Source organism: Bufo gargarizans, chromosome 3 (assembly GCF_014858855.1).
Source record: "Bufo gargarizans isolate SCDJY-AF-19 chromosome 3, ASM1485885v1, whole genome shotgun sequence".
NCBI lineage: Eukaryota > Metazoa > Chordata > Amphibia > Anura > Bufonidae > Bufo > Bufo gargarizans.
Window position 1 is genome coordinate 470,586,407 of NC_058082.1, and position 72,089 is coordinate 470,658,495.

Genomic DNA, 72,089 nt, shown 5'->3' on the forward strand with positions numbered 1-72,089 from the left:
CGAATATTCGAATGAATATTCGTGTTATATTCGTTGAAATCGAATATTCGTAATTATTCAAATTATCGCGAATAATATACGATTTTTTTTTTTTCGCGTATTGCGATTATTTATCTTGATAGTATAAGGCAACGTTCCTATGCTAATTGACTATGGCTAGGCTAATATGTGTATTTTACGAAATTTCGTGATTTGCTCTAACTTCGTCTCTTAGAATATTACGAATATTCTAAAAGACGAAGTTAGAGCAATATTACGAAATTTCGTAAAATACACATATAGATTGTAATTTAGCTAATATACTGCTATAATCCCTTTTTTGCCTCTAATTTTTTTTTTGCCTCTTCTGAACTTAAGTTTTGTAAAATATGTACACTATTAAAAAATATTACTATAGCAGTATATTAGCTTAAATACAATCTATGTGTATTTTACGAAATTTCGTAATATTGCTCTAACTTCGTCTTTTAGAATATTCGTAATATTCTAAAAGACGAAGTTAGAGCAATATTAAGAACATTTGCAAAAGCCGAAATTGCGATGCGAGTAATATAATACGAAATAATCGCATGAAGATTTCAACTTAGCACTGCTATATTCCATATTCTAGCCTAATATGGAATATAGCTGTGCTAAGGGAACAGCCTGTGGGAAAGATAAATCTGGGATCCAGATTTAGAGCAGCGTACAAAACGGATCCTGCTGAATCCACCAGCTGGGAAGTCCCAGCAAGAGTAGACCCGGCGGTTACCCGTTTAGCTAAGAAATCTCTGTTTCCTAGTGACGACTCCTCCTTGCTCAAAGAGCCTATGGAGAAGAAAGCAGATGGGCTCCTAAAGAGACTGCACACCTACCTGGCCTCCCTAAGCAAGGCTGCTATGGCGACTGTCCCTGTAGCTCGGGCTCTCAGGGTGTGGCTAAGCCAACTTGGCAGGGATATAGAGGATGGAGTGGCAAGAGAGGAGTTGCTGCAACAACTTCCATCGTTGAAAATGGCGGCGGAGTTCCTTTGTGACTTCCCTCTTGATACATTAAGGTTGACGGCAAAGAATATGGCCCTATCAAACTCAGTTAGAAGAGCCTTCTGGTTGAAGCTATGGTCCGGGGATCCTTCGTCTAAGAGTAATCTCTGCTCCTTGCCGTTTGAGCCTGGAAGACTTTTTGGCTCCCACCTGGATAAGCTTCTGGAAGCTAATATGGAGGAGAAGACATTGAATTTCCCTCAAACCAGACGTGGAGACAAACGGAAGTTTTTTCGTCCCTATAGAGGACAGGATTATAGGAAGCCAAGTTTTAGAGGGCGCTCAACCAGAGGAAGATCTGACCGCAGATTCAGACCAGCTCCGGAAAAGCCAGGAAAAAAGCCTGACGAATCCAAACAACCAAACATGCAGTTCTGACGCCACAGGTCAGAAAGTGGGAGGCCGTCTGTCAAGCTACTATCCAGAGTGGCTGCGGATCACCTCAGACAGTTGGGGTCTCCAGATCATCAGAGAAGGGTACGAACTGGAGTTCGACCACTTCCCAAGAGACAGATTTTTGACAAACAGAGGAGGAGATCCTCTACTAGGTTGTTTACTAGAAGAATTTCTAGGAAAAGGCGCACTGGAACCCGTTCCTTACCACCAGAGGGGAGAGGGGGTATACTCCAGAGTATTCCACGTACCCAAAGCAGACGGAAGAAGCCGTCTCATCATAGATCTGCATTACTTAAATCAGTACCTGAAGAAAGTTCATTTCAAAATGGAGACTATAAGGTCAATAACAGCAGTACTCACAAAAGATCTGTACATGGTATCCTTAGACTTAAAGGACGCGTATCTACACATCCCCATAAGAGGGTCATCCAGAAGATTTCTAAGACTGGCTATTCAGAGGAAGGAAGGCATTTCTCACTTCCAGTTCAAGGCTCTTCCTTTTGGCCTCTCCTCGTCGCCAAGAATCTTTACCAAGATTGCGATCATAGTGACGGTGGCTCTTCGTCTCCAGAATATACAAGTCTTCCCCTACTTGGACGACTGGCTTCTGGCAGCCCAATCCAAACACCTTCTGCAGATCCATCTCCAGCAAGCGGTGAGGCTGCTTCAATCCCTGGGGTTTCTAGTAAATTGGAAGAAGTCAGAAATCATCCCTACTACCTCCAAGTCCTTCCTAGGGTTCACGATAGACACGCGCAGCATGACACTTTTCCTGCCAAATGTAAAGATTGGGACTTTAAAGAAGGAGATACGAACCCTGTTATCCTTACATCGTCCTTCGGTTCGCAGAGTCATGAAGACACTGGGACATATGACAGCGACGGCCGATGCCGTCCCTTGGGCCATGATTCATACCAGGGACTTACAGCAGGATATGCTACAAACGTGGCATCACAGCCACCACAGTCTGAAAGCAAGAGTGAGGCTGAAGCCTTCAACAATTCAGAGCCTAAACTGGTGGCTTCAGACCAAGAATCTTTCCTCTGGGAAGAGTTTCGAGTTCATGTCTCCGGTCATAATCACTACAGACGCATCCGGCCAAGGCTGGGGAGCACACCTCCAAGACAAATGGGTTCAAGGCCTCTGGTCCCCGCAAATGAAGAAACAATCTTCAAATTTCAAGGAGCTGAAGGCGGTCCACTTGGCTCTTCACCAGTTTGCAGCAGAGATAATAGGGAAGCCTGTGCTTGTGCGTTCAGACAATCTCCCGGCGGTTTTTTACCTAAACAAGTAAGGAGGAACGAGGAATGCAGTTCTCCTGAGCTTGTGCAAACAGATCTTCACCTGGGCAGAATCCCACCTTTTAGAATTAAGAGCCATGCATATCAAAGGTTGCTGCAATACTCAAGCGGATCGGCTGAGTCGGAGGATGATCAGACCAGCAGAATGGGAGCTGAATCAAGATGTGTTCCAGCAGACAGTGGCCAAATGGGGTCTGCCAGCATGGGACTTGATGGCGTCCAGAAGGAACAGGAAGCTGCCAAGGTTTTGCTCTCTGAACAAGTGGGAAGACCCAACTCGGGTGGATGCCTTTTCCTTCAGCTGGAAACACCTATTCGTGTACATCTTTCCTCCGGTCCCCCTCATTGTGAGAGTTCTTCGGAAGATCCTGGCAGAGAGGCCTCAGGCGATACTAATCACACCGTTCTGGCCGAGAAGGTCGTGGTTTCCCCTTCTTCTCCAGCTTTCCAAGGGGGAATTCTGGAAGCTCCCTCTGGTTCCGGATCTTTTAATTCAAGAGGGTCTGTATCATCAGCATCTGGACAGACTACACCTCACAGCCTGGAGGCTGAAAGATCTGCGCTAGAAGAAAGAGGACTCTCAGATTCAGTAATTAATACGCTTCTTTGTTCTCGTAAACAATCGACAAATATGAAGTATGCCAAGATCTGGAATAAGTTCTCAGAGTGGCTCTGTGAGTCGGGTGGTTCAGTCATTAACATCTCTTCTGTACTGCAGTTCCTTCAAGACGGTTTTCAGATGGGTCTTAAACCCAATACACTAAGGGCACATATGACGGCGATAAATGCCATGACCGAGAATAGATTCATTCATCACCCCCTCATCGTCAGGTTCTTTAAGGCAGTAAAAAAGCTAAGGCCTATTTTTCGAGAACCCTTACCGGTCTGGGACCTGTCTTTGGTACTTAGAAGATTAACGACTTCTCCATTCGAACCTCTTCAGCAAGCGGATTTCAGATGGCTTACCTACAAGGTGTCCTTTCTAATTGCAATTACGTCAGCAAAACGGTTGGGAAAGCTACGAGCCCTTTCCTCTAAACATCCGTACCTGAGGATTCTTCAAGACGGAGTACTGCTTCGTACCATGCCATTCTTCCAACCAAAAGTCTCATCTTCTTCTAACATTAACAGAGAGTCCTTCCTTCCAGCGTTCTTTCCTGATCCTTCCGATGAACAACAGAGTGCATTACATACACTAGATGTTAAGAGGGCAATTGAAATTTACCTTCTCAGAACCAAGGAGTTCAGAAAGGCAGAGAACCTCCTCCTGTTATATGCCGGTTCAAGAAGAGGGCAGTGTCCATCCAAGGATACCATTGCAAGATGGATTAAGTCTACAATTATGGAAACATACGCTCTTGAGGGAATTTCTCCTCCGTTCCCAGTCAAGGCACACTCTACAAGATCCACTGCAGTATCCTGGGCAGAAAAGGCGCAAGTTTCCCTAGAAGACATCTGCAGCGCAGCATCCTGGTCTTCAACACTGACCTTCGCGAACCACTACCGCCTGGACATCTATACCAAGAGCTCGGCCTTCGGCACTGGGGTATTGAGTGCAGTACTAGATGCGGAAGCCCCCCCTTTGGGATCTATGCAAATCCCGTGATGTGCTGCCGGAGTACGAAAAGGGAAAGGAGAAATACGTACCTGGTATTTTACTTTCCTTGAGTACGGAGGCAGCACATCGATACCCTCCCTAATAAATTTTTTCTCTTTGGAATTGTTTTGTGTCTGGATCTATTTTTTCAACACAAGGATGTATTCTGGTTGCCGCCCTATATTAGGGAGCTAATTAATTGATTAATTATTCTGATTTATCTAGGTGGGCGGTCCTACAACCTGAAGGGAATGGGATTAACCCGTGATGTGCTGCCTCCGTACTCAAGGAAAGTAAAATACCAGGTACGTATTTCTCCTAAGAACATTTGCAAAAGCCGAAATTGCGATGCGAGTAATATAATACGAAATAATCGCATGAAGATTTCAACTTAGCACTGCTATATTCCATATTCTAGCCTAATATGGAATATAGCTGTGCTAAGTTAGCACTGCTATATTCCATACTAGGCTAGAATATGGAATATAGCAGTGCTAAGTTGAAATCTTCATGCGATTATTTCGTATTATATTACTCGCATCGCAATTTCGGCTTTTGCAAATGTTCTTAATATTGCTCTAACTTCGTCTTTTAGAATATTACGAATATTCTAAAAGACGAAGTTAGAGCAATATTACGAAATTTCTAAAAGACGAAGTTAGAGCAATATTACGAAATTTCGTAAAATACACATAGATTGTATTTAAGCTAATATACTGCTATAGTAATATTTTTTAACAGTGTACATATTTTACAAAACTTAAGTTCAGAAGAGGCAAAAAAAATTAGAGGAAAAAAAAGGGATTATAGCACTATATAAGCTAAATTACAATCTATATGTGTATTTTACGAAATTTCGTAATATTGCTCTAACTTCGTCTTTTAGAATATTCGTAATATTCTAAAAGACGAAGTTAGAGCAATATTAAGAACATTTGCAAATTTCGCAAGTTGCGATGCGAGTAATATAACACGAAATAATCGCATGAAGATTTCAACTTAGCACTGCTATATTCCATATTCTAGCCTAGTATGGAATACAGCAGTGCTAACTTAGCACAGCTATATTCCATATTAGGCTAGAATATGGAATATAGCAGTGCTAAATTGAAATCTTCATGCGATTATTTCGTGTTATATTACTCGCATCGCAACTTGCGAAATTTCGTAAAATACACATATAGATTAGATTGTAATTTAGCTAATATGGAATATAGCAGTAAGTTGAAAACACCACTGACTGGAGCAGCCAGGAAGCCAGGAATCCAAAGGACAGGTAAGAACAACTTTAGAGAAGTGGGAAAGAAAAAAAATATTATAATAAAAAAAAAAATACGAATATTCGAATTCGCGAATATATAGAACGATATTCTAAATATTCGCGAAATCTCGAAATTGCGATATTCGAGAAAAAAATTCGTAATTCGAATATTCGCGCTCAACACTAGTGCCCACAAGGTGGAACTCCACCTTGCACATGCTGGCCAGATTGTGAAAGCAGCAGGCGATAGTGGAGTTTCAGCTGCAGCACGCACGCACGGGTGAGTCGCTCGGCGGAACAGCACCACTTCACCACCAATAACTGGGCCTCCATGCGAGACATGTGTTCTTTGTTGCGCTGTTTCGAGTACTCCACCAACATGGCCAGTGCCGATAACGCACATAGTTCTCAGCGTAACTATCCCACTTCTATTACATGCCGCAGTGTCTCCGCAACGACCGCCGAGTTGCCCACATTCTAACTTGTGCTGATTACTGGGTGGCCACGCTGCTGGATCCCCGTTACAAGGACAACGTACCGTCCTTAATTCCGTCGCTGAAGCGTGATCGTAGGATGCGCGAGTACCAGCACACGCTGGTAGATGCACTGCTGGTGGCATTCCCATCTGATAGCGGGGGCACAGTGGAAGCACAAGGTGAAGGCAGAGGATGAGGAAGAGGTCGCCAACGCAGCTGGGGCACCGCCAGCACCTCAGAAGGCAGGGTTAGCATGGCTGACATGTGGAAAAGCTTTGTCAGCACACCACAACAACCAGCCCCACCAGCTGATATGGAACTTCTTAGCAGGAGGCAGGATTTCACCAACATGGTGGAGCAGTATGAGTGCACACGCCTACACGTACTGAATGACGGGTTTGCCCCCTTCAACTTCTGGGTCTCCAAATTGGGCACATGGCCTGACCTTGCCCTTTACGCCTTGGAGGTGCTGGCCTGCCCTGCGGCCAGTGTATTATCTGAACGTGTGTTTAGCACGGAAGGGGGCGTCATCACAGACAAGCGCAGCCGTCTGTCCACAGCCAATGTGGACAAGCTCACGTTAATTAAAATGAACCAGGCATAGATCCCACAGGACTTGTCCGTACCTTGTGCAGAATAGACATGTATACCGGCACTAACCAGCCATTGTTATACTGCAGCGCAATTGCTCATTCTTGTATTTCACACTCTGTTGGAGTATACCCTAATTTTAAAAAATAAAATTAAAACCAAAAACATGTGTTGGCTACCTCGTCCTCCTTCACAGCCGCTTCCACCTACACTGCTATGTCCACCACCTCCTCAAACTCCTACTCCATATGCAACTCCACCTCATAAATCAATTTTTATTTTTTATTTGTATGTATTTTATTTTATGTCATTTCACTACTTTGTCAGTTACATTTTCTGGTGAAATTCACAAATTTTTGGGAGTGATGTACCACTGCTATACCTAGTAGACCGAAAAAAATAAAAAATAAATTGTCAGTTACATTTTCAGTTGAAATTCAACAATTTTTGGGTGTGAAGTACCACTGCTATACCTAGTAGACCGGTAAGAAGAAATAAAAAAAATTGTCAGTTACATTTTCTGGTGAAATTCACCAATTTTTGGGTGTGATGTACCACTGATATACCTAGTAGACAGGTTAAAAAAATAAATAAATTGTAAGTTACATTTTCAGTTGAAATTCAACAATTTTTGGGTGTCATGTACCACTGCTATACCTAGTAGACAGGTTTAAATAAAAAAAAATTGTCAGTTACATTTTCTGGTGAAATTCACCAATTTTTGGCTGTCATGTACCACTGATATACCTAGTAGACGGGTAAAAAAATAAAATAAAATTTGTCTGTTTCATTTTCGGGTGAAATTCACCAATTATTGGGTGTGATGTACCACTGCTATACCTAGTAGACAGGTTTAAATAAAAAAAAATTGTCAGTTACATTTTCTGGTGAAATTCACCAATTTTTGGCTGTCATGTACCACTGATATACCTAGTAGACGGGTAAAAAAATAAAATAAAATTTGTCTGTTTCATTTTCGGGTGAAATTCACCAATTATTGGGTGTGATGTACCACTGCTATACCTAGTAGAGCGGTAAAAAAAAATATAAAAAATTTTCAGTTACATTTTCTGGTGAAATTGACCAATTTTTGGGTGTGATGTACCACTGCTATACCTAGTAAACCGGTAAAAAAATTAAATAATTGTCAGTTACATTTTCAGTTGAAATTCAAAAATTTTTGGGTGTGATGTACCACTGCTATACCGAGTAGACAGGTAAAAAAAAATAATAATTGTCTGTTACATTTTTGGGTGAAATTCACAAATTTTTGGGTGTAATATACCCCTCCTCTACCTAGTTGACAGCTTTAATATATTTCAATAATTTTTCTTTAACATTTTCGGGTGACAATAAACAATTTTTTTCTGTCATAGACAGATTTTTCTGTTACATTCTTGGGTTGACATTATACAATTTTAGACCTGAATAAACCCCAGCTCTGCATAGGTGACAGGGAATAACATTTCAGAAATTCTTCTTTAATTGATGCGCACCACCTCCTTTGATTCAATGCTTAAACTTTAACAAGTTGTACCACATTTGCGCTTCAATAATTTTTCCCACATTTCCGCTTAACTCTTTTGGCCAACATTTGCGCTTCAATACTTTGTCCCACATTTCCACTTTACTCTTTTGTCCCACATTTGGGCTTCTGTAATTTGTACCACATTTGCGCTTTAACAGCTTTTCCCACATTTCCTCTTTACTCTTTTGGCCCACATTTGGGCTTCTGTAATTTGCCCCACATTTGCGCCTCAATAACTTTTCCCATAATTCCGTTTTACTCTTTTGTCCCACATTTGGGCTTCTGTAATTTGTCCCAAATTTTCGCCTCAATAACTTTTCCCATAATTCCGCTTTACTCTTCTGGCCCACATTTGGGCTTCTGTAATTTGTCCCCCATTTGCGCTTTAACAGCTTTTCCCACATTTCCACTCGATCCCAATTTTTTAAAATAAATTTATCTCCCTTAAATTTGGTCTCTTTTTCTCACGCTCCCTCTCCAGCGTGGAACCCTGATTCGCCGATAACCGTGATCAACATGGTAGGCTCAGAAGAGAACATCGAAAGTTGATAGAGAAGATATCGAAATGGATGGTGGATGTCACTGGGGCACCTCTACATAGGTGACAGGAACATAAATAAATAAAAATCGTCAATTACATTGTCAGGTGACATTTTTCAAATTTTGACAGATAGAAACCCCTGCTCTGCATAGTTAACATGGAATAAAATTTAATAAATTCTTCAATAATTAATGCGCGGCACATCCTTTCATTCAATGCTTAAACTTTAAAAAGTTGTCCCACTTTTACGCTTTAATAGTTTGTGCCATAATTCCACTCTATAATTTAAAATTTGAAAAAATTAATGCTCCCTTGGATGTGGTCTCTCTTTCTCACGCTCCCTCTCCGGCATGGAACCCTGATTCCCCGCCACCCGTGATCACCATGGTAGGCGCAGAAAATAACATCGGAAGTTGATAGAGCAGATATTAAATTGGATCGTGAACATCACAGGGACGTGCGACATGGTGGGACAGTATGTGTGCACACGCCTACACGAACTGACTGACAGGGGTCAGCCCCTGCAACTTCTGGGTCTCCAAATTGGGCACATGGCCTGAGCTTGCCCTTTACACCTTGGAGGTGCTGGACTGCCCTGCAGCCAGTGTATTGTCTGAACGTGTGATAAGCACGACTGCAGGGGGTTATCACAGGTTATATTTCCCAATGTTTTGGGGTGTACCCTAATAAAAAAAATATATATATATTTAAACCAAAAAGCAGTGTAGGCTACCTCCTTCTCCTCCACTGCAGCTTTCACCTACACCGCCACATCCACCGCCTACTCTATATGGACCTTGTCCTTCTAGATCAAGATTATTTTTTTTATTTTTACGTATTTTATGTTATTTAAAGTTATTTCCCTATCCACATTTGTTTGCAGAGCGATTGCCATGCTCTTAACCACATTTTGATGACATTTGCAGCCCTCTAGCCCTTTCCATGACATTTTTACAGCCATTTTAGTGCTCCAAAGTTTGCGTCCCCATTGACAATGGGGTTCGGGTCAAGTTCGGGTCCCGAAGTTCGGGCGAACCCGTCGAACCCGAACATCCAGGTGTCCGCTTAGCTCTACTCATGAGCAAATTAAAGTGATTGTCCTATGAAAAATATTCATGTGGACTCACATGCTCAGTTTCATCCTTCAACTGCCACCAGCTGCAGCACAAAGGACACTCCCTCTTGAAAAAGGACACTCCCACTGAGCTGCCAGCTTGAAATAAATCTAGAAGATCAAATTGGAGAAATAAATGGGAAGATCTCTAGATTCATGGGGGGTGTACAGGGCTGGTTCTAGCTTTGTTAGAGAGATTGTCATGTGCTATATAATCTCTGATTTTAATTTTTTACATCGGTCATGAGATAACTGCTTTAACCCCTTAGTGACCAGCCTGTTTTGGGCCTTACTGACCAAGCGTTTTTCTTACTTTTTTCATCGTCGCATTCCAAGAGCTATAACTTTTTATTTTTCCGTCTATATAGATTTAGGAGGGCTTGTTTTTTGTGGGACAAGTTGTAGTTTTTAATGGTGCCATTTTGGGGTACACATAACTTTCTGATTAACTTTTATTAACTCTTTCTGGGAGGGAGTAAAACAGCAATACTGGCAGTATTGCTGTTTTGCTCCCTCCCAGAAAGAGTAAATAAAAGTTAATCAGAAAGTTATGTGTACCCTAAAATTTTGTTGCAATTTTTTAATGGGATTTTTTTTTATTGAATAATAACAGACAGATTTCTGATTGCTTTTAAAATGCAATGCACTAACCCTATAGTGCATTGCATTTTAATGGCAATGCTATTCTGACATTGACCAGCAGGCTGTGCCAGAGAGACGCAGCCTGCTGGAAATTAATTAAGACTGGTCTGAGGCCTAATCAGATCCTAGGCAGCCTTCACACACATCGGCACCCCGCGATCGCATTTGCAGGGTGCCCATGGGAGACAGAAGGAGTCCACTCCTTCTGTCAGCACCGTACATGTGGCGGGCGCCATTGCCTGCGGCATGTAAAGTGTTAAACAGCCTGGTTTGGCACTCCTGCTGGTCCGGACTGTTAGAGCTGGGCCATGGCTCTCATGTGATAGCCGGGTCCCCGCTCCCCTCTGCATGGGGGACCTGTGCAGTGCTTAGACTGGGCCGCCATAAAAAAGCATCCGCTGGGCCTAAGGCCCCTCAGTGACTGCTGTGAAAACACATATGGGTGGTCACTAAGGGGTTAAATTTTGGGATACCGTACATATTGGGGGTCATTTGCTGAGCTGAAATACGCCTAAATTAGTCGTATTTCAGGTGCAGAAGGTGGCACAATGGTTAGTTGCGCCGCTATCTGCGACTTCACGGCAGTTCTAAAATTGTGGGGGTGGCATGGGCATGCCTGGATATGCCTTTCTCAGCCAATCTCATTCATCATTTTCTAGGCCTGTTTTGGGCATAGAAAATGGTCTTAATGTAAGACAGTGTCACGGATGGTGTTGCAGAAAACTAGAAGACAACAAATGAAGATACGACTGACTTGATCCCAAACTAAGGAACATAAGGGTGAGCCCTGTAAAAGCCCTAGCGCTCTCCCTGACTTCTCAGCCCATGCAAAGATCTCTATGATAGATAATTGCATGCACTCGTGCCTCGACTGTATGACACCTGAACACCCTATAATAGTGAGGGGACACGACCACCGGCTCCCTACACTTAATACGGAGGGAGTCAGGGTCACCTAGGATCAAGCCAACAGGAAAACACAAATAAAGGAAAAGACTTATCTGTAGAAGCATCAGTTGCAGCAACCAGCATGAGCACACTCCAGGAAGTTGTATAAACCGCAAAGTGATGCAGTATGGGAGGGGATTAAAAGGGATGCAATCTGTGCAACTAGATGACAGCTGAGAGAGGGAAACGACATGACAAAACAAAAGCAAAACAAAAGAACCTCAAGCAGGAGGTTCTGAAGAACGTCTGTCAGAGCTTCTCAGATATCTGGCGGTGACAGACAGCTTGGAAATTGTCTTACATTTAGAACTGGCGCTGAATGCGCAGAAGTTATGGAGAGGTTTGCGCCAGCTAAGGGCCTTTATTAAGACTGGCGTCTAAAATTCCGGTCTATTTAAATGTGCCCATTGTTTCTATATAAAGATGACAGTTTGGGCTATAAAATGTCTACCTCATTTTGATCAAAAGCTATTACAATTAAATGGTTGCACAGTTAAAGGGGCAGACCCCAGCACTTAGTCAAAGAGGGATTGTCGTCCCCTTGTGTGCCATAATCTAGGGCTAATTATGTAAGTAGATAGGGACAGTGGTTGAGGAAGCTCAGCATCTCACTGGTCCCCACCCAGACTGATCTCTGTTGGATCCCATTTTAGTCAATGGTAATCTGGTGGTGTCCAGCGGTGTCTGGCTGTGCGGGATACTGTAACTTCAGTAGTTTGTTTCTCTGCTGGAACAGACAGCCAGAATTACCTGCTGGAGATGTGAACATATCCTAACTTCCTGTTCTGCTCTGCAGTTTGCAAGTAGCCAGCATGTTATCTTATAAATGTACGTCTAAGGTAATTTGGATCTCTTTATCAGAAACAAAGGGAGTTCTGGCCAATGTAATGTTATGCTGAGAAATTAAAAAGTACATAATATCAGTCTATTTAGGTTACGAAAACAAACAAAACTTGCAGAGAAAAGGTGAAGAATATTTAAATTTACCTTTCACCTTGATCTTTGGTACTGACCTATTTTAAAGGTAGGCTGCGTTTTTAGAAGCCAGTGTTCTACATCTGTCATCAGATGAATCTTGCTAATGGTTATAAAAGATGATTTAAGCAACAAAAGTGGCAAATATTTTCAAATAGAAAAGATCTAATATGCTACATCAACAAAAAATGGGGAAACTTTAGTAAGTGATTTTAAATATTTATGTGATGCATGATAGCATTGAAATATCTTGTTTGATTTCTGGCTTCAAATAAGGGAAGTGATAACTAAAGCATTTTAAATTAGAGAGGAGCAAAGTTTTTAAAAACTCGATTCGGTCGCTTTACCGAATTTCTCCAAGAAATCTACTTCATTATGAACTAGTTAGTCATGAAATGTGTTAAACCAGCTCTATTCCAGCCAGCAGTTAAACTTTTGGGAGAATGTATCTCTGTGTACATCAGTGTGCATTGCAGCAACATGCATAGCTTTTCTTTTCTGGTAGGGAAACAGTTACTGTGCATCAGAATGACAGGCAGGTCACAAAAATGCAGGCCACCAACAGTCCTAGCTAACCGCTAGCTAAACCAAAACAAAAGCATGGCAGAAAACAGAGGAAAGGAGCTTAGAGTACCAAACTGATGGCTAGAAAAATACACATTTTTATTGAATTCATAATAAGAAACACACATATAATAGATGCCAAAGACAGGGTGAGGGAACAGGGAAGAGAGAACGAGCGCCACCCTGGACGAACACACTGATCACAAAATGTAAATGAAGTAATCTATCAATGATATTACTGTAGACATGGGAAAACAAAGTTGTATGTGGTACAATGACCAACCCATGAATACAGTATATAGTAAATTGATTTGTGTAGAGGGTGAGTAAAGATCAATAGAAAGAACCCACTATGGCTGTAGTGCATAAAATTCAGTACAAGAAACATTGGCCGTACAGAGATACGCAGACAGTATACCAATGAGTAGGCGGTTGTAAGCCAAGTGAGAAGTCTCAGCATTGGCAGCACATAGCCATGACTGGGAAACTATGATCTGAAACTCACCAGAAGAGGACCAGGTGTGAACGGAAAACCAGGATGGCGCTACCCCAACGCGCGTTTCGGCGTGCCTTCGTCAGGGGGTAGCGCCATCACTGTGGACCAGGTATTTAAAGTCTCCTTCGACCAATAGATGTAGCACTTACTCATCCCCTGGTGTGTTGGTGGATTGGCGCGCGCGATCCGCACACTGGCACTTCCGGCAATCCCACGGCCGGCGTCCCGTCGACACGCCCACATCACAGGACAAAGTCACCTGATCGGGCGGCGTGACGTCTGGACGCTCGGGCGTGAGATGCCGTAGGCAGTGACCAAAGACGCGCGCACGAAACACAGAAAGGGGAGGAGGACCGGGACGTCAGTGCATCAGAAAAGATGTAACATACATAGTTATGAACAATGCAAGAATAATAGTACATATACTGGCGCATCCAATTTATCGATATTATGGGCAGCCCAGCATCCACTCATCATATGACATATACATCTATAATTATATTTTTACAAATAAATAGCATAATATAAGCATAATAGTAACATATAAATAAATATATAATTGTACAAATCATGGATGTAATATAAGCACGATAAACGCATATAAATATACAATTGCACACATGATAAAACATGATATAAACATATAAATATATAGTTGTACACAACATTAGCATAGTGGACATGATTGAGGTAAAGAGCGAAAAGCAGAAGACAGGCCTTGATTCGGATAATGCCAACAATGATAGATAAAAAATAGTAGAAAATGAATAGATAACCAAACCAAATGTAGTGTAGGTTCGGGCAATTACCATATATAATAGTAATTAATAATGAGTCCATAGATCAATCATAATTAGAAATAAAAGATAAAGATAATGATCATAAAAATGACAATAGTAATACCAGTAAAAAATAATAAATGAATCAATGAATCATGATAATAATGAATGATGAATATGTATACTAGAAATAATGAAAATAGATGTAAATAATAATAAACATCATGGTGACAATGAATAAAATATATATATATATGTGAACCAGAATCATAGCCAAAAAGACTAATCAATTAATTCATGAAAGTGAGGGTGAGTGACTAAATAAATAAAGTGACAGAGTAATTTGCATATCATAGATACGCGAGCTTTTTATCCCTCTCAGAAGGGTTAGGAAAGGCACCAGTAGTCATCCCTCTGCCAAATGGCGATAATGTGGCTGTCACTACGCAAGCAACTCAGCATGCATCTGGTTATTTCTGCCTCCATTTCCACTGCATACTGCCACAGTCAGTCAGGGTCATCTGCATTGTCTTAATTATCGACCTCTAGCTCCTCATGCTCCTCCTGGTCCTATCCTGTTGCTTGGGCAGATAACTCACCTAGCCCTTTATAGAATTCCTGGATGTTTATGTACTCCTCCTCATCTTCATCCTCCTTCTGTGTCAGTTCAGCCTGCACAGGGCTCAGGTGGCCATGAGATGTAGGCGCCACATCTTCTGTCCCCTTGCCAGTCAGATTTGTCAGCATCCCTTCCAGAACTTGAAGGAGTGGAATGACATAATTCATTCCATTGTCCTGGCAGCTGACAAATAAAGTGGCCTCCTGAAAGGCCTGAGCAAATGGCAGGTGTCACACCTGAGCTGCCACTGTCTAATGTCAAAGTTACATAAGGGAGTAGTCCTGTCCTTCTGCATCATCAAGAAATTGGTCATGGGTTTCCTCTGTTTATACAGTTGGTCCAAAATGTAGAGTGTGGAGTTCCAATGTGTGGAAATTATGCATATGAGACTATGTAGGGGAACAGTATTTTGCCTTTGCAGCTCAAGGAGGGTGTTTGTTGCACGCTAAGAGTGGCTGAACTACATGCACAGTTTCCTTGACATTTTCAGACGTCTTTCAGTTTGGTAAAATACTTCAGGAACTGGGTGATAACCAGATTGAAGAAATGCGCCATTGAGGGCTCCTGATTCAGCTATCCCTCTGGCAGTGCAGACAGTTCTCTCTCGTTATTGGTGACCATGGATCCAATCTCCAGTTGGCAAGGAGACAGCCAAGATTCGATTTCTTGGTTGATGACGTGGAGCAGTTCCTCCCTGGTGTGATTCCGTTCGCCCAGGCTGACCATATGCAGACAATGCGGTGCTTTGCATAGGTGGTATGCTGGAGGACAACTCTGAACTGTGACTACAGTGGAGGCTGAGGACAAGGTGGAGGATGAGGAGGCAGAGGAGGACATTGGTGCAGAAATACCACAATTACAACATGGAGGCGGCATTGCCATCACCTGGCCAAGTTGCTAGTATGCCTCGTCCGGAACCACATTTACCCAGTGGGCTGTAAAGGACTTATATTGTCCTTGACCATAGTTACAGCTCCACATGTCAGCACTGGCATAAAATGTACCAGATGCCAACAGGCTCAAGGACTGGCCTACCTTCTGCTCAAAATATGTGTACTGGGCTAGTACAGCTTTTTTATAGAAGTAATGACAGCTTGGGACACTCCATCTTGGAAAGAGGCAGTTGCAGGACAGGTGAGGGCACAGAGGTTGTTCCTAAGCCATGCCAAATAAGTGTGGTGGTAGAGGAACCCACCAATTCCTGACTGTGTGTATATTTTGTCACCTGAGATGATGTTGAAGAGCGAGTCAACCATTCTAGTACAGCTGGATTGTTGGTAAAAACACAACCACTGACAGCACTGGCCTGTTTCTGCGGCTGATGCTACCACCACCCCTTCTTTTGCTGCTACTTGTACCAGCTACAGCAACCCCTTTGCCACTGCCTGTTCCCTTTGAGGGCCCGTTCCTGTCTGTTGGTCATAGTGTACAGTAACTGAATCAGTAATGTAACTATGCAACTAAGTATGAATGGCGCAACAGGTGAACTAGATAAATGCACCTATATACTAGACCGCCTGTTGACAATGAGTCTGATGCACAGTAAGTCTATGTATAACAGAACAGATTAAGTATCAATGGTGCAGCAAGTGTACTAGATAAACGTGCCTATATATTAGACCTTCTTGCACATGTAAAAGACAAAAGGACGGCACTCATCGATGCATGCTGAGACAATTTCTTTATTCTTGTTAGAGAGCGGACAACATACATGCGTGTTCCAGCTAAGTTAGGCGACGGCCGTTTCGCACCTCAGTGCTTCGTCTGGCCCATAATCAGGTGAAACAGTTCACCTGCTCTTAAGAGTTGACCTCTGATCCCCAGTTAAAAGAAGTGATCTCCCCACATGCTTCCACAACATTTCGCAGGTCTAAAAACCTGCGTGATCAATTGGTCCGCAGCCATTATGCCCGTAAAGAGGTAAGAATGCTAGGCAGTAAAGGGCCACCGTGGGGGAGCAAAGCATGTGGGAAGTGTGTTGCATGTACAAACATGGACAGGGCAACCCACTTCCATAATTCGACAGGAGACAAGGTGTACAAGATTACACATACAATCACATGTACGACCACTGGGGTCATTTACTGGGCTAGCTGTCCTTGCAATCTCATCTATGTGGGACTAACATCCCGACAGTTCAAAAGAAGGGTGAGAGAACACGTTCTTTCTATTGAGGCAGCGAAAGAGGAGGAGGATTTTGCACAATTAAAAACCCTGCCGAGACACTTTAAAGAAAATCATGACTCGGACGGTACCCTGTTGAGGGTCAGGGGAATCGATAGAGTGCTCATCTCCCCCAGAGGAGGGGATTGGAAGAAGACTTTGGCCCAAAAAGAGAGCAAGTGGATATTCTTACTCAATACAGTCGCACCATCTGGTCTGAACGAAGGCAATAGCTTTGCATCATTCCTCTAGCTGGTGCGGCTTTGATGAAATCTGTGTCTTGATCTTGCTTCTCTTTCCTTTTGTTTGTTGGTTTTTTCCCCCTCCCCCTCTCCTTTCCTTCCTCTCCCCTTCTTCCCTCTTTCCCTCCCCTTCCTTCCCTTCCCCTTCTTTTCTTCCCCCCCTTCTTTCCCTTCCCTCCCCCCCTTTCCCCCCCCTTCCCCCCCCCCCCTAGTTCCTCCATTTAACGTTTGGTAGTGCATTCCTCGGTATTCTCAGTTGGTAGCCTATTCCAGCTGGCACCATCTGGGTCATCACCCCCGGGTCTGGGTCTAATGCTCAGGACTTATTGTTTTTAACAGTCATTTTTTAATGGTTTAATTTTTGTATTTTAACAGGTCCTGTTATATATTTCGTGTCTGATTTTGTTTATACTCATAACATCGTTTATATGTTTTAGATGGAGAGATGAATGTTTGTTGCCCGCTGCAACTCACCCTGTTCGCGATTAAGGATTTAGGACACTGGAAGGACCATGTCAGGGATACCACTGCCATCCCCTTAGATGGATAACCCGAAACTATGTTTAGAACTACTACATTGTATTATATCGATTTTAATCTACCTTTGTATCTTTGTATTTGTATATTGACCCATGGTGATTATATATGTAGCACATCATTTATCTGGTTATGATAATGTCCAGTCTTACCATTTATGGTTGTCCTGTAACTAATATCAGCATGTAAATAATGCATACTGCACTATTATTATTTTTGAACTGCATGAGCACCGAGCACTTTATGCACTTGAGCACTTTTTATACATATTAGGCTTTCCTAGTATGCTATGAGATATTTATATATTCATATATTTTATATATTTAGGTTTGTATATATGTTTTGATGAATTACATGAATCATGCTCACTTTTTGGGTTCACATCAGGGTCAATGGAAAGGATCCAAATACAGAGAAGGTTATATTATTTTGTTATAGATATATATAGTGATAAGGGGGTTGAAGTGATCTGAGGAGACATCCCTGGTAGATACAGGACAACTATTGACTTTTGACTTTTGATTAGATATGTGCTAGATTATTACTTATTTATTCTTTATTAACTATTTATTAAATGTATACATCAGGATAGAGGAATGAATTTGATGAATAAGGAGAGGTATCTAATCATGTGGCTAATTATCTATTTGCTTATTATTTATGATATATATTTAAGATTAGTTGTATTTCCTATGATGAGTGTAACCCTTTTGTTCTATCAGGGCTTTTTAATGATGGTTGTGCCCCCTGGGTTTTAGCCCTTTTTCCCTTTCCTCCTCTCCCCCTTTCTATTGTACCCCTCGGTTTCCCCACTTTACTTCCCCCACTCCCTGTTCTGTGATGCATTATAACTGATGCCGTTGCCCCCACTTTTTATACTGAAACCATCGGCCCCATTGACATTATGGCAGTCTGGAGGTAGTGGGTACCGGGGAATTGTCTTCATCCCAGATGATGATATTAATGCTGCCGAGCGGGTGGACAGAAGCAGGTTTCTATTTATTACCGGCACCTTCTAATACCGTCTTGTGTGACGGAGTATGACAGGACTCATCAGGGAGGAGCTGTTGCATTTACGTCAGAGGCGGAAGTGATGTAACGCTCGGACCATTTAGCTGTGGTGTGGGCGGAAGTTAGGTGTGCGGTGTGCTTACACGAAGTGGGGGAAGATGTGGGCGGAAGTGAGGACATGATCTGTCATCTGGAGGTGGACAATGGGCTGAGTTGTAATAGTTAATGAGGCAGCGGATTGGCTCTTCCCCATCTGAGGCTGGATTTAAGGCTGAGTAATTGGCAGGATAGACACGCCCCTTTGAAAAAGCTTGGCGAAACGTGCGTCAGGGGTCCGCTCACCAGGGATTGCAGGTTTGTTTCCCAGTACTTATTATGTGTTATTTATATGTGCCGGTTCAGTTTATGTTGATGTGACATGTAGTTCATGCAGGTCATCTATCATGACATCCTCAGTGGATGCGGGACATATATACTGCTCCTACTGTTTGATTTGCATCTTTTCACTAACGACCAGCACTTGCATTTTGATCTTAACCCTTTGTCTCCTCTGAGCTGTTGTTGAGATCATCTCTCTTGTTCATGAGGGCTGATTGAAGACAAGGGGTTGTGGGTACATACAACATTCCTTGCATATCCTTGGTGGGGCGCTGTTCTGTAGCGCCACCACAATACTGCATTTTATATTATACTTATCATTAATTGTAATTGTGTCTTTTAAAGTGACATATTAATAAAATTTTGTAATTCATATATGTGTGTTCGTTATTGGTTATCATCTGCTCTTAAGAGACTCAAGCTGTGATGTGGTTCTCCCTGCGCCACACCGGTGCCACACTGATACCGCGCTTACCTGTGTGCGTCAGGGAGGACCGCGTCATAGTGAAAAACAATCAATAAAACATACATTTTAAAACAGTACCATAACTTTCTAATTCATTGTGCAAAACATTACTGAAAAGGAAGGGGTACCTATAAGAATATACCCATGTCAATTTTGTCGTTTAGACCTAGGGGTCCCATTGTGTCTGCACGCAGGATCTACTTGCTTTCTCTCCTGAGGAGATCCTTATGTCTGTCTCCCCCTTGTGGTAGACTGTGCACTATCGCTATTCCTGCAAAGCTGAGGGTCAAATAGTTGCCTGCGTGCTCCTTTCTCACATGTTCGATCAGCCGTAAACAGCCCTTGCCCGTGGTGAGTGAATTTATGTGTTCCCTGATCCTCTCCTGGAGACTCCTTATTGTTTTTCCTATATAAAACCTGCCGCATATGCATTTTATAAGGTACACCACGTATTTACTTTTACAGGTGATGAGGGTCTTCACTTTGTGTTGAGCAATGCCGCACCTGCGGTTCCCTTTTGGTCCCCAATTTTGTAACCAGGTCATAGCTTTCTTTCCTGAAATCTGCTGCAAACCAATTTGTCCTTCAGGGTATGACATTTCCTGAAGGCTATAATCGATGCTGCATTTTTAATCCCCTTTAGAGATTCGTCTCTTTCAAGTATGGACCAGTTGTCCTTGATGACCTTCCTGATTTGGGAGGTCATTGGTCCATACTTGGAAGAGAAGACAAAGGGGTGGGAGCTACTATCATCCACTGTTTCTTCTGTTTGGTCATTCCCAAAGGGAGTGAAGCACTTTTGGGGTTTGGTTAATGAAGTCTTCTTCATAGCCTGATTCAATAGCTTCAAGGGGTACCCCCTGGCCAGGAGTCTGTTCTTCAAATCCAAGGCCTGCCGATTATAATTGGCCTCATGTCTGTTAATGCGCTTAAGCCTGACAAACTGGCCATAGGGTACAGCTTTTTTGACACTTGGAGCGTGGTAACTCGAGTAGTGTAAGAGCGAGTTGGTGGTCGTGGGTTTACGGTAACCCTCGGTCACCAGCTCACCATCCCTCACTGATATCTCGACATCCAGAAAATCCAGACACATGCCTCCAAACCTATGTGTGAATAACATGTTCATGTCATTGACTGTGTTTAGGTGCTGTGCAAAGCAGGCAAAATCAGCCTCTGTCCCTGTCCACACTATGAACACATCATCGATATATCTTAAGTATGTGTGTATATAGGAGAGAAATGGATTAGAGAGCGCGTATATGTATCTGTCCTCAAATCTTGCCAAATACAGGTTTGCAAAGGTACAAGAGACTGGTGTGCCCATGGCGGTGCCGAACTTCGGCCTGTACCATGCATCCCCAAATCTGAAGGCATTGTTCTTGAGAATGAGCCCCAGAGCATCGCGAACGAAGCTGGAAAACATCTCACTTTTACCAGTACTGGTAAAAATGTCAATGACTACCTCAATGCCTTCATCTTGGTGGATGCGCGTGTACAGGCTCTCAACATCTAGAGACACCAGTTGGAAATCCTCCTGCCAATATATAGACTTCAGCACATGGAGGAGATCCGACGTGTCCTTGAGATGAGAAGGTGCAAAGCTCATCATGGGCCTAAGAAGCCAGTCAATATATCGTGACAGAGGTTCAAACACTGACCCAACTCCGGACACTATGGGTCTGCCCGGAGGCTGGGTCAGTGACTTGTGAATCTTGGGTACAAACTACCATGATGGTTTCGAGGGGAAAGATGGCAGTAGTTTCTCTGCCGTCTTCTGTGACAGGGTGTTGAGCTCACAATGCTTATGAAGAAGCCTCCGTAACAGACTCTGCACCTGATGTGGGGTCTGTCTGTAATTTTTCATACACCTCATTGTTATGGAGCTGCCGATGCACCTTAGCCACATAATACTCTTTAGTCATCAGGACCACATTGCCCCCCTTGTCTGCCGGCTTTATGACTATATCGTCACGTGTTTGCAGCCACTTCAGGGCCTTTTCTTTTCCAGCATCCAAATTTTTGGTGGCCCTGGGGTATACTAATGCTTTCACCCCTTCTAGGACTTTCTGTTGGAAAATGTCGATCGAGCTGCCGGCAGACAGGGGTGGGTTAAATGTGGACCTGATACCCCCCCGAAACTCACTCCCCTCCTCCGATTATTGAGTGGGGGTATCAAGAGATGAACTCGTCATCCATTGAAAACATGCTACCTCTGTGGAATCAAAATTGGCCGTGGTGCTAAACCCTAAAGGACCTATGAGCGCTGGCGACTCACCCTCCCTTACCTCCTTTTTTGTTGTGGATGGGATTCTATTGAACAGTTTGTTCAATGTTAGCTTTGTGACCACTTTGTACAGATCTATCTCAAACAGTGGATGATAGTAGCTCTCAGCCCTTTGTCTTCTCTTTCAAGTATGGACCAATGGCCTCTCAAATCAGGAAGGTCATCAAGGACAACTGGTCCATACTTGAAAGAGACAAATCTCTAAAGGGGATCAAAAATGCAGCACCAATTATAGCCTTCAGGAAATGTCATACCCTAAAGGACAAATTGGTTCGCAGGAGATTTCAGGAAAAGAAAGCTATGACCTGGTTACAAAATTGGGGACCAAAAGGGAACCGCAGGTGCGGGCATTGCTCGTGCTACAAGCTAAACCCGCAGTGGGACACCTTAAGGTTTGGAGGGATCCAACACAAAGTGAACACCCTCATCACCTGTAAAAGTAAATACGTGGTTTTATATAGGAAAAACAATAAGGAGTCTCCAGGAGAGGATCAGGGAACACATAAATTCACTCACCAAGGGCAAGGGCTGTTTACGGCTGATCGAACATGTGAGAAAGGAGCACGCAGGCAATTATTTGACCCTCAGCTTTGCAGGAATAGAGATAGTGCACAGTCTACCACAAGGGGGAGACAGACATAAGGATCTCCTCAGGAGAGAAAGCAAGTGGATCCTGCGTGCAGACGCAATGGCACTCCTAGGTCTAAACGACAAAATTGACATGGGTATATTCTTATAGGTACCCCTTCCTTCTCAGTAATGTGTTGCACAATGAATTAGAAAGTTATTGTACTGTTTTAAAATGTATGTTTTATTGATTGTCTTTCACTATGACGCGGTCCTCCCTGACGCACACAGGTAAGCGCGGTATCAGTGTGGCGCCGGTGTGGCGCAGGGAGAACCAAGTCACAGCTTGAGTCTCTTAAGAGCAGGGCTGTTTCACCTGATTATGGGCCAGACGAAGCACTGAGGTGCGAAACGGCCGTCGCCTAACTTAGCTGGAACACGCGTGTATGTTGTCTGCTCTCTACCAAGAATAAAGAAATTGTCTCAGCATGCATCGGTGAGTGCCGTCCTTTTGTCTCTTACATGTGCAATATTATTGAAGCAGTAACGGCCTGGTTACACGTTGGAGAGAGCACCTTTGCCGCATTTGTATACCCGCCAAGTACCCCGGTGACGAGTGTATGATACAAAAGGGTGCCACTCTTACTTTTACTACAATCGCAATTGAATATTAGACCTTCTGTTGACAATGAGTCTGATGCACAGTAAGTCTGTATATAAGAAAACAGATAAAGAATGAATGGCACAGCAGATGAACTACACAAACACCACGATATATTAGATGCCTGTTGACAATGAGTGTGATGCACAGTAACTGCATGTATAACAGAACATATTAAATATTAATGGCACTAGATAAATGTGCTAGCTAAATGTGCATATATATTAGACCACCTGTTGACAATGAGTCTGATGCACACGAAGTCTATGTATAACAGAACAGATGAATTATTAATGATGCAATAGGTGAACTAGGTATATGCATATATATATTACACCGCCTGTTGAGACTAAGCTTAATGCACAGTAAGTCTTTGTATAACAGAACAGATTAGGTACTGTTACTGTATAAATGGCATGGCTATTTATTAGACCGCCTGTTGACAGTAGGTCTGATACCCAGTAAGTCTTTATATAACAGATCAGATTAAGAATGAATGGCGCAGCAGGTGAACAAGATGCACAGGGCAGTTATACTGAGCCTGCACTGTCCTTGCAGTCTCCCTATGCTCTCCTTACAGTTTCTAAAACCTCTCCCTATGATCTCCCTACACTGTCCCTGCACTGTCCCTATCCAATATCCTACAATTAAAAGCTTTCTAACACACTATCTTACTTTGATTTTGTAACATGTGTAGCAGCCATTTTAGGAAAAAAAATTATAATTTATTACCACAAAGCGCAAGAAAATTTGGATTTGTGGCAAATTGAATTTTTCCTAAAATTCAGATCGAAGTCAATTTGTTTCACTTCGATTCACTATTTTTAGAGAAAACTTTTTTTTACAAAAAATGAAACTTAAAATTGACTGTATATTATTAAATTACTAAAGTCGACTGTCACTTTTCAACTAACTTCTCAAAAACAAATGACCATTTGTTATTTTGGCATCATATTCTATCAGTAAAAAAAAAATTGGAAATTTGTACTGCAAGGGCAATATGTCTGCACTTCATCTTGACACTTTGCAAAAATGGCAGCCTTAACTAGAAAAGTGTCAATATATCTAAAAATAAATGGTAAATATCGAGATTTTGCAATCACTTTATAGGTTCTTTTTGGTGAGTGTCCAACCATTGGGTTTCCCAGTGCCTGTCAGCAGAATGTGGGAGCTACACTAGTCAGCAAAATAACAGGATATTAACACATGCCAGATTTGTTATGACTGAAAATCATACCTGTTCATCTAAATATCATGGCTTTGCAGCGGCAAATAATTTTCTGTAAACCCTATTCAGATTAATGGGGCAGTCGCAAAAATGTTTGCAGCATATCAGTGCAATAACCCAGTGGATCACTGCTTAAAGAGTTAATTGTGTGGATTAATGTATTTTCCACAGTTATGCATTGTGAATCCAAGAGCCGAATATGAGAACACAACACAGTCTGATAGCATAAGCCAGAGAGTCTGTAGTTAGCAGTCGAGCTAAAAGGGAGCTAAATCCTGTCTATGTAGTGAGAGGCCTACTCAGGAAGCTAAGAACTTGCTGAATCTCTAAAAGGAAAGAAGTAAAGAATTTTCACAGACTGTTTATAACCGGGTGAGGACGGGTGCAGTTCAGTAACGATAATTTGGATTTTGATGCATGTGGAACAGGTTGTAGCCTCTGGTACCTACCACATATTTGAGAGCCTTGCATGGCATGGTTAGTTGAGAAGCTTTCAGAGTGTACTAAGAGACTTTTAGGGTCAGTTATCTTGCAAACTGCTCTCCCATATTTAGCCTTGTAAAAAGTCTGGAAACTGAAGAGATTAAAGTCAACCTTTCAGGACAGTTCTGATCCATAGGAAGCCGAGACAGCTGCCTGTAATGATGAGGCAAGAGCTGTCCATCGGCTCTCTGCTTCATCATTCCTCCCCCATGCCGGTGCTCCACACTGCAGGTCTGGGTAGAGGGCGGGGCTGGGGCGTGGCATGGGGCAGGACCGTCTGGCAGCTCCTTATGTCCTGCTGTTGGTGTAGCTGCTGCTGGGGAACTAGATAAGTATGTGGAGTTTTTTTTTTTTTTTCACTGCCTGTGAAGAGGGCACTTTACAGGGCATATTACTGTCTGTGAAGGGGGCACTTTACTGGGCATATTACTCTCAGGGAGCACTTTACTGGGCATATTACTTTCAGGGGGCACTTTACAGAGCATATTACTATCAGGGGGCACTTTACTGGGCATATTACTGCCTATGAAGGGGCACAGCTGGGCATATTACTGCCTGTAAAGGGGGGCACTTTACTGGGCATATTACTGCCTTAGAAGGGGGGCACTTTACTGGGCTTTTTACTGTCAGGGGGCACTTTACTTGGCATATTACTGTCAGGGGGCACTTTACTGGGAATATTACTGTCAGGGGGCACTTTACTGGGAATATTTCTGTCATGGGGAACTTTACTTGGCATATTACTGTCAGGGGGCGCTTTACTGGTAATATTACTGTCAGGGGGCACTTTACTGGGCATATTACTATTAGGAGGCATTTACTGGGAATATTACTCTCAGGGGCCACTTTACTGGGCATATTACTGTCAGGGGGCACTTTACTGGACATATTGCGATCAGGGTGTAATTTACTGGGCATATTACTGCCTGTGAAGGGGGCACAGCTGGGCATATTACTGCCTGTAAAAGGGGCACTTTACTGGGCTTTTTCTACTGTCAGGGGGCACTTTACTGGGCATATTACTGTCAGCGGGCACTTTACTGGACATATTACTGTCAGGAGGCACTTTACTGGGCATATTACTGTCAGGGGGCACTTTACTGGGCATATTACTATCAGGGGGTAATTTACTGGGCATATTACTGCCTGTGAAGGGGCACAGCTGGGCACATTACTGCCTGTGAAGGGGTCACTTTGCTTGGCATATTACTGCCTGTGAAGGGGTGAAGGGGGTACAGCTGGGCATATTACTGCCTGTGAAGGGGGCACAGCTGATAATATTACTGCCTGTGCAGGGGGCACTTTACTGGGCAAATTACTACCTGTGAAGGGGCACTTTAATGGCCATATTACTGTCAGGGGGCACTTTACTGGCATATTACGATCAGGAGACACTTTACTGGGCATATTATTGTCAGGGGCAATTCACTGAACATATTACTGTTGGGCAATTTACTGGGCATATTACTGTCAGGGGGCAATTTCTGGGCATATTACTATTAGGGGCACTTTACTGGGCATATTACTGCTAGAGATGAGCACATTTTTCAAAAACTCGATTCGACCGGTTCACCGAATTATTTTTAAAAATCCAGTTTGATCCGAATTTATTCACAGCGAATTGTGTTAAAAAACGGCTACACTGTGCCTTGCAGTAATACGTATAGGGAGTCTCCTCTGGTGAAATAATACTGTGAGTCAGTATGACATTTAGATGACAGGCGTCGCTCTTAGAATCACTGCACACTTCACTTATTTGGGCAGTGACAGGGCCAAAAATGACCAAATAACTCAAGAATGAACTCACATTGGCCTTACAGGTCGATGTTAGCTCCAAGAAGAAGCACACTCCTTTTACACAGTCATCAGCTGATTTCACATAGATGTCTACAGAACCTGTTCTATTAAACGATTATACAAGTACAGCCCCCAACAGAGTGAAGAGGGTGTCAGCAGTAAGTTTGTGTTGACATTACTGATTATTTTGCCCTTCCTATGATCCGTCAGAACAATAACCCCCAAAAAACATATCCTGTCTGTTGAGCATCTGCCTTCACTCGGTCAGCATTTGGTCAGTAATCCATCAGTATTGCTAATACCAAAAAAACAAGAGTGGATGCAAAACAGAGATGACACGTGAATTTAATATTTGCATGTCTTCTGTGTTTTGTACCCAGTCCTGCTTTTGGCTACCAAATCACAAGCCAATTCTGATGGGACCATGCAGGCCTTAGAGCTGCTACACAGACAGGATCCGTTGTGCGTCTCATTTTTCCATCCTTCTGACAGATCATAAGAAGGGTCAAATACTTTGTAAATGATGATGTCAGCCAGGCCGAAAGGAAAAATAGTGGCCCAGTCATGAAGTGGGGAGGGTGCGAAAAGCATAAGTAGTCCACAAAGTGGCCCTATGACAAGGTGTGAGGTGGAAGCAGTATAAGAAGACCACAGAGTCTGGAGGTGGCGGCAGCAACAGGAGGAGGCCACAGAGTGGCACAATGACAGTGTGGAGGTGGCAGCATCAGGAGGCCACAAAATGGCACAATGACAGTGTGGAGGCGGCAGCAGCAGCAGGAGGAGGCCACAAAGTGGCACAATGACAGTGTGGAGGTGGTGGCAGAATTAGGAGGTCACAGAGTGGAAAGGTGACATAGTGTGGAGGTGGCAGCAGCTTGAGGAGACCACAGAGTGGCAAAGTGACATATTGTAGAGGTGGCAGCAGCATCAGGAGGCCACAGAGTGGCAAGGTGACATTGTGTGGAGGTAGCAGCAGCATGAGGAGACCACAGTGGCAAGGTGACATAGTGTGGAGGTGGCAACAGCATGAGGAGACCACAGAGTGGCAAGGTGACATAGTGTGGAGGTGGCAGCAGCATCAGAAGACCACAGAGTGGCAAGGTGACATAATGTGGAGGTGGCAGCGGCATCAGGAGACCACAGAGTGAACCAGAGGGTGGAAAGGTGGTTGGCAATACCAGTACCAGCTCAAGTTTGTGGGTGAAAGAAGTAGCACTTGGCATCAGATGCGTGGCATCAGGCGGGTGGCAGCATCAGAATAGTAGCTGAGGAAGGTAGCCAGAAGAAACCGGTCTCTTTTGTCAAAGTGTTGGTGTGGCGCCATGGATGATCTAGTCTAATGCATCAGGCATTGGTGGGTGGAAATCCTGGCTGATCCATGCCTGATTCATCTTGACAAAAGTCAGTCTCTCCACACAAATCCAGTATGGCTGCCCAGAAGTCTAGTGGATCTTCAATAACGGCTGGCGGGGTGCACTCCAAGTATGCCACCACCTGCTGGTTCAGGTTCTGCTCTATATCTTGCTGCTGGTGAGTAGTTTCTTCACTATGCGGGTGAAAAAAGCTGCTCATCAGCAACTCTAGACTCAGGCTGCTGCTGAGGGAGCTGGTACTGCTCCTGCCACCCCACCCCTCCCCCGCAGCCATGGCAGTGGAACGTGAGCGCAAAGGGCCCCCCCAGTCAGACCTGCGAGTGGACGATGGTACAGATCGGCAGTGGCCAACTGACTACATATGATGTCTTTATAGTAGTTCAGTTTGTCCTCCCTCTCAGCGGGTGTAAAAAAGTCCCCCATTTTGGACCGGTAGCAAGGGTCCAACAAGGTGGAGAGCCAGAAGTCATCCCTCTTCCTACTGGTGACAATTCGGCTGTTACTACATAAGCAAGTGAGCATGCATGGGCCCATTTGTGCATATGACTCGGAGGGACTCCCTGCCTCCATCTCCACTGCATACTGCCACAGTGTGTCTGGGTCCTCTGCCTTGTCTTCCTCATCGCCCTGTAGCTTCTCTGCCTGCTCCTCCTCTCCTGTCACCTGTGTAGAAAATCTACCCATTTCCCTACACATTGCTTGTGATCCAATGTCCTTCTCCTCCAGTTTAGCCCCCACAGGGCTCAAGTAGCCGTGAGATATAGGAGCCACGTCTCCAGTCCCCTGACCAGCCAGATTTACCAGCATCTGTTCCAGGACATGAAGCACTGGAATGACGTTGTTCATCCCGTAGTCCTGGCGACTGACAAATAATGTGGTCTCCTCAAAGGGCCTGAGCAAACGGCAGGTGTCAAACATGAGCTGTCACTGGCTGACATCGAAGTTACACAGGGGAGTACTCCTGTCCGCTTGGATCATCAAGAAATCGTTTATGGCCTTTCTCTGTTCGTACAGTTGGTCCAACATATGGAGGGTGGAATTCCAACGGGTGGAAACGTTGCATATCAGCCTGAGTTGGGGAATGCTGTTCTGCCGCTGCAGCATGTACGAGTGGCTGAAGTGCATGCAAAGTTTCCTTGCCATTTTTAGGATGTCTTGGAGATGGGTGAAAGACTTCAGGAACCGCTTGACAACCAGATTGAACACGCATGCCATCCTGGGCGCATGGCTCAGCCCTCCTTGATGCAGCGTCGACACCATGTTCTTCCCGTTGTCGGTCACCATGGTTCTGATTTTAAGTTGTCGCGGAGAAAGCCAGGATTCGATTTCTTGATGAAGGACACGGAGCAGTTCTTCCCCTGTGTGACTCTGTTTGCCCAGGCAAATGAGGTGCAGAACAGCGTGACACTGCCGTGCCCTGCACATATGGTGTGCTGGAGGGGCACGGTGAATTGTCCCTGCAGTGGAGGCTGAGGACACAGTGGAGGATGAGGAGGCAGAGGCGAACATTGTCGCAGGACCAACGGCGTTAGAACGTGGAGACAGAAGCGGCATCACCTGGCCAAGTTGCTGGTGTGGCTGTGCAGGAACCACATTCACCCAGCGGGCTGTAAAGGACGTGTATTGTCCCTGATCGTAGTTACAGCTCCATATGTCGGCGCTGCAGTGCACTTTGGCAGACACTGACAGGCTCAAGGACTGGCCCACCTTCTGTTCTACAAGTGTGTGCATAGGGACTCTCCACATCGGCACAAGCCATCAGTTCTCTGAAAAGTGCAGAGTCTGCCACTTATAAAGGGAAGGACATCAGCACCAGCAACTTGGACCAGCAACTTGGACAGGAGCAAGTTCAGCTTCTGCGCCATTGGATGAGTGCACGCATACTGTTGTCTCTTGGCAATCAATTCGGTGATTGATTGCTGATGGAATGAGTGACGAGGAGAAAGAGGATGAGGAGCAGGGGCATGAGGGCCAGTAGATAATGGGAAGGACAGACAGCTCCCTTCAGCTGAGGTGGTGGAGCCTTGACTGCCTTAAATCAGGTGCATGCCAGGCTGAACCACCACATCGGAGCCACAGTTCTCCCAGGCCACTTTATGGTCACGCTGCATATATTGACACAGGGCCGGGGTGCCAACATTTGCACCCTGGCCACGCTTCACCTTCTGCCCACAGATTCTACATATGACCATGTTTATCTCCTCCGGCGGCTTAACAAAAAAACTGCCACACCGCCGAATAGGTTATTTTACCCCCAACACTACGCACTGACTGACCGCAGGTGGGCTACCGACCTCCCACTGCTGCAACCCTGCTGACTCCCGGCCACGCTATCGACTTGCTGGCTCCCCCAAAGCCTCATGGGCAAGCTGCCACCCTCTTCTCCTGATGATGAAGCCTCTTTGTCACCCTGATCCCAAGTGCGATCAGCTACATCATCATCATCGAGTACTGTCTGCTTGTCACTGATGTCCTCCTCAACCGTCTCCGGGTCAGAAGCCTGACCGCTCGCAACACTCATGCCACTTTCCTCATCACTACTTGCCCGCCTAGTGGAGGAAGCGGCGGATGTCTCCTCCACATCTTGGCTTGCCAGTAGCTGCTGTCTTCTAGTAGCTCACAGCATACAATACTTTTCTGGCTGAGGGAACAGAAAAATACAGAGGCAGGTTGAGGACAGGTGAGGGCTCAGGCCCTGCTCTCGGGCCATGCCAACTAAGGGTTGTGTCTGACGAACCCATCGACTCTTGGCTGGGGGGTGTCTGATGTCACTTGTGACGAAGTCGAAGATCGAGTCAACCATTCAAGAACCGCTGGGTTGCTGGTCAAGACACGACCGCTAGCTGACACTGGAAGCTTAGACCCCTGCTGCCACGGCCCCTTACTCTACTGTGACCTCTGCCTGCGCCAAAAACATTTAGGCCTCTGCCACTCCCCTGTGCAGGGCCTGGCACTTCTCTATCTTACATACTGTTAGATCAAATAAATAAAAGGAAATTAAAACACCCCCAAAAAGTCTGTAATTTTCTCACTCCACCACACAACGGCTAATAAGCCCCCCCCCCCCCCCCCCACTAATATACGTAAAAAAGGGCTTTAGAACATATAACTGCACCGCTAAATGGCAAATATATTTTACTTTTGCCACTAATGCATGACAAAAAGGGCTTTAGAACATATGACTGCAATGCTGAACTGCAAATTTTTCCTAGCATTGTCCCTAGCGCCTGCTGACGTTTCTCCCTGCACTAAGTACACTGGAAAATGGCAGAATCCAAGATGGCTGAGGCTATTTATAGGGCTGGCTGCTAATTGGCTGCATGCATGGCATTATGGGTGATCCCGCCTTCTTAGAGTTCCTTGCTCCATGTCCTTACAAGTAAAGTAGCTATTTTAGGGAAAAATGTGATTCTTACAACAAAGAGTGAGGAAATTCTGATTCAGTGCGAATCGAATAATTCCTGAAATTCGGATCAAATTCCACTTCTTCAGCTTCGATTCGCTCATCTCTAATTACTGCCTGTGAAAGGGGCACAGCTGGGCATATTACTGCCTGTGAATGGGGCACGACTAGGCATATTACTGCCTGTGAATGGGGCACTTTACTGGGCATATTACTGTCAGGGGGCACTTTACTAGGCATATTAGTATCAAGGGGCACTGATCAACTACTGCAATGGGAAACATAACTGGGCATAATTACTAGTAGTTAGGGGGCAAATATCTGGGCGAATTGCTACTGTGAGGGGGCAGCTCTCTGGCCATAACTACTATGAGGGGGCACATATCTGGGCATCGCTACTGTGAGGGGGCACATATTTGGCCATAAATACTATGAGGGGACACATATCTGGGCATTGCTACTGTGAGGGGGCACATATCTGACCATAACTACTGTGAGGGGACACAATGTGGGCGTAACTAATGTGAGAGGGCACATATCTTGGCATTGATATCGTGAGGGGGCACATTGGCCATAACTACTATGAGGGGGCACATATCTGGGCAACGCTACTGTGAGAGACACATATCTTGACATAGCTACTGTGAGAGGGCGCATATCTGGGCAATGCTACTGTGAGGGGGTGCATATCTAGGCAATGCTACTGTGAGGGGGCGCATATCTGGGAATTGCTATTGTGAGGGGCCCATATCGGAGCATAACTACTGTGAAGGGGACACATATCTGGCCATAACTACTGTGAGGGGACGCAAAACTGGGCATATTACTGTGAGGGGGCACATATCTGGTCATAACTACTGTGAAGGGGCACATATCTGGAGATAACTACTGTGAGGGGGCACAATGCTGACATAACTATTGTGAAGGGGCAGAATACTGACATAACTACTGTGATGGCATAAAGGAGGAATAATTACTATGTGGGGACATTTAGGGGACTAGGTGGGATTAGGTGTTTAGTTATGTTTTGGGGGGAGTTAAAGGCATGGCCTAGTGCTGGAATAATTTGCCATGACGCGCTTTGCCGCACATAATGTCCCTATTCCTTCTTTTCAAAAGTTGGGAGGCATGTTGTATCCTTATATAAATCAAATCAGGCTCCTATGTACGTGATAGATGTGTCATGTGTACCCATGCAGGAACTTACCTGAAATAAATGAATAGGCCAATTCCCACTGCTATAAAAGCTGTAACTGCTCCTGATGTAAGTACAATCGCAATGTAAATCTCTATTCAGAAATGGAATAAAACAAAAATTATGTTTATTGGCCAGAAAATTCCCAAATATTTATATAATGCAAAGTGTTACTACAATACCAGGACCGTTGCTGGCACAAGCCTGTCATTGTCCTCATCATTATCATGATGATGGCGGTGCACATACACACATAGAGATTCTCATTTACATACATAGAAAAGTCTACAGAACAGGCAATTATGTGAAAAATAATAAATCTTAAATAAATGTGTGCTATCTGCTCTATAGTAGCTTTGCCTACGGTACAAATGGCCACAGAAAGAAGTATTTGTGTGTGCCATCTATGGCATGCCAAAAAAAACACACACAAAAAACCCTCTTTATCAGAAAATCATTATATCCATATTCTGCTTGATATAGGTGATAATATAAAAAATTAAACAATAAAAACCATGAAAAAAAAAAAGAAATTAAGTTGTAAAATGCCCTACATAGGTCAGTAATTATAGTGAATACTGTTCTGCCTCTCCAAACTAAGCATTGAAAGTGTTATCTCTGTAACTTACAGTTGTGATGAGATAGCGGTAACCATCAATCTTAGTTGAATTGGCTGACAGTGACTCGATCCAAACAACACCTTGTAGATCGTGAAGACGTTTATTCCAAACTGTGCAGATCATACAACGATGAACAAATGGATAGGTCAAAATATCATGGTGTGAGCAGCTAACAGGATACATGTGGCTGAGATTAAGAGTGAAGCCAGAATGCAAGGGAGAGAGGGGAGGAGACTTTACAGAGAGCACAGCGGGAGGGGATGAGAGAAGGGACACACAAAATAAAAAGGCAAACCATGCATGTGTAACATGACACTCCCCGTCAAAATCTATGATTTCTAATAACAACAATACATTTTATATAATTCCATGAACAATAGATGTTTCTTCTTCTGGAAAATCTGCAAAATGAAAAGGAACAAAAATTCAACAAGGAAAACCTTACTACAATACTTGTAGACATGCACTTTAAAGTGTTGACATCGTTAGGAGGAAGATAGATTCGTGAGTCCATCTTCAGAGGGGAAGTCAGCAACATACACCAGTCCTTGATACATGCCTTTAATCAAGTTCACTTGAAGGGCTGTCTTCAGAGGGAAAGGCAGCAACATGCACCAGTCCTTCTTACCTCTCTTTGCATCAGGTCGGTGTGAGGAGTTCATCTTCCTGTTTAGGCAGGAGCAGTACCAGCTTATTTATGGGTCTGAAGTAGGGTCTTGCAGAACCTTCTTTTAGTATTTTAACTTCTACTTTCCACACCTTGCTGTCATTACTTGGAATAGTCTTTGTAATAAGACCCATAGGCCAATTGTTACAATGAGCATCCCTTTCTTTCAGGAAAACTACGTATGTCCCCGGCTTGCAGGTCGGGTTTGCTGACTTGCCATTTTCTACGACTTTGAAGGTTGCAAAGGTACTCCATCTTCCAACGGCTCCAAAACTCATTAACAAGAATTTTGACCCGTTTCCATTGGTGTTTGTAAACATTTGAACAATCAAAGTAGTGGTTATTCCGATCTTTTGAGTTAGAAGGGTGGCTGGAGTTAGCAATACTGGAGACTCTGGGTCTGAGGAAACAGGAACAAGTGGTCTCGCATTCATTATGGCTGACACCTCAGCAAGGAAGGTGACCAAGACTTCATGTGAGCTGGGAAGATTTTTGGTTCAGCAGTCCAGGATTTTTCTCGAAATTCCAATCATGCGTTCCCAAGAGCCTCCCATATGCGAGGAATGTGGCGGGTTGAATTCCCATTTACACTTGTTGGCATTGAAGAAGTTCTCTATCTTCTCTGCTCCTGTAAAATTTGTCCCGCAGTCTGATCTAAGTAACTTTACAGGTCCGCGTATGGAAACAAATCTTCTCTAGGCGTTAATGAAGCAAGAAGAGTCCATTGATTCTATAACTTTGATATGCACTGCACGAATGCTCAAACAAGTGAATAGCGCAGCCCAATGCTTGTTGTTAACGACTACGCCATGAGTCTTACGTGTAACAACGGTCCAGGGGCCGAAAATGTCTATGTCGACATTGGTAAAGGGTGGTTCAGTGCTTAATCTGTCTGTTGGAAGCTCTGCCATCTCTTGATTTAGATGTTCTCCTCTTAGTCTTTGGTACTTGATGTATTTATGGAGTATGGAGGATATACATCTTTTCATCCCTACTATCCAGAAACCTGCTGACCTCCTCCTGCTCCCTCTGTGAAGTGACTAGCAGAGCAGTAATGTGGTGACATCCTGGAATGATGAGGAGACTTTGCTCTTCATTCATAACATTAGACCTTGCTATGCGACCACCAACTCAAAGTAGTTTGTTCTGATCAATTATTGGATTCAACTGGTATAGAGAGCTATCTTTAGATAGGTTGAGTCCCTTTGACATATTGTGAATCTCTTGCGAATATACTTTATGTTGGACACATTAGATGATGAGCCTTTCCGCTTGAGCAACCTCTGCAGTTGTGGGGGGTCCTTTACAGATGTGCGACTTACGACACTCTTGATTAGTGTCACCGCTGTTTGCAAAGTTATTAGGAATGTGAATAAGACGTGCAGTCGCTCGTACAGCAGAAGACCACTTGGAAAAAATTTTTAAATGGTGAGACTTCAGTTTCACCTTTGCCTCCACGAAGATATTAAGTGTAACTACAATGGCCTTGATTTCCTTAAAGGGCTTCTGTCACCCCACTAAAGTGATTTATTTTTTTTGGGCTAGTGAAATTAGTTATATTGCGATATATGACAATATAATTGTGTTACTTACTTTGATCCAGCAGTTTCTGCAAAAAACGAAGTTTTATAATATGTAAATTCGGTCTCTACCAGCAAGTAGGGCGGCTACTTGCTGGTAGCTGCTGCAGAAATCCACCCCCTCGTCGTGTTGATTGACAGGGCCAGCCGGGATCTCCTCCTCCGGCCAGCCCTGTCGGCATTTCAAAAATCGCGCGCCTGTGTTGATTCGGCGCAGGCGCTCTGAGATGAGGAGGCTAGTCTCCTCAGAACTCCCTCAGTGCGCCTGCGCCGATGACATCACCGAAATAGAAGACGTCATCGGCGCAGGCGCACTGAGGGAGTGCTGAGGAGACGAGCCTCCTCATCTCAGAGCGCCTGCGCCGAATCAACACAGGCGCGCGATTTTTGAAATGCCGACAGGGCTGGCCGGAGGAGGAGATCCCGGCTGGCCCTGTCAATCAACACGACGAGGGGGCGGATTTCTGCAGCAGCTACCAGCAAGTAGCCACCCTACTTGCTGGTAGAGACCGAATTTACATATTATAAAACTTCGTTTTTTGCAGAAACTGCTGGATCAAAGTAAGTAACACAATTATATTGTCATATATCGCAATATAACAAATTTCACTAGCCCAAAAAAAATAAATCACTTTAGTGGGGTGACAGAAGCCCTTTAAGTTTAAAGGTAGGCTCTACAGGGCTTGAGAAGAATTAATCATTCAAGAGTACTAGTGGAGATATCAATGATGTATCCAGAACAGCAGCAGCAGGTACTGCACGATTGCCTAGGTTAGCAGGGTTAAGATCACTGTGTACATAGTGCCATTGCTCGGGAATGGAGAATTTCCTAATGCTTTCAACTCAATTGTCGACATACATATGGAACTGTCTTGTTTGATTATGTATGTATCCTAGCACAATTTTGCTGCCTGTGTAAAAGTCAAAGGAGTCAATGTTTAAGTCTGTTTCATGCTTTATAAGCTCAGCCATTTCAACAGCTAACATAGCTGCACAGAGTTTGAGCCTTAGAATAGTATGTACAGGCTTTGGAGTTAGCTTGGCCTTGCCCATGACGAATCCTACACCTATTTCATTGGGGTGTACAACCCGGAGATAGGCTACCGCAGCTATGGCTTCCATGGATGCATCAGAGAAGACGTGGATTTCTAGTCTGGTGGCATTATTCAAGGACGCAAGAGTGTAAGATTGTGGTATTTAAACTGTTCCAATGCCTGAAGGGACTGCTTCCAGGATTTCCACCTTTGTTGTTTCTCTTTGGGTAAAGGGGTATCCCAGTCAGTGTTCTCTGAAGTAAGTTGCCTGAGTAATATATTGCCCTGTATAGTAAATGGTGCTATAAATCCCAAGGGATCATAGATACTGTTTACTGCAGACAGTACTCCTCGTTTTTGAAGGGCTTGTCACAGACTGATGTTTGAAATGTGAACGTGTCTTGTTTAACATCCCACAGCAATCCAAGGCTGCTTTGCGTGAGGGAAAGTTCAGACCCTAGTTGGAATTCCTTAGCACTGACCGCATGATCATCAGAAGGAAATGCTCTCTTACCTCATTGCTCTTCGAGATGATTTTGTGTAGTCTGAGGTTGGCAGTAGCAAGCATGTTCTGAGTTCTGGTGAGAAGGTTGATTGCTTCTTCTTCCGTAGGTGGAGACTTGAGACCAGTGTCTATGTAGAAGTTCTTTTCAACAAATTGACGTGCATCAGACCCGAACTCTTGTTCGCCTTCTTGGGACGTTTTTATCAGTCCGTAAATGGCAACTGCGGGGGAAGGGCTATTACCAAAAATGTGTACTTTCATATGATAGTCTATAACCTCGTCCTTGACATCATTATTGAGGTACCATCGGAACCGGAGGAAGTTTCTGTTGTCTTCATGGACGATGAAACTGAAACATTTGTTGGATGTCAGCCATAATGGCAATTGGTTCTTGTCTAAAGCAGAGTAAGACTCCTAGGAGGTTGTTGTTCAGGTTAGGCCCAGTGAGAAGATTGTCATTGAGAGAAACGCCTTCATGATGAGCACTTGAGTCGAAGACCCCCCCTAATCTGGTCAGGCTTGCGAGGATGGTAACCAAAACATGGGAGGTACCTGCATTCTTCTCCTTGGGTAAGAGGGGGTGCATGCTCAGCATGATCTCTCTCAAACACCTTCTGCATAAAGTCGACAAGATGTTTCTTCATCTCCGGTTTCCAATTCAGGTTGCGCTCTAAAGAAATGAACCGTAAATCTGTATGCTGTCTATTATCTGAAATTCTTTCCTTGGGGTGCAAAATGTTAGCGGTGCCACCAAGCTGTTGGAATCATCTTGGTAGAACTCTTTACTCATGGTTCTCAAGGATTTTTTATCTTCAATTGTGGCTGCTAACTCGTTGTCTCTTGTGACTACCTTAAACACTGTGTTTCCAATGTTGTCATCCCAGAAGATAAATGCTTTCCTATCATCTAGTATGATGCGCTCTTGCGTACCTTTGTCACACAGCTTTTCTTTCACACTATAGTGATGTTATCATTGTGGAAAACAAGTAGTGCATCTATTTGACAGAACGTGTTTTTTAAAGGAGGAAACTGAGAATGGTTTCCTGGCGTTGCCAAGGCAGACGTTGCCTATGATGACCCAGCCCAGATCAAGACGCTTAGCATAAGGTACATCATGTGGGCCGTTGATTTGATGGCAAACCTTGTGCCCCCTTAAAATGTCTCTCCCGAGTAACAGCAGGATATCAGCATTTTTATCAAAGTGGTTTGCTATGTCCTTCAAATGAGAATGTTACAAGGCAGCTTCAGGAGTGGGGATCTAGATCGTTATTAGTTGGGATCTGATTACACTCGATGATAGTACGTAAGGGTATTTCCATGTTGCTATTGAGAGGAGCAACTATGAGGCTACTGGCTCTTCTACCCAAGACTTCTGTAATGCCTGCACAAGTACCAAGGGTATAAGGTAGAGCATCTCCTACTATGCCTAACAGATCAAAGAACCTTGTACTTGCAAGAGATCGGTTACTTTGATTATTAGTGATGAGCGGCAGGGGCAATATTCGAATTCGCAATATTTCACAAATATTTGGGCGAATATTCACCATATATTCGCAAATTCGCGAATTCATGATCTCCAGGCATTATTTTCTTGATTGCGAAAATTCGCATAAAATTCGCATACAATTTTCCGCATAAAAATTCGCATGAACTGGTATTTTTCCAAAAATCAAATATTCGCAATTACGAATATATTTTGCAATATTCTAAATATTCGCAAATTCTCGAAGTGCCGATATTCGCGATTAAAATTCGCAATTCGAATATTCGTGATCAACACTACTGATCATCAAGAATGGTATACAGTCTTATGGCCCTTTCTGGCTGGCCCTTTGCACAGGATTTCTCACAAATTCCTTCCCCACAGACTTCAGTGCATGTAGAGAATACTGGGGTGGAGGCAGCTGTTTGTTCAGTGTGCTCCCCGCCATGCTTTTTCCCAGGAGGGATGTCTGTGGATGGAGTAGAGCTGTGTTGGTACAGATGAAAGGCTTGTACGTGGTAGTCACTACCGCATTCCATGCATTTAATGACAGCCTTACAGTCTTTTGAAAGGTGTTCTGTAGAGGCACAGCATCTGAAACACACGCCATATCCCTTTAAAAGTTCTTGTAGAGGTTTCTTTCCGATGCATTTTTTAAGTGGATGTGGCTTGTTTTGTATGGGACATTGGCGATTTGGATCCTCAGGTTTCTTGTTTTGCCCAGTCCTTTGAAGAACCTGGGTAAGAAGTTGGCTGAGATTGTTGCAGCCAAACGCAAACCTAATTTTATTCAAAGATTGGTAAATAGTGCAGGGCAAACAGTGGAAAAACAATATGAAAAAATTGAGGCAATTAGAGAATACGTTAAAGATATGTATAGGAGCAGATTAGAAGTGGATGTAAGGGAGATAGAGGAGTTTTTGGATAACATAACAATTAACGCTCTGACGGGAACGCAGAAAGATTACTTTGAAAAAGAGATAAATATAGAAGAAATAAATAAGATATTGCAAAATGTAGGGAAAAATAAGTCCTCGGGACTGGATGGAATTCCCTTTGAGGTATATCGAGAATACAAAGAGATATATACCCCAAAACTCCTAAATATGTGGAATGCTGCAAGGATGACTAAAATACTACCAGACTCCCTGCGGGAAGCGCTAATCACTTTAATTGTAGAACCAGGGAAAGACCCCGCATTGATGGACTCATATCGTCCAATATTCCTAATAAATACCGACAACAAAATTCTTGCAAGAGTATTAGCAGGTAGATTAAGAAATATAATCAGCACAATTATACATGAGGATCAAACGGGATTTATTCCAGGGAAAACGACCTCTGAGAACATCTTGAGATGTTTTTTGAAAATGCAGATAATACCAAACGATAGGGGGGAACGGATAATAGTTTCAATTGATGCATCCAAAGTGTTCGACACTGTTGAGTGGCCATTCTTGCTTGCGACCCTAAGGAGAATGGGGTTTGGAGACTACTTTATCTCCTGGATTGAACTCCTGTACTCTCAAATAAGTGCTAGAATAACATTAAATGATGAATTGACAGACTCTTTCCAGATAGGAAGAGGGGTCAGACAGGGCTGCCCACTTTCCCCTCTAATGTTCGCGATAGTACTGGAACCCCTTGCCGCAATGATAAGGCAGCATGACAGAATAAAAGGATTTGGATACGGGGACCATGAGGAGAAAATCTCAATGTACGCGGATGATATAATGCTATTTGTAGGTTCACATAACTCACTGACACATATATTGGCCCAGTTAGAAAAATATGGTAAGCTAGCAGGGCTGAAGATTAACTGGTAAAAATCTGCGTGTATCCCACTAGACCCTCTGGGCAGGTTTACTCCAGGTCCATTAGAAATAAAGGAAGAAGGAGGATATATAAAATACCTAGGTATTAATATCTCCGTCAACATAAGGGAATACACACGACTAAATGTTATTCCGCTTATAGCTAAAATTAAAAGTAAGATCAAGAGTTGGAAAGGAATTTCTCTTTCAATGGCCGGCAGGATCTCATTGATTAAAATGTGTCTATTACCAATGATAAATTATGTCCTCTGGAACTCCCCAATAGAAATACCAAGAAGTGTCTTTAAGATAATAGAGAACTACTGAGCGAATTAATATGGAGGGGACGGAAACCTAGAATTAAGAGACAAATACTACAGTGTCCAGAGGGGAAGGAGGGTATGTCAGTTCCAGACCTAAGATTGTATTATCTCGCAGCACAAATAAAAAAGATTCAAATACTTAATCTTCTTCAGATTTATAGATCAAATATGGAAAAGATAAACAAAAACCTAATAGAATGTAAAATGTGTTTATTATTGGAAGCAGGGGTATTACAGAAGCAACGGTTTTCTAATTTAAGTTAATGTTCCCGATGGCTAAACCCTTAGTGGAATCATGGGGTTCCATTCCTAAGGTGGACATGGTGATAGCCAAGTTGTCCAGGCGCACTCTGGTTCCTGCAGACAATGGGTCTAGTCTGCAGGACCCTCTAGATAGGAGGGCAGAATGTACCTTAAGAAGGGGCTACTTGGCGGCCGCAGCCTCGGCCTCGACATCCATTGCAGCCACAGAGGTCTCTTCTTTTCTTGGGTCTAGATTGAATCAGATCCAGAGAGATGTCGACCAAAGTGTCTCTCGGGACGATATCCTCGCCGCCTTCAAATCCAACCTGGCCATGGATTTCCTAAACCAATGGCTCTAATGTCTGCTGCTAGGAGACCTCTGTGGCTAAAGCCCTGGAATGCAGACAATGCATCCAAGTACAACCTCTGCGGGCTTCCCTTCGAACCAAACGGTCTATTCGGTTCAGAGTTAGACACCATCATGGAGGGTCTCTCAGACAAAAAGGGAAAGAGTCTCCCCCAACAGCCCTTTCGGGGCAGGGGTAGACAAGCTCGCGGGGGCCGACCAGGACAGCAGGCTGGACGTAGAGACTGGGGGGGGGCTGTCTAGAAAGTTTTCTAGATGCTCCCGCAAACCCACCAGGGAGGCAAAGCCCTCCTGACTATGGGCCTCCCAGATGCTCTTGGATATACCCTGCTACCCCTGTCGTTACGCCTTTAGATTTTCCCGTACCCCTCCCTCACCTCCCTGTAGGGGGGCGTCTTTCCTTTTTTCAAACATGTATGGGCCCAGGAAATCTCAGATCCCTGGGTCCAAAGCATAGTAGCTACGGGCTATCTAATAGACCTCGTTTCTCCCCCCCAGGAAGATTCATTGCTACGCAAAGTTTTTTGCCGGCCAGACAAAGGATCATAGAGTCCTATATCTAGGACTACCTTGTCAAGGGAGCCCTGGAGGAGTTACCGGCAGGGGAGAAGGGTCTAGGGATTTATTCTCCAGTATTTCTGGTACCTAAAAAGACCGGAGATCTCCGGATGATTATAGATTTGAGATTCCTCAATCATTTCGTAAGGAGAACCAGATTTCGCATGGAAACCATAAGGTCAGTCAGCCACCTCCTCAGCTCTGGAGATGTGATGGCTACTCTGGACCTCAAGGATGCTTACCTCCACATCCCGATCCATCCTTCCTCCTGGAAATTTCTCAGGATCGCGGTCCAGATTTCAGGAGTGTGCAGGCATTTTTAATTCGCCGCCCTTCCCTTCGGAATCTCATCTGCCCCCCCTTATCTTCACCAAAGTGGTAGTATCGGTGGTGGCAGCTCTGAGACTCCAGGGTCTGAACATTGTCCCTTACCTGGACGATTGGCTTCTTCTAGCCCCTTCCTTCCCTCTACTTTCCCATCATCTTCATGTCGCAATTTCCTTTCTGCTCCGCCTAGGCTGGATTATCAACTGGCAGAAGTCGAACGTGAGCCCTTCAACTTCTATCCATTATCTAGGATTCATAATCGACTCTCTGGAGATGTCCTTCCAGTTGACGCCAGAAAGAAGAACGCGGATTCAGGACCTGGCAAGGTTCCTTTACGTACCGTGACGAGTCTCTATACAGACCCTCATGAAGATGTTGGAGCTCATGTCAGTGGCTGCGGATGCAGTCCCTTGGGCTTTATGGCACCTCCGACCTCTTCAGTCGGAGGTCTTAAACAAATGGAACGGAAGCCCTATGGGGCTAGATTCCCTGTGCTCCCTTTCCAACCAAACCCGAAATTCCCTCAGGTGGTGGTTCCATCTACCAGAAGGGAAGTCTATGACCCAACCAGCTTGGCTCATATTGACTACGGACGCGTCCCTTGTAGGCTGGGGCGCCCATTTAGACGGATCCCCAGTTCGGGGATCTTGGTCTCCTCAGGAGCGGCATCTTTCTTCGAATCTCCGCGAGATGCGCGCTATCCGGCTAGCCCTCCTTCACTTCACCCATCAGATTCGGGGCAAAGCAGTGAAAGTCCAGTCAGACAACATGACTGCCGTGCTTTACATAAACAAACAGGGAGGCACAAGATCCTTACCCCTTCTTTCAGAGATTGGGGTAATTCTGCTGCAGTGGGCAGAGCTGAACCTATCCCATCTATCCGCCACTCACATCCGAGGCTCCCCCATCATTGCAGACCGCCTAAGTCGCGGCTTACCGACCATGGAATGGTCACTGCATCTGGAGATCTTCAAACAGCTAGTCCTCAGATGGGGTATGCCAGAGGTGGATCTCATGGCAACCAGGTTCAACGCCAAGGTACAGAGGTTCTGTTCCTGTCATGGTCTTACCTCCTTGCTGTTCTCCTTCGTTTGACATGTGCTGGCGGCCATCTTGGTTTCTGGGTTTCTTGTAGCCTCCCACCCTGCGGCTCCTCCTTCCCACTGGGAGGAGCTGGATGCCTAGCTCATATATATAGGAGGTCTGTGGCTTCAGTTCCCTGCTTGGTCCTCCTGTGCTCACATGCTTCTAAGACTGCTGCTGCTTCTGGTTCCTGATCCTGGCTTCGTCTGACTACCCTGCTGATTCCTGATCCTGGCTTCGTCTGACTACCCTGTTGGTTCCTGATCCTGGCTTCATCTGACTACCCTTCTGGTTCCTGATCTCTGGTTTCGCAAGACCCTGCTTCGGTTTAGCCATCCGTTTGGACTTTTGCCTTACAGCTTTATTTTCAATAAAGCCTTCTTATTTCCACTCATCTCTTGTTGTACGTCTGGTTCATGGTTCCATGACAGTTCCCTATACAGGGAGGACAACCCCCTGGCGATAGATGCTCTGACAATACCGTGGAGGTTCAGGCTGGCGTACATCTTCCCTCCTTTTTCCATGATTCCGAGGGTATTGATGAAAATCCGTCAGGATCAGGCCTCGGTAATAGCCATCATACCATTTTGACCCAGGAGATCCTGGTTTACCCAGCTCATTCAGATGAGTCGGGGACAATATTGGAGATTCCCCCCGTAGAAGACCCTGGTCTCGTGGGACACTCATCTCTGCCCAGATCTGCACAGATTCAACCTGACAGCCTGGAGGTTGATCAGTCCCTTCCCAGAGTGGATGGGCTCTCTGAGTCGGTCCTGAGAACTTTGTCGCATTCCAGAGCAGAGTCTACCAAGAAGGCCTACTCCCGGATCATGAGGATCTTCACCTCTTGGTGTAGCTCCAACCAGGTGGCGTCTGCAGATCCGCCCCTCTCAGCGATCTTACAATTCCTTCAGGATAGACAGAGGTCTCTCCCCTTCTACCCTGAAGGTCCAAGTTTTTGCCATCTCGGCCTGTCTCAACAGGCCATATTCTCAGGACCCGCTCATCAAATGCTTCCTTAAGGGAGCGGAAAGATTGAAGCCTACAATACTGAAACCCGTTCCCCAATGGGATTTGTCAGTTGTTCTCAGGGGGTTAGCATCTCCCCCCTTCGAACCCCTGGAGGAGGCAAGCTTTAAATTTCTAACACTCAAGGTGTTTTTTCTTCTGGCCATAACCTCAGCCAAAAGAATTTCGGAGCTGCAAGCTTTCTCCGCTTTACACCCATACACCATGTTTTTACAGGATAGGGTCCTTCTAAAATTTCTACCTTATTTTAGACCTAAAGTTCCAACTTTTCAAAGGGCCCATTCTACAAGGACCGTAGCTACCTCTGTCACGGAGAGAAGTCTTCTTCCCCTAGAGTTGATCTGTAAGGCAGCTTCCTGGAGCTCTGAATCAACCTTCATCTCCCATTATAGGATATATGCTAAAGGTAACAGAGTTTTCGGCCTTTGGGCAGACAGTCCTTACTTCTGCCGAGCATGAGGACCCTCCCTAGGGGATTCTTCTTGCTATCTCCCCATCTGTGCTGTTGGTAGGACGTAAGGGAATCGTTAATTTCTAACGATAATTTGTTTTCCCTTAGTCCTAACAGCAGCACACAAATTTTCCCACCCTAAAAGTACTTTCTTGTTATAGACACGGTGGGCTGGGGGGCAAACCCCTCCCTTTAAGGGAGCTGAAGTTCTTCTATTGGTTATTCTTTGGGCTCATTAAAAATTCCGCCGGTCCTATCAGTCCACGGGGGGCAGTTAACCCCATCTGTGCTGCTGTTAGGACTAAGGGAAAACAAATTATCGTTAGAAATTAACGATTATCTCCAGATGAGACATGCTCTGGATAAGTCCCCCAGAGGCTGGACCTCACTGTTTAGACACTTATCTTCGTGTTAAGTTTTCAAAATAGGACACCCCCTTTAAGTTCTGATTTACGAAAACTGTCCATGTTATGGGTGGAGATCATCAGTAAAAACAACTGATTCATTCGCCAGTATATGTGTATTAGAATAGAAAATTACAGCAAAGTTCCTCGCAGGTTTTACTTCAAGGTATTGTTCCACTTCCCTTGCTGACTCCAGTGCTCACAAACAACACCAATCACCATCTAAGGATACATAACATGTAAGTCAGAGGATCTTCCCAATGTATATATGCTGGCAGTGCATGGGGCAGAGTATAGCCTTTTGGGGGCTTTTAGTTACAGAGAGTCTGTCCTCTTGGATAATCTTGAGAAAAGTGAGCAGATGGGCCCAGACTGGAAGTCACACAAGCCCCGAGAAACAGGGTCTCAAATAGTAGAGGGATCTGTGGGAGCAATGTGTGAGAGAGTAGTCTGACCAAGGAGTCCAAATCTCCATGAACTGGTCATGACGATCAGTGGTAATGGAAGTTAATTTCTTGTTGATCCTGTAGGAATCCAGCCAGCGATTGACCACAAAAAAATCAAGGGATGGCTTTTTCCAAGCCACCGCTATAGTCAGCTCAGTAGCTAAAAAGAATAAACCTACTACCCTTGACCACCTTAGCCACCGACCACACACAAAAGAGAGAGGAAAGGAAAGTGGGTCCACATACTGTACCTCAAACCTGCTTAGTCTGCCGCCCTGCTGGGCCCTTCTCCCAACCACCCTTTCTTTTTCCCCCCTAGTCAGTCAGTAGTCTGTCTCCCCTGTTTGTCTATTTGTTTTCCATATTTTTCGGCCTAACACATATGACCTGTTGGTAGTAATGGCCTCGTTTCTGTTGTGCATTAAACCATTATACATTGATGATGCATCAGGAAAAAAGTTGCTTCCTTTGTAAGCCTGGTGTGTCAGGCTTTTCATGTATTCTTTCTCTTAGTGATCTTATATTGCATCGATCTTCTTTATTTTTCGCAACACTGATTCATACTTGTAACCCTGCTATGAATTCTTAAAAATTTCAAAAAAATTATCAATGAAAACTGTAAAAAAAAAAATAAAAAAATAAGAGAGTAGAGTCTGTCTTGGTGTTAGACACTCTTAAACATAAAAATGATCTTTATTTATTTTTTAATTGCATAATTTTTTACATCACATTTTTATTTGCGCAGAAATTTATTTTTGCAGTGTGTCATTTTTTTACCAGTTGTTCATTATTTAATTTAGAAATGACATATACTGTGCAATAAAAGTCATCTACTGCCTTTACATTGACTGCCTAGTGATGACCTCTATTACACAGTGAGTTGTGCAGCTCGTGGGGTTCCTCGTTTCCATAGCTACAGGATTTCATAAAGTTCGTAGAATTCTCGGGAATGTATCCAATCTTGTATGAACTGCAGCCACTGTGAGGTCTGCAGCTGTAATTATCATTATTGGAATATAGCTTGTATTTATGTTACAACTAGGCAATCACTAAAGTGAGAGAGATTTCCTTTATTAAATGTGCCGTGAAGTTCTGGTTGTCTAGAAAAGCATCTAAGGGGTTGTCCAGGATTTTACTATTGATGTGCTGGGTCGGAAACTCTGCACCACCGCTGAAAGGCTGTTTTGGGGTAGATCCAGCGCCAGAACTACAGAGTAGTGGACAGAACTGAATTATACTGCCATTCTGAAGCTGCCCCAAAACAGCTGATTAGCAGGGGTGCAGGGTGTCTGATCCCCGCTGATCTGATATTGATGGCCTATCCCATTTGGAGCTTGTGGAGCAAATTGCATTAAAACTTTGCTCCACAAGCTCTGATCGGGGTGGAAAGGCGGAGGGGGGAGCTGCAGCTTGTGGTTCCCTGCCCCTGGTCACAAAGCATTGAGGGAAGGGGGGCCCAAACTGAACTCTTACACCAGGGCCCATGAGCCTTTAGTGACGCCACTGCTCAGATTAAGGACTTATGTATGTCCGTATTTCCGTTCTGCAAAAAAATAGAACATGTCCTATTATTGTCTATATTACGGACAAGGATAGTACTGTTCTATTAGGGGCCAGCTGTTCTGTTCCGCAAAATACGGAATGCACACGGACGCCATCCATTTTTTTGGCGGATCCGTTTTTTGAAGACCGCAAAATACATACTGTCGTGTGCATGCGCCTTAAAGGTGACATAAAGAAAAAAAAAACAGAATTGCTTTTTTTGGTCTTCATAAAATGGAATAAAAAGTGGTCAAAAGTCATAAATAAAACCAATAAAGACCCGCAGAATAAAGTTGAGACCAAGACCCAAAAAATCATAGTTATGTCCATACTTACTCCCCTCAAAATACATTTTCAATATATTGGGGAAGATTTACTAAATCATGTAAATTTATGGGGTCATTTATCAAACTGGTGTAAAGTAGAACTGACTTAGCTAATGGAAAAATAAAAAAGTTATAGCTCCTGGATGGCGTCATTAAGGCCCAAACAGGCTTGTCACTAAGGATACCTTCACACATTGCAGAATTTTCCTCAACCAAATATCCAGCATAAAGACATCCCCCATGTTAGCCTATGGGGATAAAAGATGTCAATAGCTGCATTCTGGTGTGCTGCAGAATTAACATTTCGCATCAGAACAGAACGCAATGGATTTCCTGTAGCTGAATGTCTCCCTTCATTTCAATGTAGATGTAATCTGCACAGAAATCTGAAACGCACAAAATCTGTTGTGGAAGATTCTCCAACATGTGAAAGCACCCCAAGGGGTTTATGCAGTAAACGGGTACCATCCAAAAAAGCTAGCTGTTGTACCTAGCACAGATGGACATGATACCACATTCCTGATTAGTTTAGAACATTTGCACTGCACACACACTAAAAGAAACGTGCCATCAGAAAATGATTTATTGTTTAAATCATGTTAACATATTAAATTCGTTTTTACCCCAAGGCTAAGATGAGTCATTACACCAATTATTAATAACTGGGTGTGCAGAGATGTATGAACTCATGTTTTAGGTACTAGGTATGAATTATGTTTATATATTATTATTTGGGTTTTTATGAGCTTTTCCATTATTTTTAGACTTCAGTATACAGATTTATAGTATCTATGTATTTATTATTCTGTGTTAGATATTTTGTATATAATCAACTTATGTATTACCGTATTTTTCTGACTATAAGACGCACTGGATTATAAGACCCTCAAATCAGATCCCCATTCTTCATAAGCCCAGCCTCCCATCCTCCCCCCAGCCTCAATTAGTCTCAGATCAGACCCTCCCACCCTCCATTTGCCTCAGATTAGCCCCCCCGTCAGAAACCTCCAGCCCCCATCAGACTCGGATCAGACCCCCAATCAGACCTGCACCAGCCCCACAGCCTCTGATAGGACCCCCAGCCCCTATCATCCCCAGATAAGCCCCCATCAGACCCCCCAGTCCCTATCAGACTCGGATCAGACCCTTAATCAGATCCTATCAGCATCTGAGTGGACCCCCCTCAGCCCCACTCAGATCCCCAGCCTCAGATCCCAGCCCCCGTTAGACCTAAGATCAGAAAACATACGCTAGCTTACCCCAGATGGCGCTGCATATCCAGGACTCACTGCAATGCTTCTTCCGGGTCCCACTGTGTACTGTGATCTGACGCGCACAGTGTCAAGTCATAATGCACGCCTACGTGCACTATGTTCTACAGCTGTGCTCGGTCAGGATATCACAGCGGGACCAAGAAGAAGATCAGGGAGGGTGAGTATAATAAGCGCAGTGTTGCCCTCACCTTCCTGGTCCTTAGAATTTCAGAGGTCATTAGCATTCAGACTATAGGATGCACTGCCACTTTCCCCCTATTTTTGAGGGAAAAAGGTGTGTCTTATAGTTCGAAAAATAGTTTTTACAGATATGAGATAGCCGGCCATTGTTTTATACTAATAAATACAACTGAAATGCCCCACACGACCTCAGTGTTTGCAATCAATATGTATCACACAGGTATCTATTCATTTACCGGATATAAAATGACAAAAGATCCTCAGTTATCAACACAACTTTCTGGTTACAATCACATAGGAAGAAATGTATTTATAAAATGTCAACTGTTACTTCCAGTTTTGCAGGTGAGGGCAAAATGCATCTGGCTTTTGATGCAACTTTCGTTTTTTTACTAGCCATCTTCTTCCGGTTTGCGTTACAGTTTGGAGCACAGCTAGGTTTCATTTTCTAGACCATCCTGAAGCCAGGAGCTTCTCTCACTGAGGTTCTTTGGTGGCAATCTGAATCGAATAAATGTAATTGTACTTACCTGACTTTGTATTGTAGGATACTTTATGTGTTTCCCCAAAAACAATTAAAAGTAATAAAGCAGTTGGCCATTGGGGAGGAGTCTTATGGGCCTTTTTCTCTATTCAATTGATTAATACTAAGCATGTGTGTACCTACAGCCATAGCACTTGCCATGGTGCCCAGAGGTTACAGGAATACATTGGCTAAAGTCTCAGTTCTTAACATCAGCTTGAAGGATTGGCCAGTGTTTCGCAGTGATTTATGTATTTTTATATTTGCATCCACACACTACTCCATCTTGTGTAGGATGCCTTTGTGGTGCATGTGGTCCGCTGCCGACATCCTCCATTGTATGCAGTTTTGCTGGGGGCAAAAACGGGTAGCAACGGATCACATGCGGAGGAATTGCTCCCCCGGTTATATACACACCACAGTGTTTGGGGTTTTTGAGCATTTCCTCCCATTTAGGCCACTTTATTTCAGTTATTTTTCCAGAGATTGAGGGGGCCCAATTAGATGCAAAAACATTGTAGCATTTTGTGGGGAATAACAATATGGTGGCTTTTTGCTATAATGGATGTTTTCTGATATATATAGTGCTATTATACATACCTTTATTTATTTCTACTTATGCTGCTATTTTAATTGTCTAACACTAGGTGGGGAGTGCCCTTTCTTATTTTGCTAAGGTGCTCTATGAATTATAGCTAGGCCCCTGCTTGGTAGCCATTTTGGATTGGATCTTCTGACCTCCTACCCCTCAAATGCCATGCGTACCTCTGTGTATTTTAATTCTCTGCATTATTGTCATTTGGTAAGAGGCACCTTGTATTGCAAAGTCATTCTTGTGTTCTTTGTATGTTTCTGCTGTTCATTTCGGTTGGAGACCATCGGCTCCCAGACCACTTTTTTTTTAAAGAGCTGCTGACCAAGGAAGGGTTAGGCTGTGTTCACATTACTGTTTTGTTTTTTGTTGTCTGATACATCAGAAGAAAACACAAACATTTAAAAAAATTGATCCATTATTTCGAGCATCTGTTATGATCAGTTTGTATCCATTTGTATCAGTTCCGTCAGAGATCCGTTATTTTTGACGGGAGTCCCTCGCAGGACTTTTTTTCCAGTAAAAAAAAACTGATCTCTGACAGAACTGAAACAAGTGCATGAAAAATTAGCACAACGGACGCTCAAAATAAAGGATCTGTTTTTTTCTGACGGAGTGGAAGAATGGAAAACAAAACAGTGTTGTGACTGTGGCCTCATCCGACTCTATGAGCCAATTATGGAGTCGAAAGAAGTCAATCATCCTCTTTGGGAATTTGGGTTTGAGCTGTCATCAAGGCTCCATCACATTGTAGTGCATTTTTCAACTTTTGTCCTTTAACCCAATAATGATTTATTGCTGTCAATGCCTCTTGGTGCCCCAAGCAAAAAAAGTAAAAAAAAATTGGGGGGCTAGAATACAAGAACAACTCACTGCTACCGTATATACAGTATAATTAGTGCTGTAGTCTATTGTAGATTGAGTTGCCATAATTATGTCTTGCTGACATTTTTTAAGTTTTACAAATTTGGTAGATAATTATTCCATTATCTCCATAGTTTCATGTCATCATGTGACCTGGTCTTGTTTTTCATGCTATGCAGATTATATCTCAGAGAATTTCTATTATAATGAAGCCCAGTAGAGTCAAACTGAGAACAAAGAGCAGTAAAGACCTTCATTTCAGATGATACAAGACACCTCATGGCTTCAAAATGGATTTTATTTGTAGACACCAAAGCGTTGCATCAGCCATGTGAACATGTGGAACAAAATCATTTGATCTTAATGGAGTCATCAGGAGCTTCTCAGCATGAAACCAATGTGCTGGTCTATGCTAAATTAGCTTCACCAGCATCACATACACATTTAGAAATAAGGTAACGCTAAAGTGATTAAGATCAGAAAACTGTACTAGAAACACTTTTCTTTATATGCTAAATAAAAAAAAACGTGACAGCACTTGCAGACACTTCCCATTACTAGAAGCCCTAGAAGGTCATCAGATACAGTATCTGCAAAACAATCAAATTGTTCCAGCACTTACAATAATGGTCAACATGAGTTGTCAGACACTGCTGACCATACTTCCTGTACTAGTGTCCTGACACTTCCTGAAGTCAATAGATTTTAGGGGTGGTGTGACTGAATATTTCATGGGCACCATAGCTGCTGTGATATGGCCAATATGGCTAGCATTATATGATCACCATAGCTGGTATAACGATATGGGTACTATGGTTGTAGTTATTTAAGCACCATGGCTGTGACTATTATTGAGTCATATTAAAGCCAGATACCATATGGGTACTATAACAAGCATTACATAAGGCACTACAGCTTGTACTGTGGATGGCACAGTATCATTACATGCACATTAAAGGATGGCGCTAATAAAGGGCATCTGTCAGCAGATGTGTACCTGTGAAAGTTACTGACCTGTTACATGTGCCCTTGGCAGCTGAAGACATCCGTGTTGGTCCCATGTAGAGACTCCACTTTCTCTGCAACTGCTGCACCCTCTGCACTGTGATTGACAGGGCCAGGTATGAAGACTTTTCACTGCCCTGTCAAAGGCAGTTTCAGAGAGAACTAAGCCTCTAGGTGTAACGGCAATGCCCCTGTTGCTCCTAAAGGCTCATTTGCATATATTAAAACATCATTTTTCTCAGCAATGCGGGCACATATGGACATGGGACCAACACAGATGCCTTCAGCTGCCAAGTGCACATGTAACAGGACAGCCAGTGTCATAGGTACAAATCTGCTGTATATGGTACAGATGACTTGCTGTTTACGGGCAGTATGACTGGCATAATTATATGTTCATTATTCAGGAAATTACTGACATGGCTGGTTGTATCTGCACTATGATGCGATTATATGGCTGTTGGTATTGCTGCCACGCTATAGAATTCCTATTTGTCTGTTATACTGTGTGAGTATGACTTTTTTTCATATTACATTTACTTTTATTTGGGGACTGTATAGTACTTTAGGGCACCGTAATATGTTACTTGAGCATTATTACTGTATTATAGCATTTATGGTGGCTTTATTTGGGCATTTTATGTCACTATTATATGATCCCTCTAATGAAAGTATTTCGGTCTTGTATATAATATTTTGTGGATCTTTAGGTATGTGCCACTATGTATATTTAGACATCTTCTGAATCTGAACCCTCACTGAGGTATCTGAAAAAATACTACTGATAAGATAAGATAAGATGCCTTTATTGTCACTGTACAATACAATGTAATACAATGCACAATACAATGAAATGTTGTTTGGAGCAATCCTAGATGTCATGGACAGAGGAACAAGAACTGACATTTAAACTAAAGCATTACACTAGAAAAAAACAAAACATTGCACTAGAAGGCATTACTATTCACAGTTCACAGCATATATATAGTAAGTGCTTATGAGTATATATACAGGTCCTTCTAAAAAAAATTAGCATATTGTGATAAAGTTCATTATTTTCTGTAATATACTGATAAACATTAGACTTTCATATATTTTAGATTCATTACACACAACCTGAAGTAGTTCAAGCCTTTTATTGTTTTAATATTGATGATTTTGGCATACAGCTCAAGAAAACCCCAAATTCCTATGTAAAAAAATTAGCATACTTCATCCGACAAAACAAGTCAACCTTCAAATAATTATGTTCAGTTATGCACTCAATACTTGGTCGGGAATCCTTTTGCAGAAATGACTGCTTCAATGCTGGCGTGGCATGGAGGCAATCAGCCTGTGGCACTGCTGAGGTGTTATGGAGGCCCAGGATGCTTCGATAGCGGCATTAGGCTCATCCAGAGTGTTGGATCTTGCGTCTCTCAACTTTCTCTTCCCAATATCCCACAGATTCTCTATGGGGTTCAGGTCAGGAGAGTTGGCAGGCCAATTGAGCACAGTAATACCATGGTCAGTAAAACATTTACCAGTGGTTTTGGCACTGTGAGCAGGTGCCAGGTCGTGCTGAAAAATGAAATCTTTATCTCCATAAAGCTTTTCAGCAGATGGAAGCATGAAGTGCTCCAAAATCTCCTGATAGCTAGCTGCATTGACCCTGCCCTTGATAAAACATAGTGGACCAACACCAGCAGCTGACATGGCACCCCAGACCATCACTGACTGTGGGTACTTGACACTGGACTTCAGCCATTTTGGCATTTCCTTCTCCCCAGTCTTCCTCCAGACTCTGGCACCTTGATTTCCGAATGACATGCAAAATTTGCTTTCATCCGAAAAAAGTACTTTGGACCACTAAGCAACAGTCCAGTGCTGCTTCTCTGTAGCCCAGGTCAGGCGCTTCTGCCGCTGTTTCTGGTTCAAAAGTGTCTTGACCTGGGGAATGCGGCACCTGTAGCCCATTTCCTGCACACGCCTGTACACGGTGGCTCTGGATGTTTCTACTCCAGACTCAGTCCACTGCTTCCGCAGGTCCCCCAAGGTCTGGAATCGGTCCTTCTCCACAATCTTCCTCAGGGTCCGGTCACCTCTTCTTGTTGTGCAGCGTTTTCTGCCACACTTTTTCCTTCCCACAGACTTCCTACTGAGGTGCCTTGATACAGCACTCTGGGAACAGCCTATTCGTTCAGAAATTTCTTTCTGTGTCTTACCCTCTTGCTTGAGGGTGTCAATGATGGCCTTCTGGACAGCAGTCAGGTCGGCAGTCTTACCCATGATTGCGGTTTTAGGTAATGAACCAGGCTGGGAGTTTTTAAAAGCTTCAGGAATCTTTTGCAGGTGTTTAGAGTTAATTAGTTGATTCAGATGATTAGGTTAATAGCTCGTTTAGAGAACCTTTTCATGATATGCTCATTTTTAGACATAGGAATTTTGGGTTTTCATGAGCTGTATGCCAAAATCATCAATATTAAAACAATAAAAGGCTTTAACTACTTCAGTTGTGTGTAATGAATCTAAAATATATGAAAGTCTAATGTTTATCAGTACATTACAGAAAATAATGAACTTTATCACAATATGCAATTTTTTTTAGAAGGACCTGTACACTGATTCAGACACCTCTGCAGACAAGAGGTCATCATGGGGTCATGAATGCAGCAGTCACTTTCAGTCTGTGGTAGTTTCTATCCTAGGAAGGGGCAATAATCTCTGAGCATTTAGGAGACTGATTGCTTTGGGGTAAAAGCTGTTCTTCAGCCTAGTGGTGCGGGCATGTAGGGCTCTAAGACGCCTCTACCAGAGGGTAGGGGAGTGAAAAGGCTGTGGCCGGGGTGAGTTGGATCCCCGCAGATAATTTTTGCCCTGTTGCTGCAGCGAGCAGTGAAGATGTCATCCGGTGATGGTAACTGAGTACTAGTGATTCTGCCAGCCATTCTGATTATGCGCTTGAGGGTCTTCTTGTCCTCAGAAGAGCAGCCGGAGTACCACACTGTAATGCAGTATGTGATAACAGATTCTATGGTGCACCTGTAAAAATTGACTAGCAGCTGTTTTGGGAGTTGTGCTTTCTTCAGACTCCTCAGAAAATATAGCCTCTGAAGGCCTTTTTTGGTAATTTCTGTTGTGTTTTTTATCCATGACAGGTCATGACTAATATGAACTCCCAAGAATCTGAAACTTTGAACTTTCTCCACGTTTCCACCATTAATGATAATAGGATGGTGTCCATTTTGTTTCTTCTTCCTAAAATCCAGAATTAGCTCCTTTTGTTTTCTTGGTATTGAGTATGAGGTTGTTGTTGGGGGGTGGAGTCTTTGCCCTGTGACCCAAATGGGCTTCAGCACTCTTGCAAACTGGAGACCTTCAGGTGAATGGGTCATCAGAATTTCTGACTCGTTCATGTGGACTGTAACAGGTGCAATTATTGGTGTCTGTTGCAGAGTATGATTGCTGGGTGCAGCGGAGTCAATTCAGATCAGACGTTGTGGAGTAACAGGAACTGGCTTTATTGGAACATGCATGCAATAACAGAAGCTCACCTTACATGGTGAATGGCACAGATAGGAAAAATAAATCAGTGAGTTCACCTCAATGTACAGGAAATATAACATATCAAAATCATAGAACTGCATTGAGAGACTACAAGTGAGCATTAGTAACAGTGACATCTAGTGTTATAACTGTGAACTGCAGTCAATCCAGCAATAGACTAAGGCTACTTTCACACTAGCATTTTCTGCAGATCCGTCATGGATCAGCAAAAACGCTTCCGTTACAATAATATAACCGCATGCATCCGTCATGAACGGATCCGGTTTTATTATGTCTTATATAACCAAGACGGATCCTTCATCAACTTCATTGAATGTCAATGGGGACTGATCCATTTTCTATTGTGTCCGAGAAAACGGATCCGTCCCTATTGAGTTACATTGTGTGTCAGGACGGATCCGTCTCGCTCTGCATCCCAGGACGGACAGAAAAACGCTGCAGGCAGCGTTTTGGTGTCCGCCTCCAGAGCGGAGTGGTGACTGAATAGAGACAAACTGATGCATCCTGAGCAGATCCTTTTCCACTCAGAATGCATTAGGGCAAAACTAATCCATTTTGGACGCTTGTGAGAGCTCTGAACGGATATCACAAACGGAAAGCCAAAACGCTACTGTGAAAGTAGCCTAAGCTGTAAGTTGTTGTATCTCCAACACCCCTTCTCAACAGCTAAAGCTTAGTCCGTTAAACCCATCTTCTTTGTAAGCCTTGAGTGTCTTTCAGCGGTCAGGGGCTTTGTAAGGATATCTGCTGTCATATCCTCAGTCGGGCAATAAACTGACTCAAAAAGTCCCTGTTCTTGATGATCGCTAAGAAAGTGGAACTTCACATCAATGTGCTTGGTTCTCGAGTTAACTCTTTCCATGTGCGCAAGTGCAAGGCATCCTTGATTGTCCTCAAAGATTTTTGTTGGTCCCAACTATGGTTGACCCAAGTCTGTTAACAGTTGTCTCAGCCATATCACTTCTTGGCTTGCCTACGCTGCTGCAACGTACTCTGCTTCAGTAGAAGATTGTGTAATAGAAAGCTGCTTTCTGAAAGTCCAACTGATAGCACCTCCTCACAGAAGAAACAAGTAGCCACTGGTAGATTTTCTGTTGCTGGTGTCTCCGGCCCAGTCAGCATCCATATATCCTGTTACAGTGCTTTCATCAATCTCTGGTAACTTTAGCTTGTAGTGCATAGTCCCTTTAAGGTAGCGAATGATTTGCTTTACAGCATTCCAGTCCATCTGATTGGCATTGAAACCTTTCTGCATAGGATTCCAATAGTTGCTGCAATGTCGGGCTTTGTAGCAGTGGTAAGGTACAGCAATTTCCCTATTGCTTTCCTGTACTGAGTATTAGTTGGTAACGGGGTATCTTGGCCGTTCATCTCCTTCAGGTAGTTAGTTTCCATGGGAGACTTTACTGGTTTGGCATCTCTCCATTCCAAATATTTCAATTATTTCTTGTATGCTATGTCTTTGGTTCAGGAGAAAGCTGCCATCTTCCTCTCTCTCAATCTGAATGCCGAGGTAATTCTTGATGTCGCCAAGATCTTTGGTCTCAATGTGCTGATTTAGGGTTTTCAATAAATCTGCTTCATCCCCTTCCTGCTCAAAACAAATCAGGATATCGTCCACATAAATAAGCATATAGATCCATCTGTTTCCCAATTTATTTTGTATAAGCAGGGATCGGCTTTACTCCTTTGAAAGTCCTGATGTGTAAGCACTTCCTTTATTTTTACAGTCCAATTTCTGGCTGCTTGCTATAGAACATATATCCTCCTGTGAAGTTTGCATACTAGGTCTGGCCTTTGTTCATCTTTGAACCCTGGTGGTTGTTCCATGTAGATTTCTTCTGCTAACTCGCCGTGTAGAAACGCAGTTTTCACATCAAAATGTTTCACTTGCATTTTCCTTGTGATGGCTACTGTTTGCAAAGTCCTTATTGTAGCGTGTTTGACTACTGGTGCAAATGTCTCATCATAGTCCTTTCCATATTTTTGAGAATATCCCTTGGCGACGAGTCTTGCTTTGTATCGTTCAACTGTGCCATCTGCATGGTACTTTACTTTAAAAGTCTATTTACAGCCTATGGCTTTCCTTCCAGGTAGTAGTTCTGTAAGTGTCCATGTTTTAGTGTCATGTTCTGGTCAGTGTCAGTTTTCTCTTCTGTTCTTGCTTCTTCTGTTGTCATTACATTGTCTCTCAGATCTTCAACAAAAGTTATGCTGTTGCTAATGGTAACCTTGTCTGTTTTGGGATTTAGGATTCTGTAACCCTTAATATTGTCACTGTATCCAACAAAGAGTTTGGTGTGTTTTTCTTCTGGAATGTAGATGAACACTTTGCATCCAAAAACTCTTAGGTGTTTTACACTTGGCTTCTCATTGTGCCACAGTCCATATGGAGATTTCTCCACTGTTCTGGAAAGAAGTCTGTTCTGCAAATATGTGGCTGTCATTGCCGCCTCACCCCAGTATTTTTGTGTTAGTCCAGAGTCTGTCAGCATACATCTGATCATTTCAGTCAGAGTTCTGTTCTTTCTTTCGGCTACCCCATTTTGCTCTGGGTGTATGGGACTTTTTATGTTCTATTCCATTCTGTTTTAAGTACTAGTCTTGTATCGTATGTCCTGTGAATTCACCTCCATTATCACTCCGAAGTATGAGAGGCTTCCTCTGAAACTTCTTGCTGGCCTTTACTACATAGTCTTGTGATTTGTCAAGAACTTCACTCTTGTGTTGCATTAGGTAGGTGACTGTGTATCTTGAATAGGGCATACATGGGTTCCATGCCCATATCTTCTGCATGTATTTTACTTCAATCTGCAAGGTAAATAGTTTTTGTTATTCAGATCAAGTTCTGTATAAAAACTTCTATCACTCATCATGTGACTGGTTGCACCCGAGTCGATGCACCAGCCTTGACCTTTATGGTTGCCTGTCACTTTAAATGTGGCATTCCAGTTTCCTTCCCATGGATCAGGGATTGTGGCTTTGACCGTTTGTTTAGTATAAGAGGGACGCTGTCTCCTTTGCTCTGCTTTCCATATAGTACAGTCTTTCTTTATGTGTCCCTGTTTGTGGCATCTAAAACACACCCTGGTCTCCTTGTGTAACATTGCATCTGAAGCTTTAAGAGGGGTTCTGGTGTCGGTTTCTGTGGCATCATGCACTAATTCCTTTCTTCTCTGAAACTCATCTATGAGCCTGGTTTTTACAAATGCTAGTGTCAGTTCTGTCTCAGGCTGTGTCTCCTAGTGCATTGGTCAGTGCAGTATATATATCGGGTAAACTGCACAACAACATGGCTGGGGCGTGATTGTCTGTTATATTCTCCCCGATTGATCTGAGTTGTGCAATCACTTCCAGCATGGCGTTTATATGCTCCTGCATGTCCCGTTCTCTGCTAAGCCTCAATTTGTAAAGTTTCCGCAGCAGAAACAACTTGCTGTTTAAACTGGATCTTTCATGCAGTCTTTTCAGTACATCCCACATGCCTTTTGCTATGCCCTCATGGCATATGTGAATGAGCTGATCATCCTCCACTAGTAAGCTTATGGTGGCCTGTGCCTGTCTGTTTTTCTTGTCCCAGTCCTGATCATTGTCCTGTGACCTCTCTGTGGTGGTAACCTCCCACAAGTCATCTCTGGATATTAGCATTTCCACTTTAAACTTCCTTAGCTGATAATTGTCATTGTTTAGCTTGGCCACTGAGAGTTTAACCTCTGAGTTTCCAGCCATTCTCCCTCCTTTATATATGAACAGTCTTACTTGTCTAGAGGAGATGGAACATACGTGCAATAACAGAAGGTCACCTTAAATGGTGAATGGCACAGACAGGAAAAAGAAGGTTAACCTCAATGTACAGGAATACAACACACCATAGAAATACATAGAGAAACTACAAGTGAGCATTAGTAACAGTGACATCTAGTGTTATAACTGTGAACTGCAGTCAATCCAGCAATAGACTAAGCTGTAAGTTGTTGTATCTCCAACAGTGTCCAGGGCACAGACCTCTTCTGTTCATAGTGAGACATGCCAAAAGATTTCATTAAATCAATTAAATCACATCCATGCTGAAATGACCATCTGAAATTATCCCAAGAAGGGACATATAATCTGATAAACTTCAATTCTACTGAGACCACAATAGTGCAATTAAATATTTACATTTCTAGTCACCTTAAATGATTGTGCTATGAGCAATCTGTTGTTTGTCAGTAAAGATCTGAGCAAAGCTGAACAAACCCTAGTAGGTAAGTAGCCAACACTGCCAGGGCTTATTTATTCTGTTGTTTTCACTAGATATTCATGAAATGTATTATTTGGGCCACTGTGATAGAGACAATATAGTTTTCATATGTGTACAATATGTGAATATTGCTTGATCTGTTAGGTCTTCCTGGGTCAATTTCACTTTTTTTTAATGTGTGGCACATTTAAAGTGGTCCTATGCATCTCTTTCATTATTTGCCCAGGCAGCTGTGCCAGGTACTGGTGTCTGCCCATTTTCCTAAACAGGCTGATTTCCAGCCACAGCCGATTGCCTATGTAGAAATAATGGGTAACCCTTCATTATGCCCATTGGTGGAGGAGGTTCCACAAAGATAGGTGATTAATGTTAAAGGGACAGATAACCTCTCTAAAGGCCACTTTACACAGGCCAAGAATCTGCCTGTGTAAAGGTGCTGCTGATTACCAGATGAATGAGCAAGGTGCTCGTTCATTGGGTAATCGCAACGTTCATGCGTTCACCTAAATCATTGTTTCGCAACAGCAGATCATGCCGTGTAAAAATGCTTTGCTGCCAGCAAACAATGATTATGTATAAGGGGCGAGTGATGGCATTAGTGATCACTCCTCCCCATACTGTGAATGATGAGATTGCTGCTGCAGACGTTTGCCAGGAAGGAAAGCTTCCTTCCTGACAATTGCTTGCTAAATTGTTCTGTTTAAGGGGACCTTAAAGGTGTTGTCCAAGTTACAGAAAAAATGACACTCTGCAAACCTGATGGTCAGGAATTTCCACACATACCTAGTACTGCTCTGGCCCCTTTGTTTACATGCAGGTGCAGAGCTGTGGCGAGCATGTAACAACATTTTGTGAGATTCTTCACATGAATATTTGGAGGTGTCGGCTAAGACTGCCTTTCTCTCTCTCTTCCCTGTCTTGGTTCTTTTTGCTGACAGATCCATGTTCTCATGCTGCAGCTCTTACCAGTAGTCACTGACCTCACACTTTTTTCTGGTTGCTCTCCTGGCCATTGGCATCTTACTACTTCTTCCATTTATATATCCAAAGTTTTTCACCTGTTTCAGTCCAGTAAACCATCCCCCAAACCATGCTAGTTTTCACTGTGACTGGAATTCCTCTTCTGCTCATTGGGTTCTAAAAGCTAATGCTAAGCCATTCGGCCTCTAGTAACATGCAGAGGGCATGGCTTTGAGACGCCATGCTCCACCCTCTTTTCGGACCTCAGTGCTGATGTTCCTATGGCCCACATACACTGGCAGCTGCCAAGCTAGACTTTATGAGGATGCCTTCTGAATGGACTGGATATACCTGACAGCTCTCAGTTAAGGATGGATCCAGCATGTGTGTTCCGACAAATGAGACAGCTAAGTCTGCAGACTTCAGTAGTTAGGACCTGTGCACTGGGGGGGCGCGGCTTGTCCCTCAAGCAAGGACAGCCCACAGATCAGACTTCAGTGACGTTCCGTGTACAGGGCAGAACTGCTCCCTCCTGCAGCCCTAGGCTGGTGCACAGAACGTCATCAGAGAAGGCAAAAAAGCTGATGTCACAGGTCTCGTGACACTCAGGGAAAAAGAGGAAAGGGGCCACTATAGAACAAGTGAATCAATTGAAAATCCAATAGAAACATACAAAGAATAAAAAATAACTTTGAGAACCCTTTTAAGGCTCTAGATACAAGAGAATAATATAAAAAAAACAGCAAAATTAAATTTATCAGTTGGCGATCAATTATTTGCAGTGAATCTAACTGGTTAATGAGATTCATGTAATTGTCAGCAAAGCCAATTTTTAAAAGTTTGTTCATCTCTTAAAGAGTCTATGTTCAAACCAAGCCAAAATGTAGACAATGCTGTGACGTTTTGCTGTCAACAGTAATTAATTGACAGGAGAAGGACTCTGACACATGGGTGCATTATCTGCACAATGCAGGAATCCAGTGATGGGTTAACCTGCAATTTTCTCATGTCACCCAACAGTCCCAACTGAATCTTCTTTATAGATGGAATTTTTTTAATGAAAAAATTAATCATAAACACCACTGAGATCTTCTGATTATCTGGAATTAAAGGTTAGCTTTGCTCAAAACATTACAAGAAAGACAGAGATGCATAGTGAATGGCAAATGGCGATTGAATTGTGAAGTCTATGAGACATTATATGCGACTCTACAATCAATGCTACAAGAGGAAAATTAAGCTGGCCATGCACATATGGCTACTTTCACACTAGCGTTTTTTGCAGATACGTCATGGATCTGCAAAAACGCTTCCATCACAATAATACAACCGCATGCATCCATCATGAACGGATCCGGTAGTATTATGTCTTATATAGCCATGACGGATCCATCTTGCTCCGAAACACATCGTGGACAGAAAAACACTGCTTATAGCGTTATTCTGTCCGTGATGAGAGCACAACCAAATGAATTGTAATGCATTTTAGTGCATTCCGTTTTGTTCAGTTCAGTTTTGTTCCTATTGACAATGAATGGGGACCAAACTGATGCGTTTTCTTCCGCTATTGAGATCCTATGACGGATTTCAATAGCGGAATTGAAAACGCTTTTGTGAAAGTAGCCTTAGATGTTTGTCTGCCAAAACTGCCCAAATCAGCAGGATCAGCCAACCATCTAATATGTATAGGGCCTCTAATATGTGTAGGACAGATGTTGAGAGAAGCAGGACAGACTGGGAACTAAAAGTGGTCCTGGAAAAAAAAGTGTCATGTTGTAGGTGGGTCCAAATTGGCAGAAGGGCTGGCTAACACAAGTAGACAGCAAATAGCAGCACATACCTCACCAGAAACCGCCCTCTGCCCCAATCGTTTCTAAGATATGGAGGAGGAGCTGAGGGGGGGGGGGGGGGAGACGTGTGCTGCCCCACGGAGCCAGCTCTAACTTCAGCATCCTATCTGGTGTTTTAGCCCTACCAAACATACAGGAGAATACAACATTACATATATATATTTATTTCTAGCAATGTCTCCTCTGATTGTAGACATTTTCTTTCCTTACCTGCTCTATTTGGCCCCAGACCACCAAAACCAAGCAATACATGTAAAAAGGACTACACTTCATCTGACAAGTGCAATAGTGTTATTGAATACCAAGCAAAAGAACGAGACAGACACTGAACATTAAATATAACTTAAAAGGGATCATTTATATAACTAATCAAAGCCCCTGACCCATGGCAAGGTCAGTCAGTCATAAGTTACATAGTTACATACAGTTTCATAGTTAATACAGTTGAAAAACAACATAAATCCATCAAGTTCGACCAAGGGATAGGTGGGGATGTGAACTTTAGAAAAAGGGGAGTGAGACCCAGATTTCTACACATTTTCATTAGGACTCGTGCACACAAACCGGGCCGCTTCTTTGGAACCCAAATTATCTGGGCTAGTATTTAGTATTTTTACCATATAATACTTAGAATTCCCCTTGAAAGGGGTTATTTAGGTCATGAAAAAAAAAATTGGAGATGGTTGGTTATGGTGTGTCACACTTCTAGCCAGACTGGGACCAGAAGTGGTGGGTACAGAGATTCGCTGGAGCAGGGGCGTAGCGGGGGAAGGGGGGGGGGATTGTTGGCCAGGGGGGGCAGCAGGCATTTTTTAAAGGAGGGAAGCAGGCATTTCCATTTTGCCTCATAGGCTTCAGGACAGGTCTAGAATGTATTGGCTTCTTCGAGAACATGACGTCATGAGATCATGTGACGTCTTCCTCCCGCCCCTTACAGACTGTGCCAGATGCAGGAAAAGGGCTGTAAGGAGAAGCAGAGCAGGGAGAGTGCAGGCACTTACAGTATGCTGTGGTCAGTGATTTCTGGTGAGGGGTTTGGGATAGTGATGAGCAGAAGGGGTCATATTCGAATTTGCGATATTTCAAGAATATTTTGTAGAATATTTGTTGAATATTCGCAAATTTCGAATATTCGTTATATTCTATGATTTTTTTTACTCGAAAAATTGGCAAGGTAATGATCATGTAATATGCACATTTTCGTAATGCAAATTTTTGTAATGCGAATTTTATTGCAAATTTTTCAACATACAACTATTAGACAAAGAAGATTATAGCACTATATTAGCTAAATTGCTCTATATTTGTGGGCTTTTTTTCGAATATTCGCTATATTGCTATAACTTTGTTTTTTCGAATATTCGTAATATTCTAAAACAAGAATATATAGCAATATAGTGAATATTCGAAGAAAAAAAACTAATATAGAGCAATTTAGCTAATATAGTGCTATAATCTTTTTTTTTATAGTTGTAATTTTTTTCCAATCTGAACTTCAGATGAGAAAACAAATACAACTATTAGACAAAGAAGATTATAGCATTATATTAGCTAAATTGCTCTATATTCATTTTTTTCGAATATTCGCTATATTGCTATATATTCTTGTTTTAGAATATTACGAATATTTGAAAAAACTAAGTTATAGCAATATAGCGAATATTCAAATAAATAAATAAATATAGAGCAATTTAGCTAATATAGTGCTATAAACTTCTTTGTCTAATAGTTGTACGTTTAAAAATTTGCATTACAAAAATTTGCATTACAAAAATTTGCATTACGAAAATTCGCAAACAACACTACTCCTAAAGTCAAATATACTGCAGCCTTCTCATTGGCCCACAAGCTAGAAGCAGGGAGGCATCATGTGTACTGATTAAAAAAAAATTGAATATTCAAAATTACGAATATATATCACTATATTCGAAATATTCGCAAGTTTTCGAAGTACCTATATTCGCGATAAAAATTTGAAATTCGAATATTCGTGATCAACACTAGTTTGGGAGCTGTATTTTTATGTAGTTTTGTAGTGGAGTATATGAGGGGTGTGAGAGCTGCTAGAAGCTTTTATAAAGTCACCCACAGTTACATCGCTCACCATACAGTACATCCCCTAACAAGGTATTTTAACTCCATAAAGTGGTTTTGCCTTGTCTGTGCGCTCTCCACACTGTGGGTTTTGTCTCCTCTGTGCCCCCTCCACACAGTGGTAAAGATGAGCGAATTTCAGATTTTAAAATTTGTTTGTGCTTCGTTTGGTGGTAGAAGCAGAATTGCATTATGGATTCCATTACCACGTACCATAACGCAATTCTATGACATAAAATGCATAACGGAATGCCTTTAGAGGCATTCCGTTATTCCTTCCGTCATAATAGAAGTCTATGGGCTGCATAACGGATCCGTCCCGTTTCCATTATGCAGGGGAGTCCCCAACCCACTGCGCTGGAGGAACGTAGATGACCAGAGCATGTAATATATAATTTTTCTCCACCATGCCCATTTTTTTTTCAAGGTAGCCTCCTACAAAGGCAGAGTCAGGATTGTTAACCCTGACTTATCCATGCAAAACTTTATGGGTACAATACAATACATCAGAATATAAAAAATAAATAAACGAATAGCATTAAATCACAATCAACAGTTTTGAAAGTAACCTATTTTGGGGTACTGCACATGCCCTCCAACTTACACAGCAAATCAGTTGTGTCACGGATATATGAGGGGAGAGAGCTAAGGGCTTCAATTTTGCATTGATAAACCTACAGGCATTCTCCAAGAAGTTACCACTACATGAAATAATGAGTCTACCTGTGGGAAAACTAAAATTATTTTGAACCTTCGGAAGAAGGTAAAGTGATGTAGTCAAAGGTTCTTTCATGATCAATGCCTCATATGGTTGTTTTGATATAACATTTTAATCCAATGCTTGATTTAAAATCTTCATTAATTCACCATCAAATTTTAAAATGAGGTTGAAAGTTAATTTCTTATACGTTTTATCCCACAATTAGTGATAAGCCTCTCTCTCATACATCTCCTGGGGCCATACGACATTACCTACTTTGCAGTTTTATAGAGAACATCTTTCAACCTCCTAAGTTTCTTCAAGCTCGACCTCTGTTAGGTAGATACATTTTGCTACTTCACAGAAGTGGGATTGTGACTAAACTCTTGAGACATTTGACAAAAAGGTGCACCGCAGGGCAAAAGGATGATAGTGAAAAACTCCTAGGTCTCTTTTGAATGGTATCTTATTATCATCTTAGTCCCAAAGGAGTTCCTCCAGATCTTTCAATGCCACCTTTCAACTTAAGTGTGGAAAAATATCCAATCTTGCTCTTATGGGTCACCAGAGGACACCCAGACATCAGCAGATCTTTTGCTGCTACACAGGGGGCAAAACGATCACATGGGGAAAATGTCATTTTTTCCTCTTACTCCTAGTGTTATATCTACCAATCTGTCCAGAAGGTTCACTAGTTTCTCTAAAGGAGAAGGTATCCTGTTCAAAAGATGACGGTGACCTTGTTTTTAGCATACTAGACTGCACCTTTGCATTACTGGCTTTTAGGAAACCTGGGATAAAAACCTGTACAAAAACACTTGATCAAGTGGAAATCTATGGAGCTCTCTTAGCTCTTTTTAACTGATTAAAGCCTAATGTTAGTAAAATGATCAGACTAAATGTAACATATTGATGAATAGGCTGTTGCACTCCGCTCTTGCTTGGAAAAAAAAATGGTTATAAAAGGGGTTAACTTTAATTCACATAACTGCAACATCTATGACCAATATCATGATGTAATAGTGGCTTCTAATAATAAAGCAAAGTAATCATCTTTATCATCTTCTCTGCAATTATGTCCCTTCTCTCCACAGAGCAATAGGAACCACAAAGTTCTCATTTATTTCACCACCATTATGATAAATGGTTTCATAAACCTGCCATTGTTGCTAGCTCCCCAAAGCCTTGTATTAATGCAATCACTTCTTGGCTAACTTGCAAATTGTCAGGATCCTAATAGGAGTGTGGGTGCTCCTATTATGCATTATTTTCTGTAAAAATTTTGCTGGACTATTTGACGCTTCATTCATCAATGAATCTCATAATGTACTGTATTTCTTTAGAAAAGTTCCTTCTTGAGGTGAGAAGAGAACAGCAGATGAAATATATAAAATATATCTAATATACAGTTGTGGCGAAAGCCACTTCACCACAGTGTTTTGGAGGGGGCTGTTTGCCCGCCTCCTGCCCCTGGATTATGACCCTTTAAGAACCATCTGGGGACATACTGTGGAGTTACTGGATGGCCACCATTTCATGTATCAGAGGCACATGGTGAGAACAATGGATGAAGCACATGGTGAGAACAATGGATGGCGGCCATTTTTAACTCACAGACACTGTTTGGACTTTTCTACACGGTGCCATCTCGCCGGTATTTGGTGCACAAAGACATCGGGCAGTAGTTTTAAACTATACAACAGGGGACACATTATACAGTAATTATTTTTGATATAGCCTGTATATGTTCTGCAGAATCTGCATTACACTGTATCTTCCATACTACTGAACGGATGTGGGTGAATTTTGGATATGTGGTTCACCCAGATCCCCCGGTTCCGAGGATATACTTGTTATGGGGTTATTGCATGTTTTGGGGTTCGTGTGATATGTTTTATAAAACTGTATTTCTCTGCCTGTGATAATTATATTACTCATTGTTTTCAGTAATCATATCGTAGGCAGAGGGGAGGATTTTGTGTGGGAGTGTCTGTGTGTATTGTACGGATTGATTGGTTGTATTTCAAAACCCTGTGGGCAGTACTATGTTTGTGGATTGTGAATAAAAGAGGCTGTATGTGCCAGTACAGTCAGTTCTGCTTGACCTCAAAACGAAGTGTCGTCTCGTTATTGGGGGAATTGGATTGTATGCTGATTGCCAGGAGTGTAAGCTGATTGTATGCTTTTCCTGTTCAGCGGTTTCCAATGTTCGTGTGTTTCCTATTCGGGAGTTGAAGGATTCGTGTAGTTTGCAGTTCTGGAAATTGGAGCTTGCAGTAACTGCCTGTCAATCTGAAAGGAGGATATCGTCTGAAAGGAGCTGTGTGCTGAACGGTCCGTTACAACAGTACATTCATACAAAGATATAATCAGCACCCATGTAGAAATGTGGCAGTATAGGGATTGCTTCTTAAAAACCTGGGACAATATCTTCATGTTTTCCCTTTGTTTGACTGTGTTTCTTCCTGGTTCCTTGGTTTCCCCCTGCACTCCAAAAACTTACTTGTAAGTCAATGGGTTTCCTATGAAATTGGCCTTAGTGTGAGTGTCTGGGAAATTAGATTGGGAGCCCCTGTGGTGACAGGGACAGATGGAAATGATGACAACATATGTAGGTGCTATATAAGCAATATAAAGGAATGATAAATACGACAACACCATAAACCACAGAATCTACAATCAGCTAATCGATGTAAGTCTACCTCTTTGCACCCCTACTAATCAGTGACCACAGCAGAAGAAGAGTAGCATTACATGCTGGCAATTCAAATAAGTGGTTGGCCATGTAATGCATGGACAGCTCGAGGCAGGAGATTCTCATACAAGGGATCCCTAGAGGCTCTATTAGCATACTGTACATTAGAAGGGATTGAATTGATCTAACATTACTTTACTGTGGTCCTGTATACAAATATTATGTAGCCAGTTGCTTGGGCTACTAGGTTCCTTTCCCCTGATTTGTTGTTGTTGTTGGCCCTTTGGAGAAAGGAGTAACACTGCTTCTAATATGTTGTAGTATAAATTGCGGCCAGATTGTAATTGTTCATCATTCATTCTGTTTTTCCCCAATTGCACTAAAACTTTGAGGCAATCATCATTTCAGCTATCTTTATCATTTATATGATCTAATTAAAACCTTTAAGCTTGAAACATGGCAGCGGCTTATGAAACTACCGTATATAAAGTTATAAAGAGGACTGACATTTGAGGTGATGATGATTTCTTTACTATTGAATCCACACTGGGCCAAACAGACTCCAGGCACTACAGAAGGTGGTCAACAGAAATTATTTTATGATGCATTCCTGATGTAAGCTGTGCCAACTGAATCCTGAGAATGTGTGCCAGACCAGTTGACTGACAATTCCGAAAATCACATATAAAAAGTGTATCTCTAGTAACCAGTAACAAGGCCTCACTTGGAGGCTTTTTATGCGGTGGCTGTCTGCACACAGTGCCAAGGGTCAGCTTCAAACCATTGGCCCCTGCACTGCAGCGTTACCTTCCTTTGAAAACAATGGGAGACAGACACCACATGGCGGTGTCTGTGCCAAAATTCTGCCAGCAATTTCTGCAGTGTAATGGTTGCAGGGGGAGCAAGTAGGTGAACTGTAACATCTAGAAAGATGGGCATCAGATAGATGTTTTCATTAGGATGATTCTTCTTGTCAGTCAGTAATAGTAGTCACTGATAGTAACATAGTATATAAGGCTGAAAAAAGACATCTGTCCATCCAGTTCGGCCTGTTATCCTGCTGTCACGGCTGTGTCATGGTCTGTTAATGTGGACCATGACACTTTTGCCGTGCATGCTTGTTGCCGGTGGAAAAATGTTGTTTTGCATGTTTTGACACTTCCCCTTTAAGTTGTGTGTCCCTTCACTTTCTGGTGTGCACGGGGTTAAGGTGTGTTTGTTAGGCTTGGTGGGTGTGACTTCAGGCCTCTTTATATTGGTGTGGTGGAGCGTGAGGTCAGTTTGATTTCGTTGTCAGTCTGTGTTGGAGCTCTGCTCCCTGGCTGAATGTCTTGGTCTGTGTGAGCCACCCTTATTTATTATATTGTTTCCCTTGCTTTGTCTGTGTGTCCCCTCCGGCGTGTTTCTGTTTTCCCTCTCCCACCTGGTGTATGTTGTTATGGTGTGGGCCTTGTTTGGAGGTTATTGTGTTTGTGGTGTGTTTTCTCCGAAAGGGGGTTGCTTTCCCGGAGGGGTTTAAGCAAACATCTAGACAGTGCGTTTCCGGTCCATCTCGTCGGCGGCAGGTAAGTTCTGGTAACCTAGGTTGTCTGTTGCCTTTTGTTACTTACCTGTCGTTCCGCTGTGAACCCTGTCTAGTTGGTGGCCAGCTGCTGGGCTTCTGGAGACACCATGCATCCGTTGTGTAGGTTGAATGGGTGGTCTCTGCCCTGTCTTCAGGCTTAAGGCATAGCAGGGATACTTAGGGTTCTAGGTTGGTGAGCATGAGCCTCCTTACCTTCTGAGAAGGCTCATGCATTAGGAGTTTAGGGAGATCATCAGGGTCGCGTTAGGAGGTGACCTGCTCCCTGTTTCCTGCTTTCCTGCGTTGCAGCGTACGCCGAGGCACGGTGGGGGGTTTCCCCCACTCCCCGTCGTGACACCTGCAAGTTGATCCAGAGGAAAGCAAAAAAAAAACTGTGAGGTAGAAGCCAATTTTCCTCACTTTATGGGGAATAATTCCTTCTCAACTCCAATCAGGCAATTAGAATAACTCCCTGGATCAATGACCCATCTCTAGTAACTATAACCTATAATATTATTACATTCCAGAAATACATCCAGGCCCCTCTTGAACTCTTTTAGTGAACTCACCATCACCACCTCCTCAGGCAGAGAGTTCCATAGCCTCACTGCTTTTACCGTAAAGAATCCTCTTCTATGTTTGTTTAGAAACCTTTTTTCCCCAGTCGTCTCCAGGACACCAAGTCCTGAGATTGACTTCCTTCTGATTGGACAGGAAAAACACAGAGAGGTTAAAACCCCCACCCCCTCCCTTCATCGCCAGTGTTTTTCCTGTCCCATCAGGATAGGAAGCAGGAGAGGTGCATGGAGCTCGTTTGGGCTCACCTGGATTCATTCGTCTGCAGGCCGAGGTCGGATCTGCAGTGCAGCTCTCCCTCCTTTGTCCAGGCCTGGGCTCAGGCGCATTTGTAGTTGCCCCTGCGAAGTTTCCCTCTGCGGCGGTCCCGGAGGGCTTAATGCAGGGGGAAGGAGGAACGCGGCGGATCGGCACTGTGATGTGTCCCTTCCGGCCGGCAGGCGGATGACGTCAGACACCGGGGGCAGAGCAAAGCGCGCTGACGTCATACACATGCGCCACAGGTCCTGAAGCCAAAAGAGGACACTATAAAACCTCACAGGACCTGTGTAATGGCGCCCTGCATAGCGTGGCTCACGTGGATGGGGGAGCATCTCTGGAGCGGTCGGGAGTCAGAATGAGCACCCCCCTCACGCCGGGCTCTGGAACCGAGCCTGCATCAAACCCTCGGACCGTGAGTAACCTGTTCTCAGGCACATGCCCAGTATGGATGGTTCAGTATGCTCATCCTTTCCTCCCTTACCATTTCAGGGAGAAAAGGATTCGGCTTCCACAGCTGAAAAAACTAGAAAATGTGGTATCTGCTGCAAAAGATTGTCTAACACTGGATCCAAGCCCCTGTGTAAAGAGTGTACCTCCAGTGTCGTCAAATCTGAGTCTTCTAGTTTAATTGAAGACATTAGGAAGGTAGTTAAGACAGAGGTCCAGCTGGCCCTAACTGACAAGGAACCTACTCCCCCCAAAGTTACCCCCCCTCAGGACTCCCGTAGCATTAAATCGCTTATCCTGGATTCCGACTCTGAGGGGCTTGCGGTCTCAGACAACGAATCAGTGCAAAAACACCCGGCTTCTTCAGATGAAGAGGGTGAGTATAAGCGTTTCCTGTTTAATCCCGAAGATATTTATGAACTTATCAGGGCCATCAGGGCCACCATTCAGATGGAGATGCCAAAAGCTCATAAATCTACCCAACATGAAATTTTTGGAGGTCTAGGAGAAAGGAAGAAGGCAGTTTTCCCAGTGCCAGACAGTGTCCAGAAATTAATTCGGTCAGAGTGGGAAAAACCGGATAAGGGATCCTTCATCCCAAGGGGAATTAAGAGGCGCTACCCCTTTAGCTAAGAGGACTGTACTGACTGTGAGACCATACCAAAAGTAGACGCGCCAGTGGCTAAGGTAGCGAAACATACGGCCCTACCTTTCGAGGACTCAGCACAGTTAAAAGATCCTCTAGACAGGAAAGCAGAGAGCCTTTTAAGAACGACTTGGGAAACTATGGCGGCCCTTCTCAAACCGGGCGTTGCCTCTACGTGTGTAGCCAGAACACTAAACCTTTGGCTAGAACAGCTGGAGATACATCTGGTCAATAAGACACCGCGCGATACAATTTTAGAGAGTTTGCCTTTATTAAAAATGGCAACCTCCTTTCTAGCAGACGCAGCAGCCGAGTCAGTTAAACTGTCCGCCCGTACAGCTGTTCTCTCTAATACAGCGAGAAGGGCACTATGGCTTAAAGCGTGGTCAGGAGATATCACGTCTAAGAATAAATTAATTGCACTCCCCTTCCACGGTCAGTATGTGTTTGGAGAAGATTTAGACAAAATCCTAGAGAACCCGACAAATAAAAAAAGGGGTTTCCCAGAGGAGAGATATAAACAAAAAAGGCAGCCCTTTCGTGACCGATTTTTTTCAGCCCGAGAATAAAAAAGATAAAGGGAAGACTGGGAGGTGGAGCTATGCGAAGGGAGGCAGGGGGAGAAATTT